Source organism: Haliotis cracherodii, unplaced genomic scaffold (assembly GCF_022045235.1).
Source record: "Haliotis cracherodii isolate W230 unplaced genomic scaffold, xgHalCrac1.p SCAF_5, whole genome shotgun sequence".
NCBI classification, from domain to species: domain Eukaryota; kingdom Metazoa; phylum Mollusca; class Gastropoda; order Lepetellida; family Haliotidae; genus Haliotis; species Haliotis cracherodii.
The window spans coordinates 33,635,833-33,700,445 of record NW_027266308.1 but is presented as its reverse complement, the minus strand read 5'-3'; the positions used below and the strand labels follow the sequence as shown (position 1 = coordinate 33,700,445).

Here is a 64,613-nt window from a genome sequence, read left to right as displayed (position 1 = left end):
ATAAAACCACACACACCCATCACTTCCGATGTCATGGTACCCGGAAAGTGAAACTAATGACTAAACACACATTAAAATGCTGATACTGAAATGTCACTGTTGAGCGGAACATTAACGTTAACTGTTGTTTGTTGTTTAAAGCTGCATCTTACAGCTGCATGGCAACGCCTTTAAATAATCGAATCTGGAGCTGACAAACCATTAAATCAAAGTAGTCAACGTAAAAAAGGTCTGCCAGCCTGGTCACCCCATCCATTCAGTCACCGCTTGGGACAGGCATAGGTTGTTGAACATCACTCTAAACGATAATCAGCAAATCCCCATCCTTTAATTAGGATACTTAGCATATACTGAGCATATACTAACACTGTAGGAATTCTATGTCATAATAGGCTCTCAGTCCCTCACGTTTGTTGTAAGAGCCGAGCAAGCTGGAGATTGAGTGGTCAGACCATGTGACTTGTATGACACCCGATGGTCAGGCTATGTGACGTGTTGTCCACCGTTGAATACCCTGCATGGAAGCCTGTCTATATTTCGAAAAGTCAATGATTTTTTTTAATATATATTTAGTCAGTAAAGATTTTAACGCAGAAGCGAAGAATTTCTGAGACAAGAATGGTGATTGGTGAGTGGAGTCGGGGCACTTATTGGGTCAAATACAGTAGTTATGAGAGATTAATGTTTTCCCCAGGGAGAGACATGATGAGCTTGTATGGCACCTCAAACAAAGGAGAGACATGTTGGCGAGCTACTTGTCTTCCCCTTGAGTGTCGTTGTTAAAGGAGAAGTCCCAGTATCATTATGGGGAAGGTGAGTAGTGTAGTTGTCCATGTATTGGTGAGCTACTTGTCTTCCCATGTACTGAAGGTGAGTAGCGTAGGTGTTCATGTATTGGTGAGCTTCTTGTCTTCCCATGGACTGAAGGTGAGTAGCGTAGTTGTTCATGTATTGGTGAGCTCCTTGTCTTCCCAAAGGCTGACGGTGAGTAGTGTAGGTGTTCATGTATTCGTGAGCTACTTGTCTTCCCAAAGACTGAAGATGAGTAGGGTAGGTGTTCATGTATTGGTGAGCTCCTTGTCTTCCCATGGACTGAAGGTGAGTAGTGTAGGTGTTCATGTATTGATGAGCTTCTTGTCTTCCCATTGACTGAAGGTGAGTAGTGTAGGTGTTCATGTCTGGTGAGCTCCTTGTCTTCCCATGGACTGAAGGTGAGTAGTGTAGGTGTTCATGTATTGGTGAGCTTCTTGTCTTCCCATTGACTGAAGGTGAGAAGCGTAGGTGTTCATGTATTGGTGAGCTACTTGTCTTCCCATGGACTGAAGGTGAGTAGCGTAGGTGTTCATGTATTGGTGAGCTCCTTGTCTTCCCATTGACTGACGTGAGTAGTGTAGGTGTTCATGTATTGATGAGCTTCTTGTCTTCCCATGGACTGAAGGTGAGTAGTGTAGGTGTTCATGTATTGGTGAGCTACTTGTCTTCCCATGGACTGAAGGTGAGTAGCGTAGATGTTCATGTATTGGTGAGCTCCTTGTCTTTCCATGTACTGAAGGTGAGTAGCGTAGGTGTTCATGTATTGGTGAGCTCCTTGTCTTCCCATGGACTGAAGGTGAGTAGCGTAGGTGTTCATGTATTGATGAGCTACTTGTCTTCCCATGGACTGAAGGTGAGTAGTGTAGGTGTTCATGTATTGGTGAGCTCCTTGTCTTCCCATGGACTGAAGGTGAGAAGCGTAGGTGTTCATGTATTGGTGAGCTACTTGTCTTCCCATGGACTGAAGGTGAGAAGCGTAGGCGTTCATGTATTGGTGAGCTACTTGTCTTCCCATGGACTGAAGGTGAGAAGCGTAGGTGTTCATGTATTGGTGAGCTACTTGTCTTCCCATGGACTGAAGGTGAGTAGTGTAGGTGTTCATGTATTGGTGAGCTCCTTGTCTTCCCATGGACTGAAGGTGAGTAGTGTAGGTGTTCATGTATTGGTGAGCTCCTTGTCTTCCCATGGACTGAAGGTGAGTAGTGTAGGTGTTCATGTATTGGTGAGCTTCTTGTCTTCCCATGGACTGAAGGTGAGTAGCGTAGGTGTTCATGTATTGGTGAGCTCCTTGTCTTCCCAAAGGCTGACGGTGAGTAGTGTAGGTGTTCATGTATTGGTGAGCTCCTTGTCTTCCCATGGACTGAAGGTGAGTAGTGTAGGTGTTCATGTATTGGTGAGCTTCTTGTCTTCCCATGGACTAAAGGTGAGTAGCGTAGTTGTTCATGTATTGGTGAGCTCCTTGTCTTCCCAAAGGCTGACGGTGAGTAGTGTAGGTGTTCATGTATTCGTGAGCTACTTGTCTTCCCAAAGACTGAAGATGAGTAGTGTAGGTGTTCATGTATTCGTGAGCTTCTTGTCATCCCATGGACTGAAGGTGAGTAGGGTAGGTGTTCATGTATTCACGAGCTTCTTGTCTTCCCATGTACTGAAGGTGAGTAGTCTAGGTGTTCATGTATTCGTGAGCTTCTTGTCATCCCATGGACTGAAGGTGAGTAGTGTAGGGGTTCATGTATTGGTGAGCTCCTTGTCTTCCCATGGACTGAAGGTGAGTAGGGTAGGTGTTCATGTATTCACGAGCTTCTTGTCTTCCCATGTACTGAAGGTGAGTAGTGTAGGTGTTCATGTATTCGTGAGCTTCTTGTCTTCCCATGGACTGAAGGTGAAAAGCGTAGGTGTTCATGTATTGGTGAGCTCCTTGTCTTCCCATGTACTGAAGGTGAGTAGTGTAGGTGTTCATGTTTTGATGAGCTTCTTGTCTTCCCATGGACTGAAGGTGAGTAGCGTAGGTGTTCATGTCTGGTGAGCTCCTTGTCTTCCTCGTTCGTTATATCCATGTTCTACTGTAGATATTAATCCAGTAGAACATGGATATAAGGAGCAACAAGGGACCGGAGAAATCAGTTCGTTATATACGTTGTTCGTTATATACGTTTTTGCTCGAAAATGTCCACCATTTTGGCTGAAACAAAATACAATACACCTACATGTTTATACACATTTCCTCCCGCATCTACCGGTGATTCGGTTAAAAAGTACCAAAATTTAATGCAATGGTCGGAAGAAATTGTATCTGAAGTTATTATTTTATAAGAATAATATATTCCAATATCACCGAAATTAATGTAAACATGATTGAATGAAATTTGTTTGTTTTACAGACTGGATTAGTCCAATTACATGGACAATTAAGATTAACATAATGCAAGTTTAACAAGGTTGAATTGTCACCAGTGATTGTGTTGATTCTTTGCGATCGTGTTGATTCCCGTCTGATTGCGTGCAGCCAATTATCAGTGACACTTGACACTGAGTGAGATTTCTCAGTTCCCTATACACGTCACTAATTTGTGGTAGATGGGTTTGTCGGTGATCAGATATCAGTTCGCTATATCCGTTAGTTCGCTGTTGAGAGTTTGTCATGTACGTAAATTTTATGTTATAATATATAGGAGATAAATCGGGGATGTTTTAACAGTTTGATGTATCCGCTTGTTCACTCTATCCATGTTCATTATATCCGTGTTCTACTGTAATCATTTCAGCACAGGATGAGGTTTCTGTGATGTTATGTTCTTGTGATGAGACAATGCAGCTGACCATGCCTGTGTTTCAGTGGTGTCTATGATACACAGACAAGCTATGAGCAGTCAGCTGAAGCCGGCCGGCATATTATGGGTGCACCATTTCATCACCTCATCGCCAGAGGCTGATAGGCTGCTGCAGGTGAGAATCTTCTGTTAGACTAGAACTGGCTCAGTCAGCAAGTGACTTTAGCAAACTGCTGCAGTCGGGAATCTTCTGTTAGACTAGAGCCCAACTGGCTCAGTCAGCAAGTGACTTTAGCAAACTGCTGCAGTCGGGAATGTTCGGTTAAACTAGAACCCAACTGGCTCAGTCAGCAAGTGACTTTAGCAAATGTCTGCAGTCGGGAATCTTCTGTTAGACTAAAGCCCAACTGGCTCAGTCAGCAAGTGACTTTAGCAAACTGCTGCAGTCGGGAATCTTCTGTTAGACTAGAACCCAACTGGCTCAGTCAGCAAGTGACTTTAGCAAACTGCTGCTGGCAGGTTATTAATCTTTAGATCACACTGGTTATTTTTTTGGAAGGATTTTCTAGATCAGAATGTCAAAAGGCAATTTGTTCAAAGACTCATTCATTGCAGTTACTAAGAAACCATGTTCGACCTCAATTCCTGAGTGAACTGCCCTATTTGTAAAATTGTACTGAATGATTTACAGCCATGTTTGTTCATTGAAGTGTGTTTGATTCCCGGTTGCCCAGATTATGTTTCTACGTTTGTCAGCGACATGCCCGTGCTCGTGGGTTTCACTGAAGTGGTAAACGTCTGAGACCTGCATCACTGGAATAATATTAAAAGCGGCGTAAAACCCAACTCACCCACTCACTCACACATTTATTGAGGCACTGAAGGTTTTCAAATTGTCGATGATGTCATGTTTCAGGTGGAGTTGATCCCGTCTTTGGTGAACACTTTCAGGTCTAAGCACAAGCTGCTACTGAAAGCCTACGACCATTGTCTCAGCTACCATTGTAAGTTTGACAATGAGATGTTTAGTTGTCAGTGGAGGCCAGTTTATGAGATCTAAAGAAATATACCTTTTGTTTTGCAGTGACTTGCTTGTGGAGTGCCCTACACTAATAGTACAGTTTGCTGTGCAGAGTTGCACCCCTTAGCCATGTCAGAATCTGCAGGTTATGGGTTTGAATCACATATTTGCTCTTATAATGAACGTTAATCTGCTAGGACTGCCTCTGTGGTCTAGTGGTAGAGCGTCTGCCCGGAGAGTGAAAGGTCCGGGGTTTGATCCCATTCTGTATCATACCAAAAGTTGTAAAAGATGGTACTTGATGTTTCGCTGTCTGAAGCACAGCATTAAGTGTGTAAAACTGACTGGTCTGCTCAGAGTCGGTAAACTGTGGCTGAGTGGGGTATTCATGTTAAACTGCGGCATGGTATCTCAGTTGGCTTGCACTATAAATTGGCATTAGTCCGAACTAGTACAAGCTTCTAGGTACAAGAGCGAAATGTATTTTCAGATTTAGGTCCTACCTGTCCCATAGGCCCTGAGTAGCCCCATGAGATTCCAGGTAAGCGAATGTCCCCAGCAACCTACTCTTGTCATGAGAGGTTATCATTTTGAACGGTGGTCAGGCTCGGTGACTTGGATGATAGCATGTCATCTTACCCCGATGGTGTTGATCGTTTTTTACAGCCCCTATGTACACTGGTCATTTACATGCTACCAACATGTGTCAGGAATATTGATTGTGAGGGCAATGTTGAATAACAGACAAAACAATTTAGGCTCTGCGTCTTTATCAGGGTCAGATAGGGATTGGGGCGGTCGGGTAGCCTAGTGGTTTAAGCGTTTGCTCGTCACGCCAAAGACCTGGTTTTAATTCCTGAAATGGGTACAATGTGTGAAACCCATTTCTGGTGTCTGCTGCCGTGATATTGCTGGAATATTACTAAAAGTGGCGTACCCATACTCACTCACTCAGACAGAGATCATAGGAACTGCCATCTTTAAGCAGCCATGTTTGTGTTGTCAGATTCCAACCGAGATCTTGATGCAATGATGACTGCAGGGAGACAACTGCAGGAGGCTAGCATCCGCAGACTGGTCCTCTGGTTCGGACTGAGATGCTGACGTACAGAAGATTATAGTTTGGCGGACTGGTCCTCTGGATTGGACTGAGATTCTGACGTACAGAAGATTTATAGTGTGGAGGACTGGTCCTCTGGATTGGACTGAGATGCTGACGTACAGAAGATTATAGTGTGGCAGACTGGACCTCTGGTTCGGACTGAGATGCTGACGTACAGAAGATTATAGTGTGGCGGACTGGTCCTCTGGATCAGACTGAGATGCTGACGCACAGAAGATTATAGTTTGGAGGTCTGGTCCTCTGGATCGGACTGAAATATTGACGTACAGAAGATTTATAGTGTGGAGGACTGGTCCTCTGTATCGGACTGAGATGCTGACGTACAGAAGATTTATAGTGTGGCGGACTGGTCCTCTGGATCAGACTGAGATGCTGACGAGCAGTTGATGTACTGTGTAGAGAACCGGTCCTTGGGTGCGGACTGCGATGCTGACGAGCAGTAGATGTACTGTGTAGAGAACCGGTCCTTGGGTGCGGAATGCGATGCCGACGAGCAGTAGATGTACTGTGTAGAGAACCGGTCCTCGGGTGCGGACTGCGATGCCGATGAGCAGTAGATGTTTATTGAGGAGGATGACTGTGGCTGTTCCTGGTGCTGTATGTATCGAATGAGCCATACAGAATCAGTTGACAGTGCTTATAGCGACAAGAGAGCAACATCTATTGTGATATGGTTGTGAGGAGTATTTCCTATTGAGACAGGTTTCTTTGTATTCTACTCAGGGTTCCACAGAATGTCCATTGTCCTGTTCTTGACCAATGAAGTTTATTGTACATTGTTGTACAAAATCAAATTCTTCATTATTTTTGTACTTTTGTCAGTTGAGTTGTTTATGAGTTGGAAATCAAATCCCTCCAAAGATATTTGGCAGTCACTGCTTTCTTGAAAACACTCCTACACATTGTCACATTATAGACATGTGAATATGTTAAGTGACACTAGGTGTATTTAGAGTGAATTAAAAATATTTTCAATTGACAAAAATCTACCAATTGTTTTGCATGTTTTGAAAAAGAAAATCTGTTACCATATTTAAACAACAAAAAGATTGTAGAACTCTGATCTAGCACCTTGTAACTGCAAAAGAATAATTTTGTGACTACCATAATAATGTTCAAAACAAGGCAGTAGGTGAACAACCTTATTTTGAAACCTGCTTGTACACCATGTGATGAGTGTAGAGAACTTACAAACACTGAACATATCTCTGTGTTGTGGGTTTTCGGACGCTTGAAAAACATTCATAGTTTTCTCTTAAATCACATGATCAACTTACAACATCTCATCCACTTATAAAAGAGAAAAACAAGCCATCATCTGAGTGTTTACAATGTCTGTGTGATGCTACACCCCACGTTGTAGCACGAGTAATCACGATAAACACGGACGTCTGAAAGCGTATGATGTCCGAAAACCTATGATCCGACGATATTTAGCATAGTTTTGGAATGAAGGATGTACTGGGGGCTTCTATACAACAAGGAAATGTGAGTGTAGCGGGTCATATTTTAGATGAGTAATATATGATATGGTAATGATTAAGACTGTCATTAAAATGTCTTGTGGTGCTACTGATACTGAAAGGAGAATGTGCATGATGCTGGTGTATAAATGATTGTATCCCCTTGTAAATATATCTGATTTTTAGGCCAAAGTATTTTGTCAATAATATGTATTTGTAAGATGGCAAATGTGGGATAGATTTCAGGAATACTGAGAAGTATATTTGCAAATTCCGACCAATGGCATTACAAGACATTCCTGCGTTATGCATGCCGATTATTTGCCACCATGTGGCGTTTGATAATAGTATTCGTGCCATGGTCACACAATGTCATGGAATAACTGTTTAAAACCGAGATTAAGAAAGCAATTTTAACGTTTGAATATACTGCTTTTAGAGATACTGGAGGGTAGCATTCTGCACGGGCATACCATACATGGCACGTGAGCTTCTGTCACACATGACTGATTACATCATCTCGAGAAAACATCATTCTTCCTGTAATTATATCTTTCATGACTGTTACAAATATTGGGACCAAACAATAATGAAATAAATTAGGGTGTGATTAACTTTTGTCTTTGTGTATATGATTTTTCTACTTTTTATGTTAAAATGGTGGCCTTAGTACTGTGTTTACTGGATGCTGTGTTAGTGAGGAATGTTACTGCATGAATCACGCATGTATTCAGACGATAACAGATTAAATATGTTACAAAACAAATTGCTATTTTTCATTCTGATTTATTCATTTAGTTCGGTTGAGTCTTCTTGATAAGTGTGGGATTGGTTCCACCTGAAGTAGTCATACAATAACCATCAATGAAGGGTATTCCAGGGTCAAATTGACACCCAGTAACTTGTGCTTGTGAAGTCAACAAGAATGGATTAGATGGAGAGAGGCCCTGTGGCTTGGCCTATTGTGATATCATGGCCAAATGGCGTAGATTGTGGCTCATGTTTTCAGACACTGGTTTGCCCGATACAGACTTGATTATTACAGTTCGCTGTGAACTATCAGGAATATTGCTACTTGCAGTATAAAACAATATTCACACATACACTATTTCCATACCTGGTCAAATAAAGCATTCCTGCTCTCATCCTGTGTTTTAAGTGCAGGTTAAGGCACAATTCCTGAAGATAGGCAACATGATGTAGTGTATGAGGGAAAGGAAGGGATGGAAAGCCAGAAGTCTGACACCTAAAGTTCGCTCATCGATGGCTTAAAGTTCAAGGAGCAACCAAGCAGGTGTGCTTTTATGTGCCTCAGAAGCCACGAAAATCAAATAAGTCAATATAATATCAAATATGTCAATATAATATTAAACATGTCAATATAATTTGAAAAATGTCAACATGAGATTTCCGAGATAACGAGCAGTTTTTGCCCTCGATTATGAGCACGAGAATTTGTTCAATCATTCAGGTGTAAGTGCGCTTATTAATTTATAACATATATGTTTCCATCCTTCCAGTATTCATGCCTTACATTTACAAAGATTCATTTTAAGAATCTCCCCTTTCATAAATCTGACGCCAGTGGATGATTGGAAGCAAGTTTAGTTTTTTTAATGAACTACCATACAGTGGACGGGTTGGAAGCTCAGGAACAGAACCACTTGAAAGAACCATTTATGCAGGCATGACAGGGTTCTATACACTGTTAGCGGTTTATAGATATATACACGGAATAAGAATGCTTGTCAGGACAATAACAGGTGGTAATACCATAAACCCAAACAAAACAACAGATAGTCACAGGAGGTTTCCAAGAGGATTAATAATATTGTTTTTGCTAATTTATGATCATGAATTTGCGTACATATTTTTAAAAAATTGGTATTTAATTTCAATTAATAATGTAATGAGCACTTACTTATTTCCATATATAAATGCAAGTTAATTTCTTCAGATCACTGCGCCACATGCATGTGCTTATTTTCACTGGGAGAGATACATTTACACTGGCAATATTTGTTCCAGAAGAAACTAATTTCACGTGGGGCCGATCAGCGCTGACATTTGCATTTTACATGTAAAGATAAATGTAATTATTCTATACTGAAGTATAGATTGTTTTATTTTCTTGGGTAGAGAATCACACAGGATATTGTATCACTTTGTTTTGGGTACAGAGTCACATGCATACAATTGAATGACCTGAAAGTAACACTAGATACCAGATGAAGAGACAGTTCCGGACACGAGGACCGGCACGTGCTATCCTCGGTTACAACACAATAGAACAATGGATGGGAATACAGTGTTGAAATATGGCAGACCAGTGTAGTCAAAGCACTTTGCTCTCGAACAATATATAAAGGGGAACCCGTTCTGATACAAAATAGTGTTTTGTATAATATCATCGTGAGAATTGTAGACCTTTTAACATCTACGTATGAAGCGTAGACAGTTTGGTCCTTTCAAAACCAACATTAATGTGACGTAAAGTGGCAGAAACATGAAATGACTGAAACTGCTAATTTGTCAACTAACACTGTTAAATTCACCTCACGGACATCGTTGTGGCAAACGTCTTTGATCCCTCCGCTGAAGACGGGATGTTACTAAGACACTGTTCTTTTTTATGTGTTTGGCCAGCCAGTTCAGTGATTGACATCGGTCCACACTTTTGGGATACGGTGACACACAGCCTTATCACCACTACACACGAAGTCGCCTCCTACAACAACCATATGTTGCTGGGGACCTATATTTCTCACCCAGAATCCCCACGGGGAGACAAGCCTAGGTTGCTGGGGACCCATGTTCTTACCCGGAATCCCCACGGGGAGACAAGCATAGGTTGCTGGCGTCCTATATTTCTCACCCGGAATCCCCACGGGGAGACAAGCATAGGTTCCTGGTGACCCATGTTCTCACCCGGAATCCCCACGGGGAGACAAGCATATTTTGCTGGGGACCTATATTTCTCACCCGGAATCCCCACGGGGAGACAAGCATATTTTGCTGGGGACCTATATTTCTCACCCGGAATCCCCACGGGGAGACAAGCATATTTTGCTGGGAACCTATATTTCTCACCCGGAATCCCCGCGGGGAGACAAGCATAGGTTGCTGGGGACCCATATTCTTACTCGGAATCCCCATGGGGAGACAAGCATAGGTTGCTTGGGACCCATATTCTTACTCGGAATCCCCACGGGGAGACAAGCATAGGTTGCTTGGGACCCACGGGGAGACAAGCATAGGTTGTTTGGGGTCTGTATTCTTACCCGGAATCCCCACGGGGAGACAAGCATACGAGGGGCGTTCAATAAGTTTTGCAGCTTCAATATAAGACCTCGTCGCAGAATATCTTTTGCACTTGTATTTTTCACTATAATCTCCATTCACCTCAAAACACTTATTCCCATTTGTCCTTCAACCTTTTAATACCACTTTTATGGAAATCCGCAGATTGGCCCTCCAACCAGGCCTCTGTGGCAGTCCTCGTCATCCTGGAAGCGTCTTCCACGTAGGGCGGATTTCATTTGCCGGAACAGGAAATAGTCACTGGGGGTCTGTCTGGGCTGTAGGGTGGGTGATTTAACTGTTCGAATCCACATTCACATATGGCAGCCTGTGCAATTCTCGACTTGTGAACCGGAGCAAAAGTAGAATACCACGTATTAACATCCCACGGCGATTCTGGCGAATAGATTTTCGCAATTCTTTCATTACATTAACATAATACTGTTCATTTTGTAGTTTTTGGTGGCATGTAATCAATCAGTAGTATGCCTCTTGCATCCCAAAATATGATGGCCATTACTTTGCCAGCCGATGGTTGAGTGCGAAACTTCCTTGGAGGCGGAGAATTGGGGTGCTTCCATTGCATGGATTCCAATTTAGTTTCTGGGTCCCAAGTTGCAAAACTTATTGAACGCCCCCCGTAGGTTGCTGGGGACCTTTCTAACCCGGAATCCCCACGGTGAGACAAGCATAGGTTGCTGGGGACCTATATTCTTACCTGGAATCCCCACAGTGAGACAAGCATAGGTTGCTGGGGACCTATATTCTTACCCGGAATCCCCAAGGGTGAAACAATGTTCAGATGTAACGTTAAACTTTAGTCAATGATTAGAGATGATATTTTTCAAGAATGTGTTTGACTAGTTTGGCCTCTCATACGTCTCAGTGACAGATGTATCATTTCCTTTAACTGTTGTAAGGAAACGGAAGCCATTATTGTCTCTACTTCGCTGATCCTCGCCTAACTCTTGTGAACCATTGTATTATAACCGAGCTGGTGTAAATGACCCGAATAAGACTAGGTGCACAGTAATAGTTGTTAGTCGTGAGGCGACGTGTCCTCTTTGTACTTTGTTTATTAATTTTCTTCTTTCAAAACTCTATTCTAAACAATAGGTGGTGGCAAAATGAGGAGAGCTCGTCAAATACTTGAATCGGTGGTCGAAATAAACATAAAATTAGACCCTTCAGCTATTTATTTGTATTTGTATGATGGCGAAAAATTCTCTATTTTCATTTTTGTTAAATGCGGCAGGTTGTTGATTGGTTTGTTGTTTAACGCCGCACTCAGCAATATTCCAGCTATATGACGGCGGTCTGTAAATAATCGAGTCTGGACCAGACAATCCAGTGATTGACATCATGAGCATCGATCCACGCAATTGGGATCGATGACATGCATCAACAAAGTCAGCGAGCCTGACCGCCCGATCCTGTTAGTTGCCTTTTACGACAAGCATAGTCACCTTTTACGGCAAGCATGGGATGCTGAAGACATATTCTAACCCGGAATCTTCACGGGTCAAATGTGACAGCAATACCGAGTGCGGTCTTAAGCAACAAACAAGAGAAAAGATCGTCTGACGTTTTACATATCGTCTATTCCTACCCAAAACAGTTGTGTTTACTCATCTGTAAACTACAATCACATAAACTAAAATAGCCATTTGTGAATTGAATGCTCAGCTAATTAATAAATATGCTAATAGCATGATAATTCCAATTTGAAAAAAAAACCGGAAATAGCGTGAAACAGACTATAAGAGATTATAGGCTAAATCGTCACTCAAACGATAAATTTTCACCACTTAGCGCTTCCTTCTCGGATTATTTAAGTGCTTTACCGGTCTTTTCTGTCTGCTCATCTTTTCGATTACCGCGTCTTATCTTATGCCAAGCATAATTAACACCATAGCAGAAACCCAGGATGTTTGTGATAAAAATCTAGTTACAGACATTAATTGTTATTTAATATATTCACTAGGTCAACAGCAAAGGTGTATGCACCTCTCAACAATGTACAGTAAACTACGGTTATAACGAACTCAAAGGGACCACTAATTTTAGTTCCTAGTAACCGTAGTTCGCTATAAGCATATATACAGCATATATACATCAAATCGCCGGGACTAAAAATAAGTTCGCTATATCCGTCAGTTCGTTATAAGCGTGTTCGTTATAAACGTAGTCTACTGTATATACAGCAGTGTTGTCTGGTCTCTGATGGGCCAACTTTTCAGCTTCAGCTGCTCTTGAACAGACAAGGTATTCTTACTTGATAATCTTCTAATTAGCCAACACAGTATATAGTGCAGCTGTTTCGAGTAGAAAGTGTGCACTTTGTGATGAAAGCATGAAACTACAGATGTAGGTTATGACATTTTAAATATTTTAAGGTATGGGGCCATCCAAAATAAATCCAATATGGCCGCCACGGAGGAGTGATTTCTTGTATATCTCGTGTGAACCTAAATACATTATGAAAAAGGAACTCTATATTTTGATAGAGCATTTATCTTAATTTAGGTAATCTAAAGTGTTGAATAAATATGCATTTGTTTCTTCTTCGGCACATCTTTATGAAATACATAATTAAAGCCAATTAACTGTACCGATATTACATAAATTTTGCAATGAAATTTGTATTTATTGAAATATGTGGTACATATGTTTTAGTTGGCTTGTGACAAGGAAATGCGATCACAGTCGCCACCACATCTGGTGCCACAACACATTTACACCTTCCTCTGCAACCCCTCTCAGACCTACCACTACATCTTAAATACTCTCCTGGAATGCTATGATTTTTTTCTCGGATATTGACTTCACGTATCTATGGGAAAATGGATATTCGTAACTTGTCCTAAACAGACACACTTGACGTCACCAGTCATCGTAACTATATTTTGGTACATACCACTTAACACAGAAACACAGTCGTGTTACAAACACTAGCTTCAGCCCATAAACCAAATCACCTGATTTATTCAAAATCAATGAAAGTTTAAAAAAGTCACTAAACAGGTTTCTAAAACGATACTAAGTTTTGAATAATACCTTTAAAAAGTGTTATCTATCTGTTCTTATTTAATTGACATTATTCTTAAAAAGGAGTGAGTGAGTATGGTTTTACGCCGTTTTTAGCAATATTCCAGCAATATCACGGCGGGGGTCACCAGAAATGGGCTTCACACATTGTACCCATGTCGGGAATCGAACCCGGGTCTTCGGCGTGACGAGCGAACGCTTTAGCCACTAGGCTACCCGACCGCCCTCTTAAAAAGGAATGATGATTTATGTAAATGTGCTTAAGAAGAAACACCACATACTCCCTGTGGCTATACCCCCTCTCAGTATCCCATTCTCTTTCAGGCGACTAATGGGATCGGGTGGTCGGGCTCGCTGAATTGGTTGATGCGTGTCATCGATCCAAATTGCGTGAATCGATGCTCATGCTATCAATCACTGGATTGTCTTGTCCAGACTCGAGTATTCACAGACTGCCATCATATAGCTGGAATATTGCTGAGTGCGGCGTTAAACAACAAACAAACAAAACAAATAAACTTTGCTCTCAGAAGCTTTCTTATCATAATGTCAACACTGGGAATGTTATCGTCACGTTTTGTTTGTGACAATGATGGATGACAATGAATAACGTTGAAGTTCTCAGATGTTTTATATACACAAGTGCTTTACATAAAATATTATTACAGTATACGGAAAGGTTAATTTCATAGCATGTCTGTCGACATGTTGGTTTATTTGAAATTTCAAGTCACGCCGTTACCGAAACAAACATACAAATCATGTGCGTGAAATGTTGATGCTATTCAAGAAGGTTGGACCTTGCATGCAGGGGTATTTGGATACGGATCAAGAACTGACCACAAACGGTCATTAGTCAGTTGCAGGAATATCCAGGGACATGTAACACAGTGCATACAAGGACTGGTATTATGCTGCCGGACCTTATCCCATGCTGAAGGGTTAGACAATTGCATGTAGATATAACAGATATTGATAAATAGTGCCAATGTGCATTTGATTGAACACATATGGTAATATCAGCATGGTAATATTCAAACAAAAATATTTGTCTCTAAAACTGTAAATATATGCCTGTCCTCAACTTTGTGACTGCTCAAGTCTACCTTGCTCCTGGCGGCATTGCTTTGAGGGGACATCGTCTTGTGATCAAAGTAAATTCTATTCCTTCAGACTCATTCCCAGGCGATCCCAGAAGAACTGTCTGTCCCTCTCTTCCTCCGGCCACATGATGTACGTCGTCGTCTGCAGTAGAGCATACAGTGATGACGTCATGTTCCGGTCCTCCATGTCCTCCAGGAGAACCACCACTAAGTAGCCCTCCTTCTTCTCTAGAGAGCGTTTCTGGATGAGAGTCAGCTCAAACTGACACCACGGACTTTGGCTGAAATAGTTTGAAAGCACAAGAAAAACTTGTCTACTGTTTTCCAGACTGTTGACAATATTGTCAACTATGTAGCGACCGGGGATGAAATCTCTCTCATGAATACATAACTTCAGATTAGCTTCCTCTTCAATTTTAGGGATCAGCTCATTCCGTACCCATCTGGAATCATCTTCACAATATAAAACAAAGGCATCATAGATGAATCTCCCCGGTTCCTCATCGCATTCTAGTCTGTTCCTGTATCTCATCATATAGATGTAATAACGTATGTGCCAGCGCCATCGATAGCCAAAGGATAAAACCAATATGAACAGAATAAGTGTTCCGGATGCACCAAATATTACAGGAAACATCACCTGTGACACACGACAGATCTGTTCAGATAAATGAGCATCGATGAGACGAGTTTTGTCTCTGTGATTCGGATATGTACATGTATAACCCTGTGGGTAATCTATAAACTTCGTGTGCTCATGCATTATCCACTGGATAAACCAGAGGTTGGTACAAATGCAGGACAGCTCATTGTAAGCAAGGTTCACGTTAAAGAGTTGGTGTCTCAACTCGCGAGGGAACGTTGCTTCAATCAAGACTGTGATGGAGTTCTTGCTGAGGTTAATGTATTTGAGTTTCTTCAACTTGTTGAACAGTCCAGGGTTTAGCTCGGATATTCTGTTTTGATGTAGGTCGATTGTCTCGAGATGGGTAAGATTATTTGCAACCACACTTGGGAACCGATACAGCTCACACTGTGCCATCTTAAGGTGTCGTAACATGTGCAGAGTCCCAAGAAAGCCTTCCATAAAGGTCTTGTTTGCATATGCCATGTTATTGTAGGAAATGTCCAGTCTATCTAATCTGGTGCATCCCACCAAGGCTTTCATGCTAGTTACCACATGGAATTCTCCGTTAAGGTTGGTAAGAGAAAGATCTCTCAATGCAGTAGTATTGAATGCATACTCGTCTATGTGAGGATTATCGTTACTTTGACTCATAATGGTATTCAAAACATTATCTAAGGTGATACTTAAAGGTCTATTGAAATGAGAAAATGTATTTGTATAGATCCTAATGACATCGTTTCTGGTAGAATATAGGAAGTTCAGCTTCGCCAGACACTGAAAGCTTGAAGGTGACATGCATCTAATAAGGTTGTGACTTAAATCTAAGTATTTCAACTGGGAGGTGTTCCCGTCAACACAAAAGCGGGGAATTTCGGTTAGAAGATTTGAACGCATATCCAGTTTTCGCAATTGAAATGGCACCTGACCTTCTGTCTCAGTGAGTCCATTATACCCCACATATAGATATACTAGGGATTTAAGTACATGGAACACTGAAAGGTTCAAACTCCTAATATGATTGCTGTTCAAAGATAAACCCTTAAGCTTTAAATGGGCCAATCCACCAATAAATTCTTCTGAAACGTTAGTAATTTCGTTGTTGTTGCTGATCTTAAGTGTATAAACTGTGTCCTGTAAACTATAAAATGCATATTGAAGGTCCATTTGAGGAATATCGTTTATACTTAGTTCCAAAAGCTGCAGATGAACCAGGTCCTCAAAAGCATCACTTGTTACGTGTAGTATACTGTTATTTCTCAGAAGTAACACTCTCAGGGACAGATTGGTTATGTTGCCAAAAGTCTCTCGGCTTATGCTCCCAAGTAGGTTGGATGAGAAGTTCAGGAATTTTGTTGATGGAGGCAATTCTGGGATATATGCAAGTTTCACCCCATTGTCTACACAACGAACACACTCAGATCCACACCAACATAAATCATCGCAGCATCGCTCGTACACCACGTGGTCACAGTTTTCTGTGTCTGTTTGTTCAACAGCCCACCGCGCTACTGGAGCTGTTGACAGTACCAAACATAGCTGTAAACATAGATTCGTTGCGAAACGTGATGTCATCATTAGAGATGGTCACTTCTCGGTAGGCGGAGTCCAGTCTTTCATCTTAACTGAAACTGAATAAAACATAATCTTTAAAGAAACTACACCAGCACAATATTTAAAAAAAATGTATGTTTGTCTATTTGTTGTTTACCAGTGCACTCAGCAACGTTCCAGATATATGCGGCAGTTGGTAAATCTTTGAGCATGGATTAGACAATCCAGTGATTGATATTGTGAGCAACGATCCACGCCGTCGGAGCACGATAACACGCACTCAACCAAGTTATCAAACCTGACCAGACAGTCCAATGATTGACATCATGAGCATCAATCTTCGCAATTGGGATACAATGGCATACACCAACCAAATAAGCGAGCTTGTCCACCCGACTCCGTTAGTCGCCTCTTGCAACAAACATGGGACATTCTGAGGACAATTCTAATCCGGATCTTTTTGGTAGATTTGTTAGAAAGCTTTATCACATATACAAGAGATGTCCCTTTAATCAAAGGTATCAAAACGTATTTATGCTTTCATTGATTTGCGGCAGAAAACTAGAGGTAATTCCAGTGACTTGTGTTGTGTTTTAGCCTTCCCTGATTCAGCGTATCCACCCTAACCCATTTGTACATGTTTCTAACAGATGAGAAACTGTACAGATTTTTCTTAAATATGTCACTTCTATTTTCTTTTGTTTAGTTATTGTTTGCCTTTATTTGACAGCGACATTGCTCCTTTAAGTTAAGCTATCACTTTCAAACTATTTCTAAATTGAAAGTAACCACAAACGTGTTTATCATGTTTCTATTTGAATATCACACAGCTAAAATGTTAAAGCAAACTTAGCATACTCCAGGTTAATGCTATCTTTAAAGATATATAGATTACCTTGACATCTTCGAGTAAATAGTAGCGGGGTTGCCTACTGGTTGAAGTGTTCGCTCGTCAAGCCGAAGGCCCGGGTTCGATTCCCCACAGTACAATTGAGTACAATGTGTGAAGCCTATTTCTGGAGTCCCCAGACGTCATATTGCTGGAATTGTCCTTAAAGCTTCGTAAGGAACATTCGAATGAATACCGAATGCGAAGGATTGCTTTCATACACCAAACCAAGGTTATATCCAGCATATGTGCAGCTACTATTTGCGTGTTGAGTAGCAGAAATCGAAAAAACAAACCATTTAACAGTTATAAGGACAATGCTTTTTGTTTAATGTTAGGAGATGATTAACTTTTGAAGTTTAGGATACGAGCGGTGATTGACCAGTTCTGAACCTCACATAGAAAGACTTGACCTAGACATTAAAATTATTTATCATCAACATAATTCCCTTTCACATTAAGACACCTTTGCCAACGACGGGAAGCGGCGAAAGTGGTGAAACACAGGTTTCATCCATAGTCACAAATCCTTGCAAAAACCTTTTTGGATCAGCTTCAAACAGAGCTAGATTGTCGCGAAACATATTGTGCGTGATATGTTAATGATCAGATGTAAGAAGTTTTGGAGCCCAACGAGCTGATACTTTTTCGTTGCCAAAGTTTCTGTGATAATGGAATGTACTCTCCCCTGGGAAATGCCAACTGAACCAGCAATATTGACTCAAGCTTTACTGGATATACCTCTCCCATCACGTAATATCCACTATTGGAAGCTTATCAGTCAACCCCCTTAACTATTAAATTATACTGGTATCCATAATAGATGAGGATGTGTCCTCCACCAAATCGACACTGGTTGACAGCCAAACGTCACAATCACCAGGGTTCGGTGTTGCGTCCCCGTTAAACATGACTCACTCACTCACAGTCATCCGTCAAGGTCACCACAAGCACCATCATTATAAAATATATAAAAAGGTAATAGTTATCCTAATTACACGAGAGACTGTACCGTTTTTTAAAAAAACCCCAGAATCATCCTTTTGTAAAATTTGTGGAATGAATGATCACATCTCAGTATATGGATGAATATTAATTTCAGTTTGGAAAACTGTCGACTAACTCTTTAATATCTAGCTTAATAACATTCCATTTTTGTTTTTGTTTTCAAATGGTGGAAATGTCGTAAGGTATGACCTTTGTAGATATTTCAATATATATTCAAATATACCGATTCAATTATATGAATATATTGCTCATCCTTACCTGCCGCTTGAGATGGAGCAGGCCATGGTAACATCCCTTGTCCCAATGCATAGAAGGAAAGTTGAATACAACACAAGGATGTTAATTGCTTTCGTTTTGAAATATGGACGACCAGCATGGCCAAATCAGATTCAGTGCATGGAATGACGTTTAAGGGACATTACTAGATTATTACTACATACACATGGTTCGTTTTTTCGGCAATCTCCATATGGCTTTTTCATAGATTTGGTACTTAAATCTCAGTGTTACTTAAGTGGGTGAGTTGACTGGGTTTGATGCGGGTTGCAATAGTGATATCACGACGTGGGGTGGTGGTGAGCTGAAGTCCGGTGCTGGCAAACTAAGAATCACAGGCGTCTTGATTCTTTGATTCGAGCCAATATCAGCGGATGCTGACGTGGTTGGGGGCGCAACTCTTCGCATCGTGTTTCGGCGTCACTCACCAATTGTTAACCCGTACCACTGTATAAAATAAGAATTATAATGTATTATATGATCTTGAGATGTCTTTACTGATGTTTTGTTTTGTATTCTATATTTTTTAAAAGTATCTGAGTGAAGTGAATATTGTTTAATGTCGCAGTCAGCAGTATCCCTGCAATATCACTGCGGCGTGTAAACACAAGCATCTTGACCAGTCAACCAGAGACTGGGCACTCGAGCAAAGATCCACCAAATCGGGGCCACGTCTGACCGATCCCGTGAAGATTCCGAATTGGTCTTCATCAACCATGCTTGTCGTAAGAGGCGACCAACGGGATCCGGTGGTCAGGCTCGCTGACTTGATGCATGTCATCGTATCCCAATTGCGAAGATCGATGCTCTTGATATCAATCATTGAATCGTCTGGACAAGACTCAATTATTTACAGCAGCCCGCCATCATATAGCTGGAATATTGCTGGGTGCGGCGTTAAAAAACAAACAGCTAAGGGGATACGATTTGAGAGGCCTCAAGTGACGGGCCCATGCACCTATAGTGGTAATGTGGTCAAACTTGTTTATTTAACGCCACACTCAGCACTATTCCAGCTATATGACGGCTGTCTGTAAATAATCAATCGGATCTATCCCCTATGCGCTACTTCGTCGTGAGAGAATCTTATGATCCTTTCAAAATCACAGATTCGACATGTTTAGGATTATATGTTTTTCAGGGCCATACCCGTGTTTCTCAACAGTGGTAACGACGACCTGCATCACAGGAGCTGACACGCCGTGATAGAAACTTTTTCAATGAATATTGACGCTGAGATCATATTCACGATTATGAAAATGTTTTGGCTGCTTCATCCTCCCATACACACTATACTAGCATTTGACGCCCTCTGACCTCTCGGTCAAACAGGATACACCACAGGATGCACTCCACAAGTCTCTATCAGGTGATGTTTATCTTGACAATGTCACGGCATACCAAGTCAGGGTGAACAATGTATTGTTGAGTTGAACATATCGAAATACCAGGAAGAAGGAATAAGGGCATAGGGACCGACCGTTTGCTATTCTGGAGAGGGTGGGGGTGTTGACTTGGATTTTAATGAAAAAGATAAAATTCCCCGAAAATTCATTAAATAGCTAATTATGCTTCAGACTGTTAAAAAAATTGTCTGCTACAAAAATGACCATGTTGCAAGGTGTATTTCTGCAAATAATATTCAGGCACATAGTTTTAATTAAAAAACTATCTGAGGGCCCGTCTGCCCGCCAGGACATAGCTATAATTCTCAATTCTGCAATGGCCACCCACTCCACTGGACATGACAACGAATCGCCCTGTTATCATAAGACATTTTACTGGGAGGAGAAGCTGAATGTTCCGGGCGACACAAACACTGAAGTTTGAAATCAAGGGTATTGCTTCTGGCTTGACATGGGAACAGGCTACAAAATGCGAAAACAACGACCCTAATATAAGGTATTGCCAAGCACCAGAAACCGTTCCAAATCCAATGAAGGTCAAAACGAGGAAACAAGGGGTGTGGTCAGGGTCCTACTTCACACAGGGAAAATGTTAACCATTAACAATAACGGTTGTGTCAACGACACAAGCGGCTTAATTTTTATGTGAATGTCTCAGGACTTGTACAGACACTAACTGAGTGTGAATCTCTACCAGATATGAACTCTTCTGACATTTCAGGATTGACAGTGGCATGGACTAAAGGTGTTAAGATTCACCATACGTTCTCTGATTATGTTATGTTTAATAGACAAACTGACAAGATACCAAGCAAAGGGAGATTATCACGAGGGGCATAGTAATGATTTGTTTGTTTATTGTTTAACGTCGCACTCAGCAATATTCCAGCTGTATGACGGCGGTCTGTAAATAATCGAGTCTGGACCAGACAATCCAGTGATTGACATCATGAGCATCGATCCACGCAATTGGGATACGATGACATGCATCAACCAAGCCAGCGAGCCCGACCACCCGATCCCGTTAGTCGCCTCTTACGACAACCACAGTCGCCTTTTACGGAAAGCATGGGTTGCTGAAGACCTATTCTACCCCGTATCTTCACGGGTCTTGTAATTATTAGGCATCAGTATCAGAAGGTCACTGAGCAAACCTTGATCAAAGATTGTGGTGCTTCTGGTTTTCTGGATGAATCACTCTTTGGTTTAAATGGAACTGTTCCTTATTGTTTATACATTCAGATAAATACACATGGTATGACATCCATCTTAATGTTAATGGCATAAGACTTTTTCAGGAGGAGCTTTTAGATCTTTTTGCCTCCGGGGGGATTCCAGGTAAGAATAGGTCATCTACCATCTATGCTTGTCGTAAGAGGCGACCAAATGGATCGGATGGTCAGGCTCGGTGACTTGGTTGATTGCGTGTTTTCTACCCCGACGGTGTGGATCGTTGCTCATATCAATCACTGGACTGTCTGATCCAAACATGATTATTTACAGGACGCCGTCATATTGCTGAGTGCGGCGTGAAACAGCAAACCAACAAAACAAGATATTTTAAACCGGGTTAGTGATGCATAATGCATTTCGGGGATGACTTCACACTTTGCGTGAGTTCCTTGGAGTATGGAACTTCATAGAGTGAGGGCCAAGCATTTCACACAGAGTGAAAGTCATTTTTTAAGTATATTGATTATGCTTTCTAGCCTTGAGCCAATATAGTTTTATTCTGTTCTGTCCTGGCAGTTTAGTATGGATTTTGTAGATGCACCAACCGAATATGGTTTGTCTTATTGACGTGACGTCATACGTGGACGACCGGCCCGTGGCAAGTCATGAGTATTGCCAGGTTGTAGATAACGTCTCCACAGAGATAATATTGTCTTCAATTAAATATTAGAAAGTCTGGCAACTTGGTTTTCCTGTCATCATCATTCCCATGATCATAAACGTTATATTTCATGAAGCGGTGGCACTGCGTAAGCAAAATGGATCAATAGGTATTTATAGCTGAACAATCACTGTGTTATTCACATTAAAACAACATGTGTATGAGGATCCTGCTCCTAACAAATATGTAGATGGGAATGTCCGAGTAACTCTTAATTCCGTGTGCTTAAAACACATCTGTGACGTCATTCTTTTGTTTGAACGCTCCATTATTTTTCAGGAATGGAGAGTTGCTTGTCAACTGTACATTATCTTGAAGCAGCATTTGAATTTTTCAAATATTTTCAACTACAGAATATTTTGTCAAAGTGTAAAAGTAGGGATGAGTTTTAAGTAGGGAAATATCCTCGTAACTCTCCATTCCTTAAAATTAATGGGCCTCGGCCCCTGCGATGAAGGCAAGTGGAACCAGCCAAGAAAACGCAAATTGAGCCCGGTCAAGACCAAGCTGGTACAAGCAGACACGCACATTCATTAGATCCCAGGGTGCTCGGCATGTTTACAGCAGTGCTGAAAACCACCCTGACTCGGCAGTGTCAGGGAGAACTCTCAGGTTTCACAAAGTACCAGGTGTTTCCTGTAATATATCTGTCTTCTGTGAGAACTGAAATAGTGCTGAAAAATAGTGAAAATGAGTAACTAACCTGCTAACTTATCATGTTCATCGTTAAAATCATTGTCCTTTAATATTTTATATTTAATATTTATATTCTGTTTTACTGTAGATATGTTTTGCGAACAAATAGATAAAATCGCTTCACGGCCATGTTTCATGTTTGTTTGTTTGTTGTTGTTTAACGCAGCACTCAGCAATATTCCATCTGTAAATATTCGAGCCTGAACCAGATTATCCAACGACTGACACCTTGAGCATCGATCCACACTTTTGGGACACGATAATCACGATGACATGCATCAACAAGGTCAGCGAGCCTGATCACCAGATCTCGTCAGTTGCCTCTTACGACAAGCATAGTCGCCTTGATATATTTGGAATCGTACAATCGATTTCCTATGAATATAGAGTTCTGGCGCTTTATTTACACCATTAATAAATGATCAGACACACAAGTTATTATCACAGTAGAACTTATACCAATCAGTGATTTGTAAATCATACGAAACATTTAATTAGAGTATAGGAGGGTCCTGTTTGTAAGGGATTGTGATGTCTCAGTTAATATTTCTGTGCAGTCAGTGATAACTCGAGGATTGGGGTATTTTTAATTTCTTAGGCATTGTTTTCTTAATGCTAGATATTGATGGCCATGCTCTCAAAGAAGTCAGTTTAACAAGTAATCCACTTGTCAAATATACTACCACATGTTGATTTTAAAATGCAAACTCTATCCGCCAAATCCTCCAGTAACAGTCCCAATCTTAGCCTCATGAGAACTAGGAAGAACTCATCTATCAACCTCAAGGTGCGTGGACGACCTTCTTATTCCGATTCACCAGAATAATTACCCCTAGTTGTATGCTTTAAGGCATCACCCATCTCATCAAATAACGCTTTAAATACACCTGCGTCAGGGATTCCTGTGTAAAAAGAGAATTTTTCATTTGAGGAGACATCTTATGTTATGTTTAATTTCCACACCTACCATTTTCGTATTTTGTATAGCATTCGAGAAATTATCATTTAATGTTTGTGTTAACACAGTCACACAAATTACCAAAGATATCTGACTGAGTGGATGCATCAATGCCCGAAGGATAGAAATCAGCCTGTTCACACTTGTTTACTTGTGGAATGATCTTCAATTTGTCCACAGTAGTCATGCATGACAACTGAAGTTTCCACACATGACGTAGAGGGGAATGTCCGAGTTACTCTCCATTCCTTTAAAATAATGGAGCAGAGGCCCATTATTTTTAAGGATTGGAGAGTTACGAGGATATTCCCCTACTTAAAACTCATCCCTATTTTTACACTTTGAATTTGACATTGACAAGCAACTCTCCATTCCTGAAAAATAAAGGAGCGTTCAAACAATAGAATGACGTCATAGATGTGTTTTAATCTGAGGACTTCGTACTAATCTGCTGATGGTCAGGCACAGAATGCTCACCTCCATTGTCACTGTCCCTGGATTGCTCAGCTACTGGTGCTTGGGCAGGGGGAGATAATTACTTACTGTTTGTTGTTTAACGCCGCACTCAGCAATATTCCAGCCATATGACGGCGGTCTGTAAATAATCGAGGGATGGACCAGACAGTCCAGTGATTGACATCAATCCACGCAATTGTGTTACGATGACATGCATCAACCAAGTCATCGAGCCTGACCACCCGATCCCGTTAGTCGCCTCTTACGACAAGCATAGTTGCCTTTTACGACAGGCATGGTTTGCTAAAGAACGTATTGGCAAAGACAATACAACATAGACTCACTACGTCTGTTTGACCACCAGTATGGCGGATATCAACACAACACACGTGATGGATTTCGGAAATTTTTAAATCGGCAATTTCTCCGATGTGTATATGGTCCGGACTTGACCGAATTCCTGCCAACCTAAACAGTTCAGATGAATTAAGCATAATTCAACATCGAGAGAATATATAAATCGTAGGAAAATACCATCTGCCTAAATGTGTATCTTTTGAACACATATCTTTTTCAAATATCTTTGTAAATATTTTATAACAAGGTAACAAAAGTACATGATCATTTTCCAACTCATTTATTCATCGAAATCACAGAAAGTTCCATCCCAGAGAATGAACAACCTACATCGGCAGCAAAAATGTCAGTGAAGAAAGAAACAATGATAATCAGCGTTTACAAATTGAAGTTGGGTTGGGCAACAACAACTGATGAAGAAAGATAACTGTCTAGTAACTATTGAAAAAGCGAAAACTGATCACCATAATCACCCGAGTTTTGTTTACAATTTCATGATGAAACCTGTCATTAACCAGCTACAGTCTAGATCTATATTTATATCTTATTAAATTATCTCGTGAAACGCTATTTTCTCCAACACAAATTAAGAAATTATTCCCACAGGCAAAGAGATGCAAAACAAATTACTTCAGGCCGTTTTGGAACAAAAGACGAGTCTGACCTCGAGACCTGTTTATATAATGCTTTTGTTTCGAAAACACAATTATATGAACTTTGCCTTCACATTTATTCGAAAATCTCCACATCATATTAAATTGTATTTTAAGATAACTAAAAATTATTTACAATGTGCCTATAGGCTTTACAATAATCAAACAATGTTTACCCTAAGATAATAGAAAAGAGAGCCTTGTACAAATACATCCCTATTTATACCTAATTAACAACCAAATTGAAACAGAATATTTTCCTACCTGGTAAACAGTACGTTTGTTTCCGTTTAGACACAACTTGAGATATCCCATACGTTTGAAAGACTTCTGAATGACGAATTGACGTCACACTACGCGTTCGGTTTCAAATGAAATTTAGAGACTATCAATTCGGTCTAACATTAATCTAATTTTCAAACACAGGACGTTTATCTCCTAATTATAAGAATTGACTATAACTTCGCCACAAGCTCCGACGTTCATCAGCTTGGCCGTAACATTATGAAGGTTCATACTCCAATGAACTCACACAAAGTGAAAGTCAATTATTTTCTAAAAATCCCAGGTGACTTGGCATTATGTGGAAAGGAATGTATGAGTGCCAGTGACTAACTGCAGAAGATAGTTATAAAACAATTGCTGACAAAAACAGAGAGAGAGAGAGAGAGAGAGCGAGAGAGAGAGAGAGAGAGCGAGAGAGAGCGAGAGAGAGAGAGAGAGAGAGAGAGAGAGAGAGAGAGAGAGAGAGAGAGAGAGAGAGAGAGAGAGATGGGGGCAACACAGGGTCCAAATTGCCAGAAGGTTTTTCGTTGTACACCATTGACAGTAGCCAGGCTGATTCAACGGTACAGGCAGACAGGGAGGAAACAGGACAGGCCTAGAACAGGTTGACCCCGAGTGTATGCACCACTGGAAGACGGTCAGATACGGCTCATTCACCTGCGAAACAGATTCGTAACGGCGACGGCGACAGCGATAGCAGCAACAGCGTTGGGACATCCCATTAGCCAACGTACAGTAATACGACGACTTCGTGTTGCTGGAATCCGAGCGTATCGTCCTTTCCGAGGAATGGTACTGACTGCTCAACATCGACGCCTGAGACTGCGATGGGCAAGGCAGGTTCGACGCTGGCAAGTGAGAATTTGGCGTCGAGTGCTGTTTACTGATGAAAGTCGGTTTAACTTGTTTCGAAATAACGACAGAGAACGAGTATACCGACGAAGAGGGGAACATTTGGCTCTGGTGTGTATTCGAGAGGACCATCCATTCGGCGGGGGAGGTGTCATGGTGTGGGGCAGTATTTGTGGAGATCAGAAGACTGATTTGGTGATTATACAGGGAAACCTGAACACTGTGCAGTACAGAGACCAAGTGTTGCAGCCAGGTGTGCTTCCGTTCTTACAAAACCAACAGCAGGGGACATTGTTTCAACACGACAATGCCAGGCCCCATACTGCAAGACTGACTCGGAACTTTCTAAACCAGCAGAACGTTGACGTTTTGCCCTGGCCTGCCCACTCACCCGATATGAATCCTATTGAACATCTGTTGGACCATCTTAACAGACAGATTAGAGCACGCCATCGGCCTCCCATCAACAGACAAGAATTGCAGCAGGCCCTGATAGACGAGTGGCAACGGATTCCAGTCCACGTCATCAGAAGACTGACGTCATCGATGAGGCGGCGCATCACAGCATGCATTGAGGCAGCTGGAGGTCATACACGCTATTGAAGGCAACTGTGTCGACAATGAACTTGTAGTGTGTCTGACAATTTTTTGATGACATTTCAGACAACTTTTGAAAATGAAATTTCTTACCCCACCATTGTTTACCCTGAGCTTACATTACATGTGATTGCACAATTTCATTCAAACTATGGTTGATCAATCATTTGTTACCCCTCCCTAGATTATATTAAAATTCACAATAAAACCTATTCTTGTTATTCTTTTATCGATCATGGAACTCGACCTATACTTTCTTTTGCCGCCCAGTTTTAAATGTGGACAAACACACAAAGCTTGAGGTTGCGTTTGTCCGGATGTGAGTCTTCTAAGCACAGACGTCATCGGTCGTGTCACCCACAACTGCAATGTAGAATGTTGGCACATTATTTACAAATAATAACAACGTAAATAAAACCAAGCACCTGTTTATCCTTCACTTCGTTCTCTCAGTTAGATAAATATATGTATATTTAGTACTTTAAAATGCATTGGATAGTTTAGGCCTGAAAGAAATGATGACGCTGACTTAAATATTTTTAACATAAGGTGATTTATTCAGTCAAAGCTTGTTGCATAGACACAGAGAAATATCGCTAGTTTTTCCAGATGGTACTGTTATGGCGCATGCATATCATTACCCCACCCACATACGATGTTATACTTATTGTTCGGCTGTACAAAATGTATAAAAAACATTTCCAGGCGTTCAAGTTCAAAGTAAATGACCCATGTTTGAATGAGTGAGTGAGTTGGGTTTAACGCCGCTTTTAACAGTATTCCAGTTATATCACGGCGTGTCAGCTACATTTTTTAGGAAAGCCTGAAGTAATGCAGGTCTCAGGCGTTTACCACTTCGGTGAAACCCACGAGCACGGGTATGGTGCTGACAAACCTAGAAACATAATCGGGGCGAACCGGGATTCGAACCAACAATCATACATTTCTGGCGTGTCCACGGGACGCAACTCTGCACAGTGAGTCGCGGTACCTTGTACCACCCGTGCCCGCGACTCCTGTTGGAGATGAGTTCAGTTGCATATGTCCCATTACATTTAGACATTCATCAAAAGAAATGACCATGTTTTATGAAAAGACTCCTATAAAAGAGCTATTAACAATTGTCTCACCCTCTAGTGGATTTATCTCCAACGCCATTGGTTCATACGGCTTGATTCCTCCACAATACCCACCTCCTAGGATATCTATGACGGTCCCGTCAGCTGATTTGTTTAGGGTTCCCCAAGACTTTACCGTTGTTAGATGCCATTCCAGCTGCATAGCAAAGGGAGTAACCACAACAGTCTAGCTAGGTCAACTCACACCGCAGGAAACACTATAGAGGTGAGGTGAAATGAGTTTAACGTCGCGTCCAAGATTATTGCACTTATATAGCGACGTGCATGCAGTGTGTGTGTGTGTGTGTGTGTGTGTGTGTGTGTGTGTGTGTGTGTGTGTGTGTGTGGCTGCATGTACTTGTCCGATTTTACAGTGCTAGCCCACTGAGATACCACGCCGACTTTTTAACAGGATTACCCCACTCAGACACAGTAAACGGACTCCAAGCCGACCAGTCCTTGTTTTAACCCCTTAAAGCCGAGCGCCAGACAGGGTAACAACAAGTACCATCTTTCAACGTCTTTTGGTATGACGCGTCCGGGCATCGAACCCCGGACCTTCCGCACAACAGAACACAACAGAATTGATGAAGCTGTATTATATAAATTTCAATGTCAGGTTTCAAGTTAACCATCAGATACACATGTACTACTTACAAACACTCTAGTTTCCAAACAAGATGCGATGAATATGATAAAACAATCTTACTTGTATGCGCCTTGACAGGTAAGCTTATGGCGTCCCTAAAGTGTGAAGCCATGATAGCGTTCCATTGTTTGTGGTGATACATTTTAAAGAACTCTCAGACCTTATCATTTTAGCGTATTTTAAAAAAAACCCTTTATCTCTACAAGTAAACAAAACGTGACTTAATGAGATCTCCTGGGAAACATTCTGAATCGGTTTTTTTGCTACCAGTGGCGTAACGGGCCGTCTTACCGTTCTGTTAAAAACAAGGCCTGTTCCTGTGGTGTCAATATGGAACGTGCCCTTTGGACCGCAGCTGTTTCTCACATTACCCACGTGACGGGTGTAACAGTCGATGGCGCGCCCATATCTGTTGACGTGGTTCGATGATGTAGCAAATCTCTTGTCTCTGACATCTACAGTCATCGTCTGTAATAACATAGGTCAAAATTGAAAATATTAATTGTATATTTATATCCTATCTCACACTATGCATTTCTCTTTCTTCTTTCGATTCTGAGTGGAAACGTGTCTGAAATAGAAGTTTCCAGCTTCTAAAGTTAATTAACCCTGTCATACCTCACATCGCCACGGTCACTTCCCAGATCTGGGTCATGCGCGCTATGCATGCTGGTTGACCTTCTTGCACTGATCACGTGTCTATCCCAGTCAACTCATTCTCTTTCAAGAGCATATAGACTAAGGAATTTCGATGCGGGGATGGAAGGGTGGGCATATAACGTGTGAGATAGGATAAGTATATAAATATACAATTTATAATAAAATTTTCAAATTTTTAAACCTATCCTATCTCACACTATGCATTTTATCCCACGGTTGGATGGTGGGGCGCAACTCCCTTGTCTATAGATTACAACCGTAGGATATTTACGAGGAAGCTGGAACTTTACAGTGGTACAATACTTAATACAGTAACACAGTTAAGTGTCGTAAGACTAAAAACAAAAAAACAAAAAACAACACAAAAAAACAACAACTCGTAGACAGGATAAGAAGAACACTCTCAAAGAATGTTGAGATCCTGATACATGAACAACTGAAACACAATAAGTCGGGTACAATATGTGTAACATGTTCAAACGTAATCAAGCGTAATCGCATGTCTAAAACGAACGAGTACGACTTATATTCGAGAGAGTATACATCCAGTCGTCGAATCTACATGACGGGGTATTCCTATCTCCAGAGGACGATAAGTTGGACCTGCTCGGCATCTCTTTTATCGCTTCGTCAAACCCTCAATCATGTCAGTGATTGAATCGATGGGTAAACAACGAGAAGAGGAAACGATCAACAATATCCACAAAAGGATCATCGATCTGTTACTCAACACACATACCTAAAGTAGAGGTGTTTGAAATAAGGGATCGGGACACCGAAATCGGCCGCGTCTAATGACGACTTCAAGTTAAAGACCAAGGTCTCTACAGACGAGTGATTATACCCTCCAACCGGATACTCAGTCTGGGAAGCCCGAATGAATACAATAAACACCAATAATCATGACAAATGTTTATTATAAATAGAGATGGATGTAATGTAATGAAAATCTGGTTATCTGAGCAGGTGAGCAGGTGAGCAGGTGTGTCTTGGATATCTGTTGTGCGAGTACCAAGGGTCCAAACTGGTGAAGGCCTTGAACGTCCATCACTGAGATGTCTCGGAGGTAATGGGATGAGAACACGGTATCGGATTTCCAAAAACATCCCTCCATAACTGCGGTCAAGGAGCAATTACTCTGAAGTGCCATTGTGGAAGCGACAGCACGGGTTTTGTGAGGATTATATGCGACTGGAGCAGGTAGGCCAGGGAAGGTGTAGGCTCGAAGGATCACTGAGCGTATCCAAAACGAGATTGTTGTATGGGATACTTCTGTAGTAGCTGCCGCAGAGAGCGGGATGAATAACCTCTTACGTAATCGACGAAGTGGTTTCGCCGCTTCCAGATAGATTCGCAGTGCACGTACCGGACACAACGATATGTCTTCGTCAGGGTTTAAGAGGGCAGTCAACGGTGGGATACTGAATAGTCGATCGGGTTGACTACGGAGTTGATTTTTGGCGATGAAATCCCATCGTAGTCCCAAAATTACTTTCCCATGTGCAGTTCGTTCAAAACGCACTCTGTTGACGTGTAAAGCGTGAATTTCAATCACTCGAGCCGCCGTTGCAAGGGCCAGAAGAAAAACTGTCTTCAAAGAAATGTGTTCGAAATCTTTCTCGGCGAGAGGTTCGTACTCGGCCTACGTTAGATGGCGAAGTATGATGTCTAGATCCCAAGTTGGTGGTCGAACACATGATGTTTGGTCTGCCAACTTATACGATCTGATCAATGATTGTAATTCGGCGATTGTTGAAATCTTAGTGCCCGTTTTAGTTGCGATGACAGAATTGATCGCAGCTAAATAGGTAGCTAGAGTCGAACCTTTTAGTTTAGGAGATGATCGAAGATAGTGAAGGTATTCAGCAATTTGTTGCGGGATGCCGTGGCAGGTGTGGAAATGTCATGTGAATGACAATACTATTCAAATGCCTTCCATTTATGGTCATATAGTGCTTTAGTAGATGACCTGTGCGTCCCCGCAATGGTCTTGTCCACTCGTTCAGAATAACCCTTAGCTATCAATGATTTCTGTAAATGCGCCAAACGCATAGATTGAGGGTTGTCGGCGACGGATGACGGAGCTGAGAGTGTGGTTGATGCAGAAGATCGTACTGTAGAGGTAGATGGTAAAACTTTCTGTCTGCGAGACGAATGAGCGTTATGAACCAACTGTGTGTTGGCCAGTAGGGCGCGACCAAAAGTAGAGTGAGGCGATTGATCGTTGATATCTTCTGTAGAACTCGATGTAGAATGCGTTTGGGGGAAAGGCGTAAGCATGTAGTCCTTCCCATGGGATTGCTAACGCATCGTGGTCCCAGGCTAGGGGATCTGAGATAGGAAATACCAACCAGGATAGCTGAGTATTGAAGCGGGTTGCGAAGAGGTTGACGTCTGGGCACGGAAATAACTGGCAAATCCACTGAAAAATCACGGGATGTAGACGCCATTCCGTGGGAGATGGTTTGTCGGGTCGGGACAGGGAGTCAGCTATGACGTTGGCGATGCTGGGAATATGTCTCGCTCGAACTTGAATGTTGAGTGAGTCGATCAGTTTGAAGAAGTCGAGTGATAGAAGTGATGTTGACTTGGTGGATCCCATTTTGTTTATGTACAACATGACCGATACGTTGTCTGACTGAATCATTAGTGTGGAGGACTGAAGGAGTGTTGACCAATGAGACACTGCCAGAATTACTGCTTTGAATTATAGACTGTTGATGTGAAGCTGGCTTTCTTCTAATGACCACCGCCCTGCCACTTGTAGGTCTTGGCAATGAGCTCCCCATGTGACGTTTGAGGCGTTGACGAACAGGTGGAGGGTCGGGCTGAATGGTTGCAAGCAGACTCCTTCGCAGACATTTGATGGAGTTAACCACCATTTGAGGTGTGGGTGTAGATGGTTTGGAAGAGATATCAGAACCTGACAATCGTCGTCCTGAAGGAAGGGCTTGAGGAAGCACTGGATTGGCCATAAGTGAAGTTGACCTCTCTTGGTGAGGGCTTGTGCTGATGTTAGGAGACCGAGAAGTTGTTGCCATTGACATAAGGAAATTGGCTGTTTGAGTGCCAATGGAACGAGGCGTTGGATTTTCTCCCAACGATCTTGGGGTACAAACATCTTGCCCAGACTCGTGTCGAAGAGGGCTCCGATGAACTGGAGTTGTTGTGTTGGAATAGTTTAGGACTTTTTTGTGTTGATGATCCAACCTAGTTGATGAAGTAGGCGTTGAGAGAAATCGAGGTGATGAAGTAGAGTGTTCGAATCCTTGTTGGCTTGAATGCAGTCGTCGATGTACGTTTCGAAGACGTTGCCTCGAGTGTGTAGGAACTTGACGATGGGTTTTTGTGAGTCGAGTAAATAGCCACGGGGCCGAAGAAATTCCAAGTGGGAGCACTCGCCATTGGTAGTGTTGAGACGTAGTTGAGGACTGTTTTTCTTGGGAACCAGAAAAATTGGAGAATAGAACCCTGGTGTCATCGGCTGAGTGCCCAGACACTCTATTGCATTCTTTACAAGTAACGTGTTTATGGCATCTATGAGAACTGGAAGTTGTTTGGCTTGATACAGATGTTGAGGCTGTTTGCACGTCGTCGGAGGTGTGGTGGCAAGAGGTAGAGGATAACCTGTTTGTAGGAGATGAGACACATATGGGTCGTCAAGTATGGTCAAGTTTAAAGCGAACGTGCCTAGTCTTCCGCCTACAGGAGACCCAAAAATCGGAATGGCTGGAGTCGTAAGGTCCCAGTCGTTCTGCTGTTGTAGTGAGTCATTTGTGGTTAGTGTCTCCTGGCTTAGGAGAGTTACTGTTTCCTTTAGTCCCTGAAAAGGAGACGGTGCGTCCGCCTGATTTCCCTCCTCGCTGATGTTGGCGTGCTCGGCCACGGCCACGAAAAGAAGCAGACCTATTACTCAAAACTTCTCTAAGGTCTTGTTGAGAAGGAGTAAAGGTTGGTCGTCTTCGGTCTTTCCTGTTCTTCCAGTTGATTTTTCTGAAGACGGAGTAAGTAAACAGTGACTTGCAGGGAAGTGTCTCTTTGGACTTCATGGGCGACCTCCTGTATGTGCCCAGCAAAAAGGGAGGGTGTTGACCATGGCATTTGGTACAGCCTGTTCTTAAATTGATCATCCCATGAACAATGTTGTAACACCCCCCATCTACGAAGAGAAGTGATATATCCCCCATGGTGAGCAAGGAGGTCTAGTATAGCTGTCGTTTTATCCTGGATGAGGGTCACAGCACCTCGAATACAGGATTCTTCCAAGGAAGATGCATGAGCTAGAGCCGACGAATGTGCTTCAGTTGCTGATAAAATAGTGGAGACCAACGGGAGGGTCCTTCGAACAGTGGTGTCGAGGTGAACGAGGTCCCTGTCATCCACTGAAGAAGCTGAGTACGGATGCTTAGGAGCTAATGTTGCGATGTCACCATCTAGATCGGGAGAAATCGTAGGCAAGCCATGAGTCCCTGCATCCGCCAATACAAAGCGTGGAGATTGAAGTCGATCACGAGGACGGCGAAAGGATCCAAATGCTTTGTCTAAATTGGTGGCCATATCCTGTAGGACTGGTCTCGGAGGGAGTGTGATGTTCGGCGACGAGGCTGAAGGCACAACAAATGATGATAAAGTGTCCTCCTTTGAAGTGCTTTTTAACAATTGTAACTTATCTGCTATCCAGATAAGTACAGTGATCGGATCTGCTATGTCGAAGCTCCCAGAAGACGAAGCTGGGGAGGTATAGTGGTCTGATGACTCTGATTCTGGTGGTTGATCCACTGAAAGGGATGTAGTGGGTGTTGATGCAGATAGAGGTACCGTAGTTGGTACAGCAGGTGCCGGTTGGGGAAGACATGCTGCTGTTACAGCCTGTAACAGAGAACGAATCTGTTCTGCTGGAATAGCAGAAAGTTCGCTAGGGATCCATGATGTAGGGATAGCTTGAGATGGAGCTTGTGATGTTGCAGGAGTCTGTGATTCAGAGGAAACAGGAGGGCGTCGAACCGGAGGTGGCGATGGGGAGTCGGTACAACGAGTAGGTGAAGTAGAACTCTGCCTATCTTTAGGTGAAGGACATCTACTAACGGTAGCTGATCTGAGTGGTCTATCTCTATGTCGCCGAGGAGAATCCTCATGACGAGAAGAGGAAATGTGGCTAGACCGATAAGGTCTGTAATCTGGATCATGAGGATACCCATGCCATGGAGGGTGGGGATCCCTGTAGTGTGGGTGTCGTTCCAACTCATGTGCGTAGACACTATATGAAGTAGTGTTCCATGGGTAATCACCACGTTGATGAAAATCAAAAGTGTGAGGGTAATCTCTTAGTCCAAACTCCGGATGGGTGAGTGAAGGAGAAGATCGAGACATGTAGGATGAATGGCTAATAGGTTCGTTGTAGCGTTCATCCTCCGAGCCTAGACATGATGGGTCTGAATAGTCTCTTCGTGAGACATGATAAGGGGATGAGCGATAATCCGCTCGCCTGTCATAAGACGAGTAACGATCTGTAGGTGAACGTCACATATTAGGGGAGTCTCTCGAATGTCTCCGTTCCTTGGAGGTTTTATGAACTCTCGTGTCCCGTTGAACATCCTTTGAAGTCCCCGATGATTGCACTGAATAAAGTGCACTGACTGTCGATGCTAGTCGATCCCGTGATGAATGTCTATCGTCTTGTGAATCCTATCGGGAATGGGAGGTTCGTGAACCTTGATCCGATGAGTCGTCATACGACTCCTGGTCTTGAGAGGATCGATCCTGCGAAGATCGTCGTATGGGAGATTTCGAACGACGGACCGAACTTATAGGGTCGACCGAGGTACCAGTACCATGTGTACCCTCCGAAGGTAAAACATGAGCGAGCTCCATGGTAGTCGTTGAACACCACGAGTCGAAAGTGCGAACCTCGGTCGGTTCGATACGTTGGCTGACGTAAGCCGGTCATCCACACTCGTGTCTAACGAGAGGACTCGTCGAATGTCCGAGTCTCGGGATGTGGAGGGTAGGTTCGCTTTGAAGGTGGAACATTTGGCATGAGGGTCAGACGGAGAGAAAACACGTCGGCACAAAGTGCAGACGGGTCTCCGTGTGGACTGCTCGTCCATTATGATGAATAAATATCCCAAACAGGAATATAAGTAAATTTGCAGGCAATTAGACGACAAAAATATGAAGATCCCTTGCAAGCGAAAAGCAAAACCCAAAATGGATTCCTGTAATAACAACACGTCACCACTGCGTGGCGATTTGAAAGAGAATGAGTTGACTGGGATAGACACGTGATCAGTGCAAGAAGGTCAACCAGCATGCATAGCGCGCTTGACCCAGATCTGGGAGGTGACCATGACGATGTGAGGTATGACAGGGTTAATTAACTTTAGAAGCTGGAAACTTTTATTTCAGATACGTTTCCACTCAGAATCGAAAGAAGAAAGAGAAATGCATCGTGTGAGATAGGATAAGTTAAAAAATCTGCATAATTCACGACAATCTGGAATGAGGGTCAGACGGAGAGGAAACACGTCGGCACAAAGTGCCGACACGTCTCCGTGTGGACTGCTCGTCCATTATGAAGAATAACTATCCCCAACAGGGATATAAGTAAATTTGCAGGCAATTAGACGCCAGAAATATGAAGATCGCTTGCAAGGGGAAAAAAATGCAAAATGGTTTCCTGTAATAACAACACGTTACCACTGCGTGGCGATTTGATAAAATGCATAGTGTGAGATAGTATGTTTAAAAATTTGAAAATTTTATTATTAATTGTATATTTATATCCCTATCCTATTTCACACGTTATATGCCCACCCGTCCATCCCCACATCGCAATTCCTTAGTCTATATGCTCTTGAAAGAGAATGAGTTGACTGGGATAGACACGTGATCAGTGCAAGAAGGTCAACCAGCATGCATAGCGTGCATGACCCAGATCTGGGAGGTGACCGTGGCGATGTGAGGTATGTCAGGGTTAATAAACTTTAGAAGCTGGAAACAGGTATGCAGAGACACGTTTCCACTCAGAATCAAAAGAAGAAAGAGAAATGCATCGTGTGAGATAGATAGTTTAAAAATTTGAATCACACTTTGTGACACACTCTGTGATACCAGGACGACCTGTTTCTCTGATAGGTTTTGCTGGTACCAGATCCCATTTAATGTAACATCATGTAAATAATGTATTACATAACAACAAACAAACAAACAAAGTACAAAAGTAAATTCAAACATTGTTCCAAAATGTTATCAACTATTTTGTTTCTAGAGGTTTTCACGCTTTCGGAACAGACCAGGGAACAGGAAACAAAATTATACCTTGGATCTTCATAAAATTATTTTGTAACCACGGCGGCATTTATTGAGGTAACTACAAAAGTGGGAAGGCAGTTTTGTTCAACTAGCCTCACGAAATTTGCGTCCTGTCGTTGCGCCATTCCCAAGAATTATTGGCAGACATTTTGAATTGCAAGATGACAATACCAGACCACATCGTGCCCAGGTAACTCCGACGAGAAGGCATTCGAACACAAAGTCCTATGACATGTCCCAAACAGAACATCTGTGGGATGTTCTCCGCCGAAGTGGCACACCTTGGGTAGCTCTTCATGCGGAATGCCGAGCTATGCCAAAGGCAACCATACGCAAGTTAATGAACAGTTTGCCATCAAGATGTCGGGCATGTATTGCCCAACATGGTGGACACACCAGATATTGATTTGCACGCCCGAAATTAATTTTATTATTAACATTTATCGCCAGTACACCTTCACTATCATTTCATCAGTTTATACTGTCTACAAAAATAAGGGAACTGATGAAATTATATTTTACACTAAAAATGTGCCTATTTTACTGCGTTTGTCTGATGGAGAGTCCAGGAAATATAGAAACCATTCACATGTTTGCAGGTAAACAAATGCCCTCTCCGAGTGAAGATCTTGACACCAAGTTATACAGTATTCGGTGAATGTGGCAGGAGCTCTTTGCCTTAATACTGACAGGTTATGCATTGAATCGATACATAGTTCTGTTAGCATAAGTACTGGTGTAACTTAACAGAGTTTTCCTAAAATGTATTTCAGTAGGAAATGATGTCATGACAAATTTGCATTATACTTCCCTACCCCTGTATGTCACGAATAACATATAAAACATGAAACAGATTCCAGTATGAAAACTATTACATAAAGAGGAAGATATGCCAGTAACATTTTATGCCCCAGGTCAAGGAAAATTGAACCATCTCAAGGCTTTTATCCAAGTTCTTTCTTTGTAAGCCCATATGTATACTCTTACCTGTATAGGGCGGTCGGGTAGCCTAATGGTAGCCTAAAGCGTTAGCTCGTCACGCCGAAGAACCGGGTTCGATTCCCGACATGGGTACAATGTGTGAAGCCCATTTCTGGTGTCCCTCGCCGTGATATGGCTGGAATATTGCTAAAAGCGGCGTAAAACCTCACTCACTCACTCACTCGCTCACTCTTACCTGTATATCCACTCGAATCCTTCTGAATGTTGTCGTGCCATACATAGGAATATGCAATGGAATAATGTTTCCATTACAGTCAACATCACGGACATTCGGGTAGAACCCAACGTTCGGGGCTGGTAAGGTCACGTATTCTGTAGGAACTTCTGAACTCATGTTGTGACAGTAGATTCTCGTTCTTTCACCCTGGAACACTGGGGGGTAGATCCAGTATTCTCCATCACCACGGGAACAGGATTTTACTTCAGAGCATTTGGATGGTTTTGTTTGTCCTTTGCAATATGAGACGAGACACTGTTGTTAGTCGCAGATATCAATTCAAAGAAAATATCAAAACATTTGTCATAAATAATTAGATGTAATGTCAAACGTTTTATTTCGAACTGTGAAAATAGCATAAAAAATAGCAGATACCCGGAAGAGATAACATACAATCGATATAGTGAGTGAGTGAGTGTGTTGGGTTTAACGCCGCTTTTAACATTATTCCAGTTATATCGCGGCGTGTCAGCTTAATGTGGGAGGAAAGCCCGAAGTGATGCAGGTCTCAGACGTTTACCACTTTGGTGAAACACATGAGCACGGGTATGGTGCTGACAAACCTAGAAACATAATCGGGGCGAACCGGGATTCGCACCCACAATCATAGGTTTTTGGCGTGCCCAAGGGACGTAACTCTGCACAGCGAATCGCGGCGCCTTAGACGACTGCCCCCCCCCCCCCCCCCCCCCCCTACACTCGGTATAAAAGTGACAGGAAATGATACATAATGTGCAGACAAACCTGTAGACACTCTGCATTACTACTCAAAATAACTTTTATACAACGTTGCCGTATCTCTGCCCATTCGTTTCTGAGACGAAGATAATGCAATACTGATATGCTTTTATGTTGATATTTTCATATTGCCTTATCATAGGTCCAGTGAGACATATTGCCTCCAGTGAGTGAGGTTTTAAGCAGCTTTTAACAATATTCCAGCAATATCACGGCGGGGAACACTAGAAATGGGCGTCACACGATGTACCCACGTGGGGAATCGAACCCGGGTTTCGGCGTGATGAGCGAACGCTTTAACCACTAGGCTATCCCACCGCACCCATATTGGCTCTAGACACGCTGTATAGCCCGAGGCACACCGAGAGACAATACAACGTTCCGGGGTCCTGTGTGACCTTGAACTATCAGGAGGCCAATATGGTTTAAACTGTAAAGATATAGACACCCTTCCCATTTGAAAATCTTTCTGAGGCAACAGAAGAACTTTAACCAACAACCAGGAAGCAATACAAACCCATATACACTTAACAGATAACCACTTGTTTATCTTAATCATATCATCTTAATGGTTGTCCATTTCAACGGTCGTCACGGGATGGCTAAAAACATTGCCGATGTGACGTTAAATATTAACTCACTCACTCACTCACCCATTTCAACAAATATAACCAAGGTGTTTATCTATTAAAAATGTTTTCACTGAGCTCTTAACAATACTTATAAGAGAAATAACACTTCATTCATTGGAAGAAAATCTAGTCGTTTGATCACCGTCTTTTCTTCCAAATCTACTGACACATATAAATATCATTTTCACACACATAACATGGTCTCCATGTCCCTAGCTACAGCGAAGTAAACTTTTTGTTTTGAAAACTTCACTGCAGCGGCTGATTAAAGTGAACGTTAGATCACCTATTCTTATGTATGGGACGCTGTGGTCAGTCAGATATAAAGTAAGTTGAAAAATATTCATCATTTCACTACACGATGGGGAATTGTCAGAAACTTTCATTAACATATTATTCAAGCAATTGTTAATGATGGGTCTATTAAAGTTCGCAGTATTTAAGAACTAAAGTTTGCTCTAGCCCCATGACTTTGACTCGAAACACAGACATCAGGGAAATACCAGCGTGTGTGTCGTATAGTAATCATTTATCAATCCATACCACCGAAGCACTTCTACGCTTCTACGAGTTATCAAGTGTTTACATTTATTAAGGTTCCAAAATCAATGCATGTGACCTTACAACCGGTGAGTCAACCTAAGGTTTTTTTTCGAATGAGGGACATTGTTCGAATACTCCCAGCAATGAATAAGTTATGTTGCAGGAAGTTAATTTACAATGTAATCAATGCTATGGAACGTTATGGATTGAAGAAAGCCAAAGCTTTGATATATGTGATCTATAATCTGAAATCTATAACAACACATCATGTTAGCAAGGTACGGGAACTATCAATACACTACTGAGTGGGTAAATTGTAAGCCCCTTCAACCTGATCAATAATTGTTTTCATTATTTTTTATTCCCCGCTACGAAGCCGAAGGGGGATATAGGAATGGGTGCCGTCCGTCCGTCACATTTCGTTTCCGGAGCAGAACACAAAAACCATGAGAGATATCTTAACCAAACTTGGCACATTAATAGGTCTAGTGGTAAACTGGTGCCTTTTGATAGTTTGGGATTAAAAAACCCCCAAACTTTTCGAGTTTCCCTGGCAACAACTTTGACTTAGACTGAAAATGGCGGTAGTGCTCGTTTCCTGAGCAGATTCTGAAAACCTCAATCTTGGCACATAAATAGCTCTAGTAGACAACTGGTGCCTTTTGATACTAACAATCCACAAGTCTCAAGGTAGCACATATGAGCAGATGATTGGGAATATGGCAATTACACAAGGAAGTAAATTCAAAGCCCAGCCAGGTCAAGTGTATAAATGCTAAGTGGGGTCAAATCAAGGAAAGGCCTAAAGCTTGTACGTTTCGATGAACACAAAATTGTAGTAAAAAAAAAAAAAAAAAGCATTGGATGAGATGACTAGATTGCGGAATGAAAGACTGTTCACTTAGACACACCCTGAAAAGAACATTCGTGGTGATGGACTCAAGGTGGCTCACTTGAATGTTTGATCCCTCAGTGCTCATTTCGAAGATGGGAAGAAAGATAAGTTTGTTGGTGTGCTTGATGTTTTGTGTTTCACAGAAACACACATCAATTATTACAGTGAAAGAGACCTGCCAGGATATCAAGTCTATCCAGGAGACACAACACATGGTATTGCTGTGTATGTTTCAACAAGTTTCAAGAACAGTGTCCAGCTATGTGATGTAAAGTCATCTCGCAGTATTAAATACATTTCCTTTCTTGTTGGCAAGTTCTGCATTGCTTGTGTGTATGTTCCTCCAAAAGTGTCATGGACACGGTTGTCGCATTCACTCACTAACTTCATGCAGAAATGTCAGGATCTCTCCAAGCAGGATGAATGTGAACATGTCCTAGTTACTGGGGATTTCAACTGAGATCTGAGTGAAAAAACTGAAACTTGAAGATTTCTTTAATGTGGGGAAAATGACTCAACTTCGCTGTATGCACTGCTTTTCTAGACTTGTTGTTTACTGACCATGTCAGTGCTGTAGCATTCCAGACTTCAGTCTTCTACTCATCATCAGATGATTGGTGATCTACTTCTCAGTACACCTCATGGTGACCACTGCTCTCATTGATCTCTAAGTAAAGTAAGAACTCCCTTACTCCTCTGATTATTAACCCCCCGGCATATAATGCGGGGGATATAGTGATCAGCCAGTCTGTCTGTCCATCCGTAATCATTTCCTTTTCCGGGGCAGAACTCGAAAACCATTCAGTGTATTTGATCGAAACTTGGCAAATCTATCAGTCACATGATGAAGTGGTGCCTTTTGATATTTTTGGATTTTTCGAATTTTTATCTTTTTTAAATTTAATGGAAAGAAGTTGGACATAGACTCCATTTGGAATGGGGTTCGGTTTCCGGGGCAGAATTCGAAAACCATTCAGTATATTTGATGAAAGGTGTATCAGTCACATACTGAAGTGGTGCCTTTTGCTATTTTGTAATTTATAAAAATTATTTGTGATATGATAATTACAGCACCTGTATAATCACGATTGTGGTGGTGGGACAGTCATGCCCCGGCAGCATCTCCGAGGCGTCAGAAAGTCAACCTGCCTAGCCGCTGTCTGAAGGTCAAGTCCCGAGTCAGCGAAAGTATTCTATTCTAATCAGTGAAATCACTGACCAGCTGCCACGTATCGAATATGATACCTCTCTGGTCAGCCTGCATTTATGCACCTCATCCACAATATCAAGCTTCAGTGGCCAACCGGCCATTCTCGTGCGCTAATTAGGAGCCACCTGCACATGCCTCCGTGCTGTTGGCCATATCAATAATAGCCCAGCTGCTGTTATAATTTGTATTGGCCAGCGCTGTGAATATACATCTATATATATTTAACTTATTTAACTCAGGGAATATATAAGACTGACATCGGGAGAGTACCCGGGTTTGCTACCAGGAATACAGCCCTTCTGACAATCTGGGTAATGCAGAAGGCTGCAGTGTTGGGGAGTCTTCACATTCTCCGAAAGATTCTGGGTTGGTTTGACTAGGCAGCGCTTCCTGGGAGAAGTCCCATTCACTGTGTCGAGGGGGCAAGGGCCCTGAGCTGATGATGAGCCTAACCAGCTTGACTATGTCAGGATCACCCAAACCCTCTTTGCTGCATTTTTTAAATTTTAATATGTATGTTAATAATAATAATGTAAATCATCATCATCATCATCATCATCATCATCATCATCATCATCAGCAGCAGCAGCAGCTGTCCCCTTGTGACTGAACACCATTACTTCATTGTTTTAATTCTCTTGTGGATACAGGGGATGTTCCGCCTTGGTTGTGCAAAGGTCGAACAATACTGCTCCCAAAGAAAGGTGATTTGACTGATCTCAGAAACTTCCGCCCTATTACTTGTCTGAATACACAATACAAAATACTTACAGGGTGTCTTACAGGTATTGTGCCATCTTACTGCGCATCCAATGACATTATTTACATGGATCAGAAAGGGGGGGGGGGGATGTTGGGGTTGTAAGGATCCACTGCTGGTTCAGAAAATGATTGTTGAAGAGGCTGAAACATACAGCCGTAACCTCTCAATGTGTTGGATAGACTACAGAAAAGCGTATGATTCTGTACCTCACGAATGAATTTTGAGGTCACTGGATGCATTGACCTCCCCGAGCGATTACTTGTTTAACTCAAGTCTTTAATGAATTGCTGGTCATCTCAACTTGAGATGTATTCACGGGGGCAGGTGGTGACTTCAGAACCCTTTTCTATTAGAAGAGGAATATTTCAGGGAGATTGAAGCCACACTACCACACTAAGAAGGCAAAGGAATGCTGTGATAGACACCATATGCACGTGGTGAAGGTGATGCATGATAACCACAGTTGCCACCGTTTGTCATTGGAACCTTGTACTCCGTTGTTTGAAAGCCTGACGTTGATTGCAATTACTGAAAACAGAAATGTCCCTTCAAAGTCAAGGACGTTGTTTGACAGTCGAGGAATTAGCCAGATGCGTAGGGATGCTTGAAACTTGGGCAACACAACGACACGTTGCCAACGTCCTTGGTGTGAGTGCAGGGCATGGATTCGATATGAGACTCATAACATTGCAAGATTTCATGGAATGTGCGCATAAATATATATTACGTCAGAAGGTAAGTGGCGTGTTAGTCGGACAATGACAACAGTCAATAAAGTTCCAACTAAAACCCGTTTCTTTTACAGTGGCTACATATAAAAATTGCCTACACAAATTGTTTCTTCTTGGCTTACGCGGCAATCCATCGTCTGTCCTCTAGAGTAACTGCCCTTTATCAAAGGGAAGGTACTCTAACCCTAGCGTGCGTTGCAAGGCGCCAATCGCTTACCAATCTCATCAAAATCAGATCTCACTACCGCTCATTTTGACCGACCAATATAATGACCGACAAGAAATCAACATTAGCCAATCAGAAGGCAGCTTTCTCGAGCTTTACGACACTAGTTTCAAACTGGCGACTACGCTTCGAAACATATTTTAACGTAATCTCGATTAAAAAAAATAAAACTGATAAGAAGAACATTCTGGAGTGGCTTATAGATGGCCTAGATTGTATGGATATAATCATAAAACCCGTAACTGCCGTTCGGGATACCCCGTGTTAAATATTTCGTGGTTGCATGATTAGAAAATACATTCCGACTGTCACTTTCATGATCTGGTAAGCGACGCTCTGATTGGTTGGATGAAAGGTCGTTCTGACGTGACCCTTTATGGGATGTCCTCAGATTATTTTTTTGAGCAATAGAGAGAACTAAGATCTGATTTTAATGAGATTGATCGCTTGCAAGCGATTTATAGCGATTCGCCTTACGAATAACTTTCAGCCGCTTGCAGTCATACCAATCGCTGACTGAGGTCGCTTCGTTCGCAAACCAAAATGGCGGCTGCGTTTTGACACCGGAACAAGAATATCTTGACTGGATCAACGAGGAAATGAGCAAAGGCAGCTGATTATGACACACCATCATCCTCAGTCTGCTCCACAACTTCAAAGTAGTCATAAGTTTCATCATAACGTCTGTTGCAGACCCCGGGATGAGCGATTAATGTGCTTACTCAAATCGATTTGTGGCTTTCAAAGCGACCCTAGTCTATGAGACGTCACGTCTGTCCGTCCTGTCATAACGTTACGAAACACAGTCTGATGTACCAACGGCGACAAAACGAAACATGGTAAAAATTCTGACATATTGACCAAATACAACTGTTTTATTTTTGGGGAAAGGTTCCAAGCCGCAGAGGCCTACAACCACATATATGGAAATTGATCCCGCTAGGCTAGTGTCCTCGCTAAACTATTTCGCAATTTATATCTCCAAAGTTGCCAAAACTCGTGAAAAGGCCTCACCACAGGGTGAATTAACTGTACACTAGGGGTAGTGACAACGCAGTAAAGACCTATAAAGACCGACTGGCGGTTGTTTGTCCCTTGGCTGAATAACAACCCGGTTCCTAGCAGGATACAATTTCATCACCTCGGGTTGCTAACCTGGCGCTTTTTGACAGTTTGCCCCCAATGGTGGAATGCTGTCTAAAACAACTGTACATGGCACACGTATCCAAGTTGCTTAGGGCTCTACAATTCGCTGAGGGGAGTTGTGTCTTAAGATGTGCCAGGTCCCAATGATTGTGAGTTCAAATCCCTCACTCTTCCTTGTTATGACACTGTGTGTGATAAAGCTCGCCTTCTACCTGCATTACTTTGGGGTGTCCTGAAACATTAAGCTGATGCGCCCCGATATAACAGTTCAAAGCCGCTTTAAACCAAACTCTTAACTGTACATACTTTTGTACAAGTAGTAGAGGAGACATGATATTGAAAAACAGAAAACTACGTTTACAACGAACACTCTTATAACGAATTAACTGATAAAACGAACTTATTTTTAGTCCCGGCCATTTTTTGTATACACTCTTCAAAAAATGAAACGCAGCTGAAATGTAGATGTTTAGTAAATTTATTGTACCTAATAAAGTCGATATATTAAATTTAATATCATAGATACATATATGAAATTTTGGAGCTCGATAGTCACATGTTGTTGTACAAAGGCATTGAAAACTGTTCATTGTCATGTCACATAGGCCACAAGGTAGCGCTGAACTCAGTATCTCGCGTGACCGCCCCGGGCAGCAATCACGGCCCTGCATCTCCGGCACTGTCTAGATAAGTGTACGAATTCTGTCCTGCGCCATTCAGCTTGTAACACGTTGGCCAGTTGTGGGAGTGTCTGTGGCGTGTTCTGACATTGACGTACACGTCGAACGAGTTCATCCCAGAGTTGTTCGATTGGATTGAGATCTGGAGATCTCGACGGCCAGGACAAGACGTTGATGTTGCCATTATGAAGGTAGTCTACCGTGACACGAGCTGTGTGCGGTGGAGCGTTGTCCTGTTGAAACAGCGCCCACTGACGGTCAATGATTGGAAAAAGGTGAGGTTGAAGAATTTGATTCATGTAGCGATTTGCTGTCAAATGTCCCTGAACCACAATCACGTCAGATCTCGTGGTATAGGATATGACCCCCACAAGATGACGCTGCCGCCACCAAATTTGTCAAATTAACATACACAATGTGGGGCCAAACGCTCATTTGGACGACGCTAAACACGTTGTCTTCCATCTCGCCGGTGAAGAAGAAATCGTGATTCATGGCTGAACCACATTCGTCTCCAGTTTCTCTAATTCCAAGGTTGAAAGGTATGGCACCAGTGCAGGCGTCCTCTTTGAATACGTCCTATGACGATGTTCCGATCGGCAGCGCTGAGTCTCGGATTTTCGATCTTGAAAAATGTTGACAATTGAATGACAAATTATTGGCTTATGCTTTCCTTTTTATAGCCACTACCACGAGTTACGAATGCCATAATTTGCACGTGCATTTTGCTTTACTATTTTCCTCCATGGCATTTTCGAACAAGTGTGAAAACAATGCCGTTTAAGACATTGCAAATCGACAATGGCTGCGTTTTGACGCATCGTTTAACGAATATCAGGCCACCAATACCATTTTCCAATAACATATATCCAATTTATCATCCAAAACTGGCTCCCAACACTGTAGATATCGCTGCAATGAAATTTCATCACAATGCTTTGCAGAGCATTGTGACGTTACTGGTTACCATGACCTCACAATCAAATGACATCACTAATGGCTCTGCTACGGAAGCTGTTAGCAGTACTTTTTACACTTAAGACACTGCTTATTACTGTCTACAAATTGAAAAACTTGGAAGAATGATATTGGATGATAAATAAAATCTCACCCTCGTGTCGTTTGATATCAAATATATCAACACTCGTTGATAAAAGTGGCAAAAATCCTCGGCAAGCCTCGTAATTTTTCCACTTTTATCAACTTGTGTTGAAATATTTGATATCAAAAGACACTCGGGTGAGATTCTCTATTAATATACCGGATTTTTTGTGTTGTCAGGTTCAGTGAACTACATACTACCTATGCGTTCCTTTGTTTGAAGAGTGCATATGCTACCGAACTACTGTTATAACGAACTAAAATTAGTGGTCCTTCTGAGTTCGTTCTAACCCTAGTTTACTATATCAATAAAATATAAAGAAAAGAATGAACCATCTTACCTTTAAAACGATAATATGTCGACCCAGCTTGTGGAACATTCAGTGTTTCACCATAGAGACAGGTAGTGGCAAAACTACAAACACTAGTGTGTTTGTTGAACACAATTCCGCTGCAGTTTTCACTCTGAGCACATTTTGAACAACAGAGAGGAATGTTTCGTGCCTTTAGTGATAGGTGCTCTGCTGAAGATCCAAGGTTGTCAAACTCGGGAACTTTGTAAAAATGTGAAAACACAAGGTCATCGTTCGCAGCAAGGACACATGTTACTAAAATTGAAACGTCGAAAGTAATATAAGCTGAGAACATATTGCTATGATTCACGGTTTAACAGTCAAAGGATAAGCTAGTGTTTGCCAAGTAGATTCAACTTCCAATTAAACACGGTCTTCTTAGAGCGTATATCTTTTGACAACTGAAAGATAAATCAAAGCTCATGCCAATACGCGCGGCTATTGATTTGTTATGCCCCAAGACAGGAAAGAAGCGTATCGATCAATATATAATGATCAGATTTTATGGGATTGTTTTTGAAAGCCGTTCAAGTCGGAGGATATACGGATATACAAATTTACGAATGTGAATAATTTATCGTTTTTCACAAAGCAAACTACTTTCCTTAGTATAACTACCTTTGGAAACATGCTTATTGGCCCGAAGTTTGCCCACAATTGTGTTCTAACGGAAGCTGTCCAAGAATAAACACAGTTATTGAAGTGATGCATAACGGGTGCTATTGAAGCGATGCATAGAGGAGCTGTTGAAGTGATGCATAGCGGGTGCTGTTGAAGTGATGCATAGAGGGAGCTGTAGAAGTGATGCTTAGAGAGAGCTGTTGAAGTGATGCATAGAGGCTGCTGTTGAAGTGATGTATAACGGGTGCTATTGAAGCGATGCACAGAGGAGCTGTTAAAGAGATACATAGCGGGTGATGTTGAAGTGATGCATAGAGGGAACTGTTGAAGTGATGCATAGTGGAGCTGCTGAAGTGATGCATAGAGGGAAGCATTGAAGTGATGCATAGAGGGAACTGTTGAAGTGATGCATAGAGGGAACTGTTGAAGTGATGCATAGAGGGAACTGTTGAAGTGATGCATAGAGGGAAGCATTGAAGTGATGCACAGAGGGAACTGTTGAAGTGATGCATAGAGGGAACTGTTGAAGTGATGCATAGAGGGAACTGTTGAAGTGATACATAGACGGTTCTGTTGAAGTGATGCATAGAGGGAGTTGTTGAAGTGATGCATAGTGGAGCTGCTGAAGTGATGCATAGAGGGAACTGTTGAAGTGATGCATAGAGGGAACTGTTGAAGTGATGCATAGAGGGAACTGTTGAAGTGATGCATAGCATTAACTGTTGAAGTGATGCATAGCATTAACTGTTGAAGTGATGCATAGAGGGAACTGTTGAAGCGATGCATAGAGGGAACTGTTGAAGTGATGCATAGAGGGAAGCATTGAAGTGATGCATAGAGGGAACTGTTGAAGTGATGCATAGAGGGAACTGTTGAAGCGATGCATAGCATTAACTGTTGAAGTGATGCATAGACGGTTCTGTTGAAGTGATGCATAGCGGGAACTGTTGAAGTGATGCATAGCATAAACTGTTGAAGTGATACATAGACGGTTCTGTTGAAGTGATGCATAGAGGGAGTTGTTGAAGTGATGCATAGTGGAGCTGCTGAAGTGATGCATAGAGGGAAGCATTGAAGTGATGCATAGAGGGAACTGTTGAAGTGATGCATAGAGGGAAGCATTGAAGTGATGCACAGAGGGAACTGTTGAATGGTGTTCTAACGGAAGCTGTCCAAGAATAAACACAGTTATTGAAGTGATGCATAACGGGTGCTATTGAAGCGATGCATAGAGGAGCTGTTGAAGTGATGCATAGACGGTTCTGTTGAAGTGATGCATAGCGGGAACTGTTGAAGTGATGCATAGCATAAACTGTTGAAGTGATACATAGACGGTTCTGTTGAAGTGATGCATAGAGGGAGTTGTTGAAGTGATGCATAGTGGAGCTGCTGAAGTGATGCATAGAGGGAAGCATTGAAGTGATGCATAGAGGGAACTGTTGAAGTGATGCATAGAGGGAAGCATTGAAGTGATGCACAGTGGGAACTGTTGAATGGTGTTCTAACGGAAGCTGTCCAAGAATAAACACAGTTATTGAAGTGATGCATAACGGGTGTTATTGAAGTTATTAAACTGTTGAAGTGATACATAGAGGGAACTGTCGAAGTTATCCATAGCATAAACTGTTGAAGTGATGCATAGCATAAACTGTTGAAGTGATGGATAGAGGGTGATCTGTAAGTGATGCATAATGGAGCTGTTGAAGTAATGCATAGTGGAGCTGTTGAAGTGATGCATAGTGGAGCTGTTGAAGTAATGCATAGTGGAGCTGTTGAAGTGATGCATAGTGGAGCTGTTGAAGTGATGCATAGTGGACCTGTTGAAGTGATGCGCAACGGAAGCTGTTGAAGTGATGCATAGTGGAGCTGTTGAAGTGATGCATAGTGGAGCTGTTGAAGTGATGCATAGTGGAGCTGTTGAAGTAATGCATAGTGGAGCTGTTGAAGTGATGCATAGTGGAGCTGTTGAAGTGATGCATAGTGGAGCTGTTGAAGTGATGCGCAACGGAAGCTGTTGAAGTGATGCTACATTGATGTACATCGGAACGATGAAGTGATGCACAGGGTGAGCTGCTAAAATGATGAACATTTGAAACTGCAGAAGGAATACACAGTGGGTGATACTGAATTGATGCACTCTGGGAGCTGCTGGTGTTATGAGCAATGGAAACTGCTGATGCTGTGTGCAATGGGAGTTGCTTATGTTATGTGCAAGGGGAGCAACTGATGTTATGTACAATGGGAGCTGCGGATGTTATGTACAATGGGAGCAACTGATGTTATGTACAATGGGAGCTGCTGATGCTATGTACAAAGGGAGGTGCTGATGTTATGTACAATGGGAGCTACTGGTGTTATGAGCAATGGAAACTCCTGATGCTGTATGCAATGGGAGCTGCTTATGTTATGTGCAAGGGGAGCAACTGATGTTATGTACAAAGGGAGCTGCTGATGTTATGTACAATGGGAGCAACTGATGTTATGTACAATGGGAGCTGCTGATGCGATGTGCAATGGGAGCAACTGATGTTATGTACAATGGGAGCTGCTGATGCTATGTACAATGGGAACTGCTGATGTTATGTACAATGGAAACTGCTGATGTTATGTGCAATAGGTGCTGCTGATGTTATGTGCAATGGGAGCTGCTGATGTTATGTACAATGGAAGCTGCTGATGTTATGTACCATGGGAGCTGCTGATGTTGCGTACAATGGGGGCTGCTGAGGTTGTGTACAATGGGAGCTGCTGATGTTATGTACAATGGGAGCTGCTGATGTTGCGTACAATGGGAGCCTCTGTTGTTATGTATAATGGGAGCTGCTGATGGTATGTGCAATGGGAGCTGCTGATGTTATGTACAATGGGAGCTGCTTATGTTATGTACAATGGGAGCTGCTGATGCTATGTTCAATGGGAGCTGCTGATGTTATGTACAACAGGAGCTGCTGATGTTACGTACAATGGGAGCTGCTGATGTTATGTACAATGGGAGCTGCTGATGTTGCGTACAATGGGAGCAACTGATGTTGCATACAATGGGAGCAACTGATGTTATGTACAATGGGAGGTGCTGATGTTATGTACAATGGGAACTGCTGATGTTATGTGCAATGGAAACTGCTGATGCTATGTACAATGGGAGCTGCTGATGCTATGTGCAATGGGAGCTGCTGATGTTATGTGCAATGGAAACTGCTGATGTTATGTACAATGGGAGCTGCTAGTGTTGTGTACAATGGGAGTTGCTGATGTTATGTACAATGGGAGCAACTGATGTTATGTACAATGGAAGCTGCTGGTGTTATGTGCAATGGGTGCTGCTGATGTTATGTACAATGGGAGGTACTGATGTTATGTAGAATGGGAGCTGCTGATGTTATGTACAATGGGAGCTGCTGATGTTGCATACAATGGGAGCTGCTGATGTTATGTACAACGGGAGGTACTGATGTTATGTACAATGGGAGCTGCTGATGTTGCGTACAATGGGAGCTGCTGATGTTGCGTACAATGGGAGCTGTTGATGTTGCGTACAATGGGAGCTGCTGATGTTGCGTGCAATGGGAGCTGCTGATGTTATGTACAATGGGAGCTGCTGATGTTGCGTACAATGGGAGCTGTTGATGTTGCGTACAATGGGAGCTGCTGATGTTATGTACAATGGGAGTGGCTGATGTTATGTACAATGGGAGCTGCTGATGTTGCGCACAATGGGAGCTACTGATGTTGCGTACATGATTGTTCATGAACCGGATATATACACATGCACAAAAGTTAAGCGCCACCATATCCATAGTCAGAAATACGAAATATGATGATGCATGACTGAATTAGGCTTCCATAGTTTCATGAACCCAAATGTGTCCAGATACCACAAGGAAAGCGTGCTTTACGTGTTGCTGCTGTTCCCCTACCCTATAAATAGTGAAATTCAAGTTTCAGACACGTGGCAGCATTTTGCTCCTGTGTGAGATTCCCCTTCGAATAGAGTTTGAAAATCAGCCATGGTGAGGAGAAAGTTAACGAACGCTGAAAGATGGCAAGTGATAGGCACGACAAATGCTGGCATGTCAGGCAAATGGGTCGTCATCAGTGTTATCACTCGTTTGATTGTCAAATAATGTCAAACCAATGATGTCAATGACAGGCATAGGTCCGGCAGGCCAAGAAAGACCTCTAACAGAGAGGATAGACGTCTTTTCAGGATAGTCAGACGAAATCCATTTGCCACTTCAACAGATTTAAGACTGCAGTGGATTACCCATCAGAGGCTCTCGACGATGACCGGCTGGTTATAACGCCAGAAGACCAGTAAAACGTCCTCAGCTGACTGAGAGACGGAATTGTCTGATATGGTGTCGTGCCCGTAGTCGATGGAACTTGGCCAACTGGAGAAGGATCTATTGATCTGACGAGTGTCGGAATGCTGCTCCGAACTGTTGATGGTCGAATACGTGTTTGGAGGCAACATAACACTCGTTTTGCACCAAGGAACATCCAGAAGACCTTAGCGTGTGGCGGGGGTCTGTCATGATATGAGGTTGTGTTTCCTTCGGCTGCAAACTTCCGCTGGTGACAATTCGTGGAAACCTGAATGGCCAACAATACCAAGATGCCGTTCTTCGTCCAGTGGTAGCCCCTAATTTTGACAACCATCCTCTTCAGACAAGACCTGTTTACATGGACGACAATGCTAGACCACACAGATCTCGGGCAGTTTTGGCTTATTTGCGTCAAGAAGCTATTGCCATTCTTCCTTGTCCGGCCTGTAGTCCGGATGTTAATCCGATTGAGCATCTCTGGGAAATTCTTGGCCGGAAAATCAGACATCGTGATCCCCAAGTTCAAAATCTATAAAGAATAACAAGTTTAATATTTCTATTTTTGTCGTGTCTGAACAAGGGCTATGGTCATATCCCAAAGGGATAGAATGGCATTATGTGCAGCACTTGACTCAGGCACAGATTGGGGCTGCCTGGGCGATGAGGGATCGACGATTGAGTGATTATTACCCTGACCCTCAGATGATTCTATGAAGGACCAAGAAGCCATTCTTATTGTAACCTCTCTTATCATTTTGTCTCAGAATCTTTTTCTGCGCTGCTGAAAGTTAATTGGAAATCCTTCTTTTAACCTGACACGGAGGTTAACAGCTCCGATCCTGCAGCGGCATGTACAGACTCGATTATTTACAGATCGCCGTCACATAGCTTGAATATTGCTGAGTGCGGCGTTAAACAACAAACAAACAAACAAACCAACAATGCTCTTCTCAGCACCTCATCTTGGAGCGGGTGATCAGCCTCTATTACTGTGTTTATTGTGTGCCATCTCACCCGAACGGCGTGGAAGGTGATCTACAATTGGTGTTCTATGGCCAAGAATCGTTCAGTTATAGGCCGCCATGATAGCTGAAATATGTTTGATGGCGTATGCATCGTAAAACAACTACACACACATGAGGAACCAGACTATGGGTTTCTTATTATTGAACTTTTCATCTTACATTTATTCATAAATTAGAATACAGTGGAATCCAGCTTCTCCGGACCACAGATATCTGGAAACCTCGCCTACTTGACGATTTGTACGTGAAACGAAATATATACTACATACAAGGCTTTATTATCCGGAAATCTGGTTTCGTGATGCGGACATTTAAATTCAATGACCAAAAGTGCAAAATACACACCATTTTGTCTCACGTACCGGATAGGGAACATGTTTGACGATGTTTGTTTTGCAATCCATCACCAAGTATCCAACATCAAGAATATCCAACATATATAAGTAATTTCTCACGGCGGATGTCGACCACATCGTGGATGCGGCCTGGAGCGGAAGTAAAACCCTGACATGACACGAATAGGTCTGCTTAAAACCACATTTGAAACTGACTGTGTGCTGATTCCATGTTAATATAACGTAGACAAACATAATCAGTTAATGTCCGTTCGTGTGTATTAGATTCATTTTATACCCCCCCCCCCCAAAAAAAAAAAAAGAAAAAGAAAAAGAAAAAAAAAGAAAGAAAAGAAATATAAAAATAGCACTGTGTGGAAAGTTAGTCTCTTCCCTTCAGGACATCCGTACAGATATTCTTAAATTTGTCGATTGAGTCCATCTTAGTTTCCGGGTCTTTGGCGCGTTCGTCCCAAGTCCGCATGCGTAATATGATCTCGCACAATGGAGATGTTTCGAATGCAGTTGCCTCTTCCGAGTCCATAGGACCTCCTTGATGTTCCAGCGTCTTCTTACTTGCCGGCGTTAACTCTGCGGAATACATGGACATACGATTAAAGGACGTCCGCTGCTCTGTATTCAACTTTTTTTTATTACCTATACAAACTGTCCAAAAGAAGAGTTCGCTATGCATTTTACTTTTTTAGGCGTACAGGGAATTCCTAACAGTGTCAACATTTTTACACAAAATAATTTAGTACTAACTGAATGAAAAGAGCAACTACAGACTAATAAAACAGTCAGCTTTAAAAAATTAGCTTAATGTGTATTGTTAGTGTGCTGTGGTTTCAACAAATGGATGAAAGCTGAGCATTTTCAGCTTCTTATCTACACTGACGTATCATTGATGGCACCTGACTTACCACGGCATGCGTAAAGCCATGTAATATGGGTATTAATAAACATTTCTTTTATTAAAATGCTCTTTTACCATATGATTTAAGTCTGATTATTGGTCGCATGGCTTCAAATCGGCGACAAATTGACTTTAACGTTCTCTCGATACACGGCAGTTGCGCAAAGAACATTAATACATACCTGCAGACACATTTAGTCTCATGACCTAACACATGCTACACAGAACGATTCAACTCAGCATAATGCGAACATCGTTATTTGTGAAAACAAATTCCTTTTCAGTAATAATGATTTCACTATACTTGACCCGATATTCTAGTAGGAAGGTGTTATGGCTACCGGAGAGCAGGACATGCTTATCCCTTTCGTGAATACCTGGTCCCATCACTAAATTTTAGTAATCCATTCATAAGATTTTCATTACTCGTTTGCCGTTTACGCTGAATGAAATCTGTTTTGGAAGATAATTGAGACTGATTATCCCCTGGTGTTGACGTGTTATATTTATGTACTACTTTTCGGTGTCTCCAAATGTGTTTGTTTGTTTGTGGTTTAACGCCGCCCTCAGCAATATTCCAGATATATGACGGCGGCCTGTAAATAATCGAGTCTGGACCAGACAATCCAGTGATTGACACCATGCGCATCGATACACGGAATTGAGACCGATGACATGCATCAACCAAGTAAGCGAGCCTGACCACCCGATCCCGTTAGTCGGCTCTTACGACAAGCATAGTCGCCTTTTACGGCAAGCATTGGTTGCTGAAGACATTTTATAACCCGGATCTTCACGGGTCCGATAAAATGTGACTCGGGTGGTAACCATTTGTGATCTCATGCTCATGCTTTGAAGAATTGGTTTGCTTGATCCCTGACAGATAGATAGAAGTGACTGGGGAGGGAAACAACATTGTAAATAATTCCCCTAAACATACTTTCATAGTAATCGGGATACTTCCAGACCAAGTATCTCTTGGCGTTCACATGACCTCCGACAAGATCGCACACGATTTCCGGAAAGCCAAGATCCTGTAGAAACTTGGCTCCAACCGTATCGTGATTCACGGCACCGAGGTTGACGTCATCGGTCACCATCTTCGGCAGCTGTTGTTCCTGTCCCACCAGATGACCGATGTCGTGAAGGAAAGCGCCAATAACTATCTGACACATAAACAGGGCCTTTCTCAAAACACGTTCTTATTTATGGAATCGGATTTTCAAAAATAAACATAAAAATAATATGAGACTTGTGTTTTGCTGGGGAAGGGCCCCAAACGTTTTCTTGAAATATTTGTCATTAAAAAATTCAAATTATACCTTTGTATTTTTTTGACACAAATAATGTTCATAAGAATGTTTCATCTAATATATAAAGACTGACGAGAAAATGTCCAGAGTAAAAAAACGTCATCAATATACATATACATATATATATATATATATATATATATATATATATATATAATGACATGTATAAAGTAAACATTTCGGTATTCCAATACAATTTATAACTGCATAAAACATGGGCTAAAAGCAACCAGTCACAAAAGCTAGATTACCTTACAGGGCTCATATAGTATTCAGCTTCTGCATGATGCTCAAGCAGGATTCATGTCATCACTCTAGCTACGGGTTGTTCTGGTCAATACTAACCGATATGAAAATAACCGAATGAAGTTAATACGCTGTTTGGTGATAGTTGATTATGATAACATATACGTGAATGTATGAGTGTAACGGGTGAATCAGGACACATTCACCTCTTCTCCAACCCATGGTATAATCACTATTTTATAGGGATTCATAACACATGCTAATGATACAGTCGCGATGGTGATTGGACACTGATTTTGGAATGATGTCAATCACTGGGTTGTCTGGTCCAGCCTCGATTATTTACAGACCGTCGTCATATAGCTGGAATATTGCTGAGTGCGGCGTTAAACAACAAACAAACACTGATCTTCTCAGCACCACATCTTTGAGCGGGTGATCAGCCTCTGTAACTGTGTTTATTGTGTGCCATCGCACCCGAACGGCGTGGAAGTGCGGCGTTAAACAAACATACAAACATAATGATAAAGGTTAGGTCGCTTTTAAAAAAATGAAAGGTTAAATATTATTTTGTAAACTTCACCTCTTTCGAATACCCCTCTGCTTCCGCCAACATTCCACACTGGATACTGTGCTGCGTCTTCGATACAGCCTCACCCAAGTAGTCCTCGTTACCATGGTTACTGAACAGTTGGAACACATGCTCCGTTACCACTCCAGGATCCATTGTAGAAAATAACAATCACCTGTGGAATCAGGAACATACATGTGGCTAATGCTGTTGGTAGACCTGTCACTCTGTGAAACTTACATCTTTACTTTGAAACATTCTCTCTGTTTGGTTTGGTTGTATATTAATCGAGGGTAGATTCGTCTTACTACATATACTAGCTTGCGTCAATATGGACTCCTCCCCATTCTTCTGTGCTTTATCCACGATGCAATATTTTCTTAATCGCCACCCGTTCAAATTAGAAAGATTGACGTCCACGTGTAAAGTTTGTAAAATTAAAAAAAATGTCCACATACATGCAGATATTGAGTTAGTCAGAATATACCGACTGCTTGTTCCCTCGAAACGGACTGGTATCAGGCCTATATTTACAGTATACATTATCACAATGGCGGAGAGAGAGAGAGAGAGAGAGAGAGAGAGAGAGAGAGAGAGAGAGAGAGAGAGAGAGAGAGAGGGTGAATATACAAAATATCAATCAATCTGGCACCATGAGGACACGTACTAGAAACTACAAACCGGTGACCTGTCGAAGTTGCCAACGTTTATCTCCCACTCCTTCACAGATTACTAATTTGACCTAACGATAACAATGTGGATCTTGTAGTACGCAATGTTCTGATTCATTTGTTAACACCCAGTTACCGTTATCACAAAAAAATGTGTCAGTGAATTGTGTTGTCAGCTGTTATTATTAAAACTATATCATGTAATCCACAAATCTTCCTCACTGAAAAAGTCCCTGGGACACAAGGCGATGCACTTGGTATGACATGTTCGTTTGTTTGTATTTTAACACAGCATTAGTCCGGCTATATGACGACGGTCTGTAAAAAAATCGAGTCTGGACCAAACAATCCAGTGATTGACATTATGGGCATCGATCCACGCAATCGGAATACGATGCCATGCATCAACCAAGTCAGTGAGCCTGACCACTCGATCCCGTCAGTCGCCTCTTACGACAAGCATAGTCGCTATGTCAGCGTGCCCGACAATGTGATCCCGCTAGTCGCCTCTTACGACAAGCATAGTCGCTATTTCAACGAGCTCGACTGCTTGATCCCGCTAGTCGCCTCTTACGACAAGCATGGGTGGCTGAAGATCTATTCTAACTCGGATCTTCACGGGTCACCCCTGGTAGGATATACCTTTGAGGCCCCCCAAGCACGTCGACGGTGGTTAAAGTAGGACATAACATAAAAGCATCCCCATTGACAAGGAGTTGCTTAATCAGTAAAATTAGCACACTAGCACACACCAAATGGTGTTTCTGTTGACGTTAAACTGTCTTGCAACATCACGTTGACTCCATCCTGCTTCAAGCATACCAATGGCTCGAAGACGCTCATTTTCGAACAGGCGTGGCATTTCGTAATGTTGAATAATTGCGTAATTTTGTTGTTTTTCTGAGTGGTTGTTGTCAGCACGATACTAAACAATGCATATGGAATCCCGTTAACGCACGTTTATACCCATTCTTGGGTAGTGAAATGCATGGGGCTTGCATAAAAGTCAATTTTTGCATGGAATGCATGATTTTCTGTAGCAGTTGCGTTTTTGTGGCTTGATTCCATACATGTACTACAATATTGAAAACCAAACTTTACTTGTTTGAGAAAAATACACTAAAATATTTGTGTCACAGGAACTTTTGTTGTTGAGTATATGTTAAGGGTTGTTGACCCATATCCGCCGACAGGCCACCAACACTAACTCTGTTAAGAGCCCTTACAGACGGTAGCCCAGTCTCTTGCTCATTTGCGTTAGGTAGCAAATCGACTTATCGCAGCAAGTAGCACTAGCGGGCAGTGTTAGACAGCCGGGAAGAAGCCACCAACACTGCCACTAACCCCGTTAAGAGCTCTTTACATACCCGCTGACAAAAGGCATTTTTCAGGCTATGAGATATGCGAGGCCTGGAGGGAGACAAACCTGTCGCCTCTTCCACGTATGGCTGTTGTCAACAGAAAGACGGAATAACCTAACGACCTTGACATCAGCCAGGTTCCCTGTGTAGCGCAACACGAGTTGCTTCCCTTATATCGTGCTTGACCCTACAATGTAACCAGTTGCCCTGTGCACGCATGACATATTAAATATAGGGTCTATTAGAGACATACGTATCTGCCTTTTATTCGCTTGCTCTAAGCGACAGATGTTTTAGGTGATTATAACTTCCGGCACGTACACGTTCCAGTCGCTTGCAACAATTGCCTATTGTCACTGTTGGAAAAACACAGACAAGGATGTTTATTCAAGCTTTGTCATCGTTCATCGAGGTTTCTGCATGCTATCTTCTATCAGCAAGCCGTGACTTTTTTTGCGGTTAAACGTATTTTATGAGCACCCGGTAGCTGAACAATCAGTGTGTGCTGTTCCCATGCAAAAACAACGGGAGTATCATGTTGACAGCAAACATCCAAATTGTGAGTGAGTGAGTGTGGTTTTACACCGCCTTTAGCATTATCACGGCGGATACCAGAAATGGGCTTCACACATTGCACCCATGTCGGGAATCGAACCCGGTTCTTCTGCGTGACGAGAGAACGCTTTGACCACTAGGCTACCAAACCGCCCCTCCAAATTGTGGCAAGAACATGCACGTGCAGATTGTGAATCTCGACCTTAAACTTATGTGTTGAAGGATGAATTATTTAATTTCAGAATAAATTTATTTTTATTGAAGTGTATATAAAGCGCGAGATATAGCGAGATATAGAAGGGACATAACACGTAATAGCCATTGGTGGCACTTCGATCGAGTCACGAATTCCCAGCCCAATTCGGCAAGGGTGGAAACTGGACTTTTATTGTCAGTTAACGCCCTTGACACGGGAAGATGGATAAAGTTATATTGTAGGTAATAACTATCTCTTCTCGTCACCTTGGATACAAAAATATAGAAAATATTATCCTTTTTCCACTCCTCAAATTTGAACATTATTGTTGAGCATGATATTTTAATGTTCCGAAACGACACATGGCAATTGGCAAGTATGGCTTGTGGTAAACGGTAACCAACTGGATCAGTGACTTTTTCGAGTGTGTGTCATCGTATCTAGAGAACGTATGATGTTGCCCACGGGAATATCTGGTGTTAACTGCCGGGCAAAAGACAGTATACTCTTTAGTTTTGACAAAAGAATTACACACATTATTCAATAGTGGTGTAACGATACATCGAACTATCGATTGATTGCGATTGCTTGTCTCACGATAGTACACTATCGATTGCAACTTGAAACAATCGCTACTATTGGCGATAGTTTGTCTAACTATCGATAGTTTCGGTAGTTAATTTGTTTGGTACATTAACTTTCTTAATAAACATAGAAACAACTCCTATGATCATCTAACCTTTGTCGTGCTTTCGTTTGCATTGCACTACTTTGTCTGCTTAATTTAGAGTTACGTCCCTTAGCTACTCGTCACTAGGCAACATTGACAAGATGGCGGACGCCACATGGCAGTTCGAAATTGTCGCCAATAAGGCAGGCAAATCGTGGGTATGGGACCATTTTGTCTTTGTCAAAACGCAAAACGAGACAGACAAGCAAAAAGTAAGTTGTAGAATCTGTCGGATAATTCTAAAGTATTCAGGAAATACAACTAATCTGACCGACCACTTGACAAGATGGCACCCAAATATTCGTCCACGTGAAAAAGGGGGATCACGGTCTTCAGTCAGTTGTAGTAACAGTACATCGAAGCCAAAACGTGTGCAATCAACCATCTTTTCGTCTCAGAAGCTGACACACATTTCTCCAACGATGGAAATCGATCACCGATGCTGTACTGCAATTCATAAATTCATAATTAAGGACCTCAGGCCCTTCAGTGTCGTCGAAAATTCAGGGAATGCCAATGTGACAATTAAAGAATTTGACAGTTTGTATTGACAAATACTAGTCATTCAATCACATTCATTCACATTGGTGCTAAAACACTGCAGTAACCTAAGACTTTACCAGTTACATGAAGTGAAATTTTGTATTAAAATGTTAAATGATAGGTCAATTTGAACTTGTTTTCTTTTCATTTCTTTTTTCTTTACAAATAGTATAATTATTTTGATGGCGTCAGTCAAAATGCTGAAATATATGCTTCTAAAGCCAGCTATAATTGCAAGTGAAAACTATCGCAATAGTATCGCAATAGTAGGGCCACTATCGCAATAGTATCGCAATAGTTGTTTTAACTATCGCAATAGTCAAAAATGCCTCAATAGTCACCCCTAATTATCAAAACGTTACCAGGCTGAAAACAGTAGCCGAAACACTGCACACTTTGACCTTTCGCCATAATCATGTCGTTTTCACGGCAGTTTATATCACCACCGTAATACAGCTGTAATATTGCAAACTGTGCCCTCATAACTATTTACTAGGTAGAAGTTCAAATTGCCACATGACGTACGGTATTTCAATCAGTGTTGAGGCTTATAAATTCTCGAAACAAGTTAGCAAAGCATTCGGACTACAATATCTGATTTCTGTACCTTGAAAAAGAACTTAAATGGCCTGTTCCGAATGTAAATAATAAAGTCTGAAACTATGTGAGCTACAGCCTCGCGGCTCTTTATAATTCCTCAGAGACTGCTTACCAATATCAAAATGAATAGTGTTGTTCGCCAAACCACCAGAAAAAATTGCAAAGAAAGTAGAAATTACACGAAATTGTGTGTGTGTGTGTGTGTGTGTGTGTGTGTGTGTGTGTGTGTGTGTGTGTGTGTGTGTGTGTGTGTGTGTGTGTGGTTTCGACACCCTAATAAATCCTCCAAAATCCAGAAACAATATACACATAACATCAGTATAGCAGTAGTGGTATCTTTTGGAACAAGTCTCGTGCTCACCATTGCATTACATAACCAGACAATTCGAACTGATTACCGCTACAGCTGACGTTTGACTATATGTAGATACATATTTTGTTGACTCCATCATATTAATCGGTAGACTTCTCAAGACATCGAAAAGTGTTTCTTTCTTCTTCTTCTCCTTCTTCTTCTTCTGTGTGTGTGTGCGTGTATGTGCGTGTGTGTGTGTGTGTGTGTGTGTGTGTGTGTGTGTGTGTGTGTGTGTGTGTGTGTGTGTGTGTGTGTGTTCTGCGTTACTTCTGACACAGGCTGTGGTAAGATTTGTTACCTGTCTGTCAGATAACTAGTGTCCATGCTACAGTTGTTCAACGTCGGGTACATTTAATCAATTACACTAAGGGACCTTTGAAATTATTAATTAACATGTGATTATCAAGACAACTTCATTTACAACGGGTCAGTGGTTACATTTACATGTATTGTAGAGACAACAGGAAGTATTTACTCGTCTTATCGCGACACATGTCTTGGTTATCCCGATGTGTGCTCATTATGTTTACCATGATAAAGCGTGATGATGACGTGAACAAATACAGAACTCGTGGAACAAAACTCTTCCTTGATTATCACGTGAATTGTATGCGCTAACATTTCTCACTTCCTCGTGAGTCGTTCTGTACTGTTCAGTGAGTGAACCCGGACCAACAATGGCGCCTGTAGGAAAACTTTTCCCCATGATGTTGTTTGTGTTTGTGTGTTCAGTCCGTTCTCATGAATGTGGAGTTAATATCACCTGTGAAAGACAACGAAAGCAATGCTTCAAATGTGAATGTGGAGACCCATGTGCGTTTTGTTCAAACACCCTTCTTACCTTCATACCCGACTTTCACAGGGAAATACTTCTCCTCAATTTCACTGGAAATCAACTGGGTGTTCTCTCCAAGGAGACGTTCATAAACGTCACAACTGTTCAAATATTGAAGCTGAAAAACAACAGCATTTCCTTGGTACATGTGGACGCATTCGAACTGCTTCATAACATGACGTGTTTGGATTTGTCTGAAAACAATCTTTGTGAAGACAAGCTAGCTCTCTCAAATATGTCCCATGCTGTGGGGAATACACAGGTTGAAATGCTTATTCTGGAGATGATTGGACTCAGTGAATCTTGTATAGAAGGGTTAAGAAATATGTCCTCATCTGTATTAAGAAGCATCGTCATCAACGACAATACTATTTCCCATCTCGACTTTTCAATATTTGAGAAAATTCAAAATCTTACCGGTATCACAGCTGCATATTGTAAAATTTATTCGACGAGTTTTATACGTTTACCGTCTCTGACAAATTTAACGTTAAGGGATAACTTTCTTACAGAGTGGCCAGACTTCTGCAAACATGACAATCAAATTATTCCCAGACTGATGAATCTCAACGTGGACCGAAATAAGTTACAGTCAATCCAAACAGACAAATTTAATTGTCTAAGAGACCTGAAGATTCTGTATATTTCACGGAATAGTTTAAGATATATTCCTCAAAATACTTTTCAAAATTTTCCAAATCTGACTGAAGTATTCCTCCAGGTGAGCTTGGCTTGTATCAGCATTGAGGAAGAAAAACCTTTCAGAAGAATTAACCCCTACGCATTCAACAGCAGCCATCTGACCACCATAGTTCTACAAGGATGTCAGCTAAAATTCCATGTGGATGTAAGCACGCATGCCTTCGCCGGTTGTTCAGGTCTCTTAAACTTAGACCTGTCTGGAAACCTCCTGGATCGTGTGACTGAAAAAGACATGAGTGTGCTATTGGGCGGTTTGTCAAATTTGAGATCCCTAAAACTGGCAAAGTGTAGATTGCTATCTTTTCCCATAGTTATAACACAAAAACTTGTCAAACTTCGACGTCTTAATTTATATGAAAATAATATAGGCTATCTGAGAGTGGGGACCTTCCGAAAATTGACTCAGCTCAAACGGTTATATCTTAACGGTAACCGTTTTGATTTGGTAAGGAAGGATGTCTTTTTCCAAACGTTTCTGTCTCGGCTTCAAATATTGGATCTAAGGCAAAACAGAATATCGTGTACATGTAAAAATCTCTGGTTCATAAAATGGATACAGGAGGGTGACCCAAACAGCGTCTTTCCAAGATTAGGGAAAAACTACACCTGTGCCAGTCCGCCTGACATGGAGGGCCAACTAATAACAAGTTCTCCCTTGTCCACACAGAAATGTTTGACTTCACCCTTTCTGTTTCCTTCAGTAGTGACCATTTCCGGACTCATTGTACTGGTCATCCTTGTTCATGCGTTCATCCACAGGTGGCGCTGGCGCATACGTTACTGTATCTACATGCTCAGATATAAGAACAGAAAACAAGATGACCAGGAGCGAATGATCTTCGCCTATGATGCCTTTGTCATGTATGCTGATGCTGACTCTTTGTGGGTTAGGAGTCAGTTGATATCTAATATCGAGACAACTCAAAGACTTAATCTGTGTGTACACGAGCGAGACTTTATACCAGGGGAATATATTGTGGACAACATAGTACATTCTATGGAAAAGAGCAATAAAGTTATCCTTGTGCTATCCAACAGCTTTAGTCAAAGCCCTTGGTGTCAGTTTGAGTTGGCTCTGGTCCAGAAACGTGCTATGGAGATGGACGGGGGCTACCTGGTGGTAGTTCTGCTGGAAAGCATCCATGCCCGGAACATGACGCCATCTCTGTATGCCCTGCTGCAGACAACAACCTACCTGGCGTGGCCAGTGGAAGAAGAAGATAGACAGTTGTTTTGGACCCGCATTGGGCAGTGTCTGCAGCAATGATTATCACAGCTTAAAGTAAAAACGTTCACTACTGTAAGTGATGAGGTTTTCACAACTGTGCAAAGGTTGTTCGTACGTAGATAGAAATTTGGATTTCATCCATAAATATGAGGTGTTTTGATAAGTTGCATATGGATGACACAGTCACTTAAGTGAGTGAGTTGGGTTTTAACGCCGTTTTTAACAGTATTCCAGTTATATCGCGGCGTGTCAGCTTAATGTGGAAAGAAAGCCCGAAGTGATGCAGGTAACAGACGTTTACCACTTCGGTGAAACACACGAGCACAGGTATGGTGCTGACAAACCTAGAAACATAATCGGGGCGA

The 64,613-nt window shown here is 42.0% G+C and overlaps 4 protein-coding genes across 6 annotated transcripts; 1 reads left to right on the top strand and 3 right to left on the bottom strand.

The window, feature by feature from the left end:
• Positions 1–14,148: 14,148 nt before the first annotated feature.
• On the bottom strand, positions 14,149–19,012 carry LOC139442841 (toll-like receptor 13). The gene is made up of 2 exons (XM_071223743.1): positions 18,974–19,012; positions 14,149–16,895 (listed from the first exon to the last, which is right to left on the bottom strand). Exon 2 carries the CDS (start codon positions 16,840–16,842, stop codon positions 14,698–14,700), a length of 2,145 nt encoding a protein of 714 aa, XP_071079844.1. The 5' UTR covers positions 16,843–16,895; positions 18,974–19,012; the 3' UTR covers positions 14,149–14,697.
• Positions 19,013–27,473: 8,461 nt separating this feature from the next.
• Positions 27,474–47,415, bottom strand: LOC139442112 (A disintegrin and metalloproteinase with thrombospondin motifs 9-like). The gene is made up of 5 exons (XM_071222912.1): positions 47,109–47,415; positions 38,061–38,335; positions 29,204–29,380; positions 28,276–28,420; positions 27,474–27,508 (listed from the first exon to the last, which is right to left on the bottom strand). The coding sequence occupies exons 1-5, from the start codon at positions 47,413–47,415 to the stop codon at positions 27,474–27,476; spliced, it is 939 nt and encodes a 312-aa protein (XP_071079013.1).
• Positions 47,416–53,741: 6,326 nt separating this feature from the next.
• Positions 53,742–58,597, bottom strand: LOC139443428 (2-amino-1-hydroxyethylphosphonate dioxygenase (glycine-forming)-like). 3 transcript variants are annotated; one of them, XM_071224418.1, is made up of 4 exons: positions 58,570–58,597; positions 56,485–56,647; positions 55,283–55,508; positions 53,742–54,017 (listed from the first exon to the last, which is right to left on the bottom strand). In XM_071224418.1, exons 2-4 carry the CDS (start codon positions 56,626–56,628, stop codon positions 53,809–53,811), a joined length of 579 nt encoding a protein of 192 aa, XP_071080519.1. In that variant the 5' UTR covers positions 56,629–56,647; positions 58,570–58,597; the 3' UTR covers positions 53,742–53,808. The 3 variants fall into 3 exon arrangements, with proteins under 3 accessions (XP_071080519.1, XP_071080518.1, XP_071080520.1); XM_071224417.1 differs by having other exon boundaries at positions 58,511–58,594; XM_071224419.1 differs by lacking the exon at positions 58,570–58,597 and adding an exon at positions 57,140–57,169.
• A 3,563-nt stretch (positions 58,598–62,160) lies between these two features.
• On the top strand, positions 62,161–64,287 carry LOC139444053 (toll-like receptor 2 type-2). The gene has a single exon (XM_071224957.1). It carries the CDS (start codon positions 62,161–62,163, stop codon positions 64,285–64,287), a length of 2,127 nt encoding a protein of 708 aa, XP_071081058.1.
• Positions 64,288–64,613: the final 326 nt, after the last annotated feature.

Bases quoted from the DNA above. Each gene is read 5' to 3' on its own strand.
- LOC139444053 (XM_071224957.1), top strand. From the start codon at position 62,161: ATGGCGCCTGTAGGAAAACTTTTCCCCATGATGTTGTTTGTGTTTGTG.
- LOC139443428 (XM_071224418.1), bottom strand. From the start codon at position 56,628: ATGGATCCTGGAGTGGTAACGGAGCATGTGTTCCAACTGTTCAGTAAC. The intron at 55,509-56,484 runs GTGAAGTTTACA...TTTATGTGTCAG, and splicing joins CAGAGGGGTATTCGAAAGAG to ATAGTTATTGGCGCTTTCCT. The intron at 54,018-55,282 runs GTATGTTTAGGG...TGTATTCCGCAG, and splicing joins GTATCCCGATTACTATGAAA to AGTTAACGCCGGCAAGTAAG.
- LOC139442841 (XM_071223743.1), bottom strand. From the start codon at position 16,842: ATGATGACATCACGTTTCGCAACGAATCTATGTTTACAGCTATGTTTG.
- LOC139442112 (XM_071222912.1), bottom strand. From the start codon at position 47,415: ATGTTCTCAGCTTATATTACTTTCGACGTTTCAATTTTAGTAACATGT. The intron at 38,336-47,108 runs GTAAGATGGTTC...CATATTGCAAAG, and splicing joins GACATATTATCGTTTTAAAG to GACAAACAAAACCATCCAAA. The intron at 29,381-38,060 runs GTAAGAGTGAGC...ATGTTATTACAG, and splicing joins GGATTCGAGTGGATATACAG to ACGATGACTGTAGATGTCAG.